Source organism: Leopardus geoffroyi, chromosome D3, assembly GCF_018350155.1.
Source record: "Leopardus geoffroyi isolate Oge1 chromosome D3, O.geoffroyi_Oge1_pat1.0, whole genome shotgun sequence".
Lineage (NCBI taxonomy): Eukaryota > Metazoa > Chordata > Mammalia > Carnivora > Felidae > Leopardus > Leopardus geoffroyi.
In genome coordinates, this window is record NC_059339.1 from 34,259,021 (window position 1) to 34,331,109 (window position 72,089).

General features: G+C 46.6%; 2 long non-coding RNA genes across 2 annotated transcripts; one reads left to right on the plus strand and one right to left on the minus strand.

Annotated features, from left to right (window-relative positions):
• Positions 1-8,222: 8,222 nt before the first annotated feature.
• LOC123587881 lies at positions 8,223-9,295 on the minus strand. The gene is made up of 2 exons (XR_006707579.1): positions 8,781-9,295; positions 8,223-8,439 (listed from the first exon to the last, which is right to left on the minus strand). It is a non-coding gene; the product is annotated as an uncharacterized LOC123587881 (long non-coding RNA).
• Positions 9,296-13,479: 4,184 nt separating this feature from the next.
• On the plus strand, positions 13,480-15,391 carry LOC123587537. The gene is made up of 2 exons (XR_006707359.1): positions 13,480-14,107; positions 14,248-15,391. It is a non-coding gene; the product is annotated as an uncharacterized LOC123587537 (long non-coding RNA).
• Positions 15,392-72,089: the final 56,698 nt, after the last annotated feature.

Sequence of the window (72,089 nt, forward strand, 5' to 3'; positions counted from 1 at the left end):
AAGCTTCAGAACAACTCTGTGTCTTCCACAGCCACTGGGCCTTGAGAGGGGAGGTCCCTAACTCCCCTATTTGTCACGGACACCCTTCTTGCAATGTCCCTAAGATAGCTATGGTGCTTTCAGACCAGGTAGAGGCAGTGGCCCACCTATGCGTTGCTTCTGCTGTGGATGCACTGAACCATCGGTCTCTTGCCGGGGGTCGGGGTGACCAGGAGGCCTGGGCAAGCTGGCTATGTGTCAGGTGGAGATTCTGGCTGTGTGTGCCTATCCACGTAGAGGCATCCTCCACGGGACCTTTCTGAGCTCCGTCAGAACAATTATAAGGCTGTGCAAACACACACACACACACACACACACACACACACGACTGTCTAGTGGACAGGTCAGAATAAAGCAGTCATCTTACCATAACCACCAGACCACTCAGTACAGGGAGCTCAGATTACAGGGACTGTGAAACCTGAGTAAAACTTGAAGGACCCAGGACACTTTCACCAGCCAATCTCCCTTCTTTACTGCTGAGTTAATGGCGATGTGAAAGAAAACGTGTGTTGGCACCAGGAACAGTTATGTGACCCAGGTGCTATGGGCTCAGCAGATCCCAGCCAGGATCACACGTAAAGCTCACCGGACAGAGGGTGCTGAGGCCATTAAAGGTCTTGAAAGAGATTTCACTGCCATGGAAAAGTAAATAAACACAGCTCAATAAAGAATACATAGATGTCTAGAATTCTTCAGGAGATGGCCAAGTCCCAAAGCACTCTGGGAAGCATTTTTGGCATTCAGTGTCTGCTCTGTGTGCATGCACACATCATCTCTCTGGGAGAGGTTTGGGCACATCAAATAAAGCCCTCCAGTTCCCTGATTTATAGGTGGAATGGCCTTTGAGTTGGCCCTTATCCACACCCAGAGGTTAATCCTGTGATTTTTCATATGCAATTGAGTGGAGTGGGGGGTGATATAAAATAACCCCCAAGCCAAACACACACGTCCTCACTGAAAAGTACAAGAACATAAACAGATCTTTATTTGACACACGAGTAGCCATAGTGCTTCTATTTAGACTTGGACCCAGGAAATTTTATGTGCAAGTTTTCAAATGAAAATGTTTTGTGAAAATTTTCAACAGACAAAGCATTGTTAAAATATTTTATTTAAAAAAAATTTTTTTTAATGTTTATTCATTTTTGAAAGACAGAGAGAGACAGAGCACAAGCAGGGGTGGGGCGGAGGTGGGGGGGAAACACAGAATCTGAAGCAGCCTCCAGGATCCAAGCTGTCAGCACAGAGCCTGACGCAGGGCTCAGACTCATGAACCGTGAGATCATGACCTGAGCCGAAGTCGGACACTTTAACGGACTGAGCCACCCGGGCGCCCCTAAAATATTTTCAAGTGAGAGATAAGTCCTAAACCAAAAGTTGGTGATTAAGAGTTTAATCATCTTCCATTTTGAACACTAAAACACATAATTATATACTGTTCTTACATAGTCCTACAGATATTTTTAGGATCTTTCCAATGTATCACTGAGGTTCCCAAGGGAGGGTCTCTGCCTCTACCAATGAGATCGGACACAAACCTGTGACAGATGGGGCTTCGGGGGAGCAGGGATGTACTTTCCTCCAAGCTGTCCGATAAGGAAAGCATGCATAATTGTCAGGAATGGGATAGAATTATCAAAGGCATATAAGTTACAAAAATCATAGAATGTGTTTTTCCATTCTATTGTTTTGCAACAATGAAAAGCTGCAACTTTCATCAGGATGACCAACAGAAGCTACAAGCTCTCTGGGGCAAGATAACAATCAATACTGCCTCAGGCCACCTGGCTGGTCTGCCTGCCACGTGGACACACACACACACACACACACACACATCAACTCTTGCACAACTTTGTTTTGCTCCATAGACATTTTACTTCTCCTAGTAAAGGCATATCTCCATGGGGGTCAGCAGGAGTTTCTTTCTGGATAAATTGACATAATGGGAAACATTGTCCAAATTTCTTGGTAGCGATCTTTCCAGAGCAATGGTTTCTGTGTGGCATCCATTCTCTCATGCTATCACTCTCCTCTGGCTCCAGCTCCCTCTGTCCTCCCCACTGTTGCCTGCCCTGACCTGGGTCTGGATTTTTGAGAAATACTGGACACATATCACCTGTGAGCCATGGTTATGAGCAACAACAGTGCCTCCAATCACAAAACATGGATGACAGGACTCAGGTGGAGGTGGCAAGTCATATACACGTACTTGCCTATAGATGAGTTAAATACTCGTGTGGGTACATGTGATGATAGATAGGTAGATAGATAGATAGATAGATGATAGATAGATAATAGAGATAGATAGGTAGATAGATATAGATGATAGATAGATAGATAGACAGGTATCCTTAGGAAATAGATGATAGATAGATAGATAGATAGATAGATAGATAGATAGATAGACAGGTATCCTTAGGAAATAGATAGATGACAGATAGATAGATGATTGATAGATAGATAGATAGATAGATAGATCTCCTTAGGAAATAGATAGATAGATAGATAGATCTCCTTAGGAAATAGATAGATTAGATAGATAGATAGATAGATAGATAGATAATAGAGATAAATAGGTAGACAGATATAGATGATAGATAGATAGATGATAGAGATAGATAGATAGATAGATAGAGACATATATACATATATACATACATACATACAAAGACAAGTTAAATAATACGTATATGTAGTTGACCCTTAAACAACATGGGTTTGAACTACACAGGTCAACTTAACACAGATTTTATTTTCAATAAATATACTACAGTCCTGTAAATGTATTTTCTCTTCCTTTGATTTTCCTAACATTTTCTTTTCTCTAGCTTACTTTGTTGTAAGAATACTTTATTATATTGTAACAATATAATACATATCACATACAAAATATGTGTTAATCAACTTTATGTTATCGGTGAGGCTTCTCTGGTCAACAGTGGGCTTTTAGTAGTTAAGTTTTGGGGGAGACAAAAGTTATACGAAGATTTCTGACTGAGTAGGTGCATAGCACTCCTAACCCCCACATAGTTCAAGGGCCAACTCTACGTGTAAATCGTCTAAATTATATTATTCCTGTGTCTATGTTTGAATACTCAACAACCCTAAGCAATGGATATTTGGTTTCTGTTTGCTGAGACAACTGAATCTAAAATTTATCATTTATAACTTTAGTAAAACCCTCCTGTCTGTCCTTTCCCTAACTTAGGAATGTCATTAGAATTTTTCTTACACCTCACTACACATTTGAGTCAGAGAGAAATTTTCCTACAAAAGGTAACTAGGAATTGGAAGGAATCAAGGATAAGGATGCTTTTGGTATGCACATTGGAAAAAAGATTTCCTAACACAAAAGGCATGGATTCGTGAGAGATGAAAGATGGCAGCTGATGTGTGTCACCTCCAAAGGGAAGGGGGAAAAATGGTGGTCAAGACCTTGGTCAAAGAGTTTTTCACATCAACCACTAGGTGATTCATCTACCCAGGACTTGGGTAAAAATAACAGCAATGATAATAATACGTAATGTTGATTGAACACTTACCGTTTTCCAGGCACTCTAGGGAGAACTTTTTCTATGTTAACTCACATAGGAAAACATTGTGGAAGATTTTGAGATTACTGAAGAAGTCAGAAGAGATTGCTGAACACCTTTTCATTAGAATAACAGACACTCCTCTGAGGATGTTTGACTTTGACTAGACTGTTTCACAACTCAGTAGAGATGAAGATTAACTGAGAGTAACGCAACTTACTCCTATCCACAGAAATGTAGATTGTATCCAATGGAATGCCATTGATTACAGCCCCGTGGATATTGACCAGTTTTGCCAGCTTTGCATCCATTTTTAAATTCGTTTCTTCACTCCTTATCTGATTCTAGATGTGTGCCCCTTGAACCAGTCCTAACATCGAGTGACTCTCACATGTGTCTATGAGCTAAGTACAATATTTGAGACATGTTCATTTTGAAATTATATGAGAGTCATGGTTTGATTGTCTCTTAAAACTTAACCTTTAACACTCATCTCATCTTTGGAATAGTACTATTAATGATGGGAGCGGGGTTTATGGGGGCCTTCCAGCAAGTGGAGAAGGAGACACAGTGAACCACCAACCCATACATAGATTCAATCACGTTATACGCACTCCCTCATATTACATGATACTTCTTCTCCAGCATCCCTACCTACAGAAGTAATGAGTGAACAGGAACTTAGTTAGAAGACAGCCCACTCCAAAGTTGGGAAACTACGTGCTTCGGCAGATATTTCCTATATTGAAAGGAATTGTCGCTTTCTGAAATGTTAGTCAATCTCCTATGAAAAAGGCCTCCTCCTTTCTCTACAAGAGTCTTTTAACTGTTGGAAGGCAAATATGTGATACGCCCACAGTCTTCTCCAGCACAGAATACATCAACCTCTTCCTTAGTTGAGATGATTTCAAGACCTCCTCACTATCTTGCGCCTTCTTGTTGCGCTCCAGCTCATATCATCCATCTAGAAACATGGCACCTAGAGTTGGAAACAATAGTCTGACCCACCCAGAACATCGTTCCTGTGATCTGAGTCCTACAAATGTGTGGGACGCTAAGGAGCCCCGGGTCTACAATATGGAGTGTGCCTATGATTTGCTAAAATTCCTTCATGTCAGTGAAGCTGGCCCCAGTTCTTCTTGCCTTTCATACGTACTCACTATGTAGAGCCGAAGATTTTTTTGAATATGTATACTTACTTATTTCTAGTTAGATTCATCAAAAGCATTCATCCTGAAGCAATTAGTAACTGCTTCGTTCAATTTTTACTGAACAAAAAAAGATGCTGCTACCTCCTGTTTATGTTGAATTGTCTTTCTATTCACAAATTAACTCGAATGATTAAAATTTATCAAACTCTCTATTTGATTTAATAGATTTAATAGTCTGATTATTCCAATGCGATAAGGAATTCATTTTGACGCTAAACTACAAGTCAATCAATATTTATGGCTACTCTTCACACTTGTTTAGGAATTCATGCTGATGAATTACACATTTTTTGACAGTTCTTTCCCTCGAAAGCTAGCCAGTTGTGGGAATCCAGTGTGGTGATGACAAGAATCCATGGGTCTGAGATGCTAGCAAAGCTGCTGAAGATTATCCCAAGGAAAGAAATACCCTCAAAGACCCTTGGGCCTGTAATTAAAGTGATCAACTACCCACTCCCGTAACTCTCCGTCTCCCAGCCCCTGGCCAGGCCAGCCCATGAAAGCCTAACCTGTAATCAGAATGGGGGAAAAAATAACAAAGCCGAGAACAGGAAACTGTTGATATCTTCTCTACCAGATGTCCCTCTGCTCACTGAAGTTTCAAAAACACGGGAGCTTTCAATCTGACTTCTTTCCTTACAGAGCTCCCAGCCCACCCTCCCTGCTGAGCTCATTCAAGGGCAAACACCCGGCCCCTCCCTGAAGGTTACTAGCACAACGTTATCCTTGTTTTGCAGCCATTGTTAATTATGCACGTGGCTCACTCAAGCTCTATCACATTTTGCCAAAATAACTGTTGGATAAAGGAAAGCTACAGTCAGCTCGCTAGTTCATTGATCTTCATGATATCCAGACACTGATTTTTTTTTTTTTTTAACCACATTGATTTAAGTAAGGACGTTTTGACATCCTGGAGAGACAGAATCTAAATTCTTCGATGTTCTTCACTATAAACATATTGCTTATCGTATGAGTTCTTCATGACATGTAAAGGCCCCTTTGATACTGTATAACCATCATAATCATGGGGAAACAGATATTGAAAGAGGAGGCCATAGGCCAAAGGTCACTAGCAAGGTCAGGGATGAAATCAGATTTAAGAGTGAAAGTTTCCACTTTGTTAGTCATTATTCCCCAGCGAGACTCCAGAACATCCTGTTAGATCTTGTTATGTCTACATTCAAAGTGAATTTCTATCCTTAGCAAGCAAGGAAACCATCTGAGTAACATCGCAGAATTCAATTATCCAATTTGATTATTTGGGGTATAGAAATGTGGATAACTTTCTCCCTGTCAAGTAACAGCCTCGATGTTTCTCTTTAGTTAAATCTGGCTAATACCTTACACCTAAAATGAGTTCCTAGTTCGCTATTGATTTCATTCCCTTGGGTGAGCTGGAGATAGGAAATTCTGACAGAACCCCTTGACCATCTGCTCTGCACACCTAAGCATTCAATTTCTGAGTGAACAGCATGTATATTCATTTGTGTACCACTTTAGCTGATGTCTGGAAATCCCCTTTACACATACACGAGAGCCTTGGGTGGGCAATAAAGAGTTTATTTGAACAGAGAACCAAACTGACACCCTTAACACAATGATGTAGCAATAAGGTTAGAGCAGTCACTTGGCTACTCCAACCTGTTAGAAAAAAAAAAAAAAGTGGAAAACTGTGCCAGTGGCTTCCATGGAGCAGACCAATCCACAGCCCATAGAGAGTATTCAAGGAGATGACAAGAGCTCCCTGGTGACAAAGCTGGCTTCAGGACAGGGCTGGTCCAGGAGTTCACAAGAGCTAAGGAGCAGGCCATCCATCACTCACCCCGGCCAACGGAACAAATAAACCATTTCTTGTTTCCTTGAGATGCTTGCAAAAAGAGCTCCTGGGTCCCAGCGTGCACAGAGCGAGCTGCTCAGAGCCGGTTGTGTCCAGGCCTCTCAGATCAAAGATGGGTTTGGGGCAAAAGGAAGTTTTGAATTTGACAGGATTTTCCTGGACACGTTGGAAACAGGAATAACGTGACAGGCCAGGAGCAACAAACTCAACCGCATGAGGTTCTTAAGGGCGACGAGGTTGGGTGTGTGGGGGCAAATTCTTCAGGGTCCGAGGTGGTCCTGGTTTAAAGAAAAGCTTCAAGGCTGAAGACTGGCCCTCAGCACAGTAATCCACAAAGCTTGTGGTGAGACTTAGAAGTACAAGGAGGGAGGAGGGGAGGCAGATTAAAGTAAGCAAACGAATTCTTTGACATATGCCTTATGAGTTTTGACACTTTGATAGGAAGAATCTGTTACAGTGCTTAAAAGTTCCAAGCTCACCCCGCAGGGTATAGGGGAAAGGAGCAAAAAGTTCAAAGAGAATAATTACCTGTTATTGATGTATTATATTTAAAGACCCTGGCTGAGGATTAAAGACACTCTCAAGGCCGTTAACAGCCTGCAGTAAACAAGTCATGTTTCAGAGAGGAGGAGGAGGAAAGAATTTCAGAAGGATTTCCTCCATCAGTCTGGAACCCTCTGTAGGTAAGGCAGAGGATGCATATCTGCCTTCCACAGAAGGATACATTTCAGACCAGAAAAAAGAGTCATCAGATACTCCCGGAGCTTTGTCTTGGTCCCTGGGGTTTCCTCCTGTGAGCTTTATTCTCTTTCAAGGACTTTGTCTTACTAACCATTATATTCCTGGCGACAGAAGGATGCGCAGCCAGTAGGGACGCAACGGATTTTAGTTGGCTGGGGGTGGGGGGTAGGGGCCGTGGGGGTGGGGGTTAGTGGGTGGTTTCCTAGTTGAACCCAATTCCTTTTTTTGTTTACACTTTAAGTTAAAAACGGGGTGCCTAGGGGGCTCAGTTGGGTGAGTGTCCAACTCTGGATTTCAGCTTAGGTCATGATTCCAGTGTCGTGGGATCGAGCCCTACATTGGGGTCTGTGCTGAGTGTGGAGAGGATTCTCCCTCTCTCTCCTTCTGCCCCTCTCCCCTGCTGGTTATGTCTCGAAAGAAGAAAGAAAGAAAAAGAAGAAAGAAAGAAAGAAAGAAAGAAAGAAAGAAAGAAAGAAAGAAAGAAAGAAAGAGAAAGAAAAAGAAGAAAGAAAGGAGGAAAGAAAGGAAGAAAGAAAGAAAGAAAGAAAGAAAGAAAGAAAGAAAGAAAGAAAGAAGAAAAGAAAAGAAAAGAAAAGAAAAGAAAAGAAAAGAAAAGAAAAGAAAAGAGAAAGAAAGAAAGATTGTATCACTGAAGTAACTGGTGGGCCACCAGACCAGCACGTCTTCCCTGGCACAAGCCTAGAGAAGGGATGGTCTCTCCAGAATAGTCCCCCAGAGGCAACCACTGGGTATCTCCCTGAAGGATGTACTTGATGGTCCCCTGTTCCTGTTTCCCCTTCTGCGGTATCTGATCTCTCAGCTGAGGACTATTATTCTAATGAAAAACACTTCCAGGAAATCAGTCCAAGACAGATTTAATTTGATGTGGAAAAGAATTTCAAATGCACATTATGTCCATCGGAAATTATGACCAGCTTTAGCTTTCAAGTACCCAGATCTGAAGATGCCACAGCGCTTTGAAGGACACAGGGAGGAGTACTTCCTTGTTTTTTGGGTTTGGTTGTTTTTGTTGTTGTTGTTGTTGTTGTTGTTGTTTTCTTTTTTTCAGAAAAAACTGAAGACGAAAAAGAGGAGACATCCTTCCCCTCCTCCCAGGGAAAAGCCAGTTCTGACCCACATAATCACAACCTTTGCACGGGTCGTGCCTAGCTGTGCGCTGAAGCCACAAGGCTACATGTGGCTGCTGGAGGCTGCCTGGAAGAGCCCAGCCTGCACAGGAAGAGTGCATCTGGTCCCCAGAGGTCACCTCTCTCAACCCACACTCTCCTATAACACGCCCCTGCCCAGGAGCCCTCGGCCTCTCTACCTCAAAGCTCTGAGCTGAGAATCGAGACATCCCCCACCCCTCTTCACTTGACTTTCCAAATCCAGTCCCCGCATGCGCCCTCAACAAACCATGCCCTGTATCCTCCAGGCTTGTCCGAAGCTTGTCACCAGACGACAGACACTTCACCGAGCTGCGGCCAATCCTTCTCTCCACCCCTACCACCCAGAAGGGGACAATTTCGAGAGCAAAAAGGGACCTAATCAGCACAGTACCTAAGTTCCAGGATAATAAAATAGAAAGATTAGATGTACTTACGTGCCACTGCCTCTCTCATCTCTGTTTTTCAAGACCCAACCTCAAGGTCCTTCTTAGCTGCGTTTCCTGTGTGCTGGGCTCAGAGGATACACAGTCAGATCAGGCAAGGTTCCTGCCCTAGAAATTCACATTGGTGAATGCACCCTGGCGCACGCTCTCTCTCCGTTTATATATTTTCTTATTGTGGCAAAATATGTATAACAAAATTTGCCATTTTAAGCATTTTTAAGTGTTCTATTCAGGGGCATTAATTATATCCACAGTGTTGTGCAATCACCACCACTGTGTCCAAAACTTTTCGTCATCCTGCACAGAAACTCTGTACCCATTACGCAGTAGCTCCCCCCCCTTCCCCTCCCCCAGCCCCTGGTAACCTCTACACACTTTCTGTCTCTCTGAATTTGCCTATTCTACATATCCCATGTAAGTTGGAATTGCACAATACTTTTCCTTTCTTGTCTGGCTTATTTCACTTAGCATAAGGCTTTCGAGGTTCATCCATGTTGTGTATGTATCAGATTTTCATTCTTTGTTAAGACTCAATAATTTCCCCTTGTGTGTACGTGGCCCCCCTCCATTTTGTGTATCCGTTCGTCCGTCGGTGGACACTTGGCCTGCTTCCATCTTTTGGCTGCTGTGAAAAGGGCGCCTATGAACATGGGTGTAGAAGTATCGTCTTGAGTCCCTGCTTTCAATTATTTCACGTATATACCTAGGAGTGGGGCTGCTGAGTCATCTCTCCATTTATATTTGAGGGACCAATGAATGAACGACCGTTGTCAGAAAAGACTCCAATTTGTGCAAAGGCACTAAAGCACAGCACAGCCCGTGTAACTGTGCTGCCAGAAGCTATTCGGAATGGCTCCTCTGGGGGACCCACAGATGAGGCCACAGGGGCAAGAGCTCTCCTGAAAACCCACCGTTTTCATCTTCTGAGCGTGCTTAATCTGATTAAACTCCCAGGAACAGCCACAATGGGACTGGTTCCCAAATATTCCTCTTCCTTGACACCCAGGACAGAGGTCACCCAAAGAAGCAAACCGCCCATGGACTGTTGACAAAGCGGCCTTAGCCCCACCCCTTTTTCTGTCCATCCAGAAAGATCTCAAGCTAAGGAGACATGTTCTTTGGGAACAATCATTCTTATGTATAAGAAAAGACCAACGTTCAGCATTTTACTCTGAACAACTCTGTGGCCCACACCTCAGTCAATAGAAGCAAGTTACCAGAGGTGCAAGAATCTTCTGCAGCCTCTGTCTTGTGGATGCACCCCACGTGGATCAGCTGACTTTAGTGATGAGCTCCATTAGCCAGGGCAAAAACATGGGAAAAGAGGGGGCTGGGGGAGGATGACGTTTTCATTTTTCAGATAAAGCCTGAGAAGTGGCCCCCAGGGGTGGAGTGGAGGCAGAGGACAGATCTCCAGGGAAAGGTCAGCCTTGAGAGACAGATGTGAGAGTCATGGACACACAGGATGAGACAAACCAGCTAGGGATATGGCTTCAGAAAGAAAGAGTACCAAGGCCAGAAGTCTGAAGAATTCCATCTAAGAGATAAGTCATCGGAGAGAAGAATAGCAAAAATTAGCGGTCAAGGGAAGCAGTTCAGGGAGGGGTGATCGACAGAACCCAGCAGCACTGAGGCATGGTGCAAGGTAAGGATGCCATGGGGTCTGAGAGCTGGGAGCAGTCTCAGGGGAGCAGGAGGCACTATAGACAGGTTGAATAGGGAAGGGAAGGGATGCAGTGGATTCCAAACGGCCGCCACATTTGGTAAACGATGCGACGCATGGTAGGTGCTCAAATGTCTGTTGCGTCTGTAAATGAGGGAATAAATACACACTTGGAAAGAAGCAAGTAGTACTATTGTCACTGCTGAATATATGACCGTCTACATTAAGAGTGGGAGGGGTGCTTGGGTGGCTCAGTCTGTTAAGCGTTCAACTTCGGCTCAGGGCATGATCTCTCAATTCACGAGTTCAAGCCCCACATCCGGCTCCGTGCTGACAGCTCAGAGCCTGGAGCCTGCTTCAGATTCTGTGTCTCCCTCTCTCTCTCTCTCTGCCCCTCCCCTGCTCCATGCTCTGTTTTTCTCTCTCTCAGAAAAAAAAAATAAACATTAAAAATTTTTTTAAAAAGAGTGGGAGATGGGCATATTTACAATCGCTAATTAGTTACAGAAAAGCCTCGAGTTTTTTTTTTTTCAAACCAGATGAACACTATTTAGTGATATGACAGTAAAGTCGCCCATACTTATAATGAATGCAGCGAATCAGACCACGAAGTACACTAGAAGGTGATTATTAGATACTCAGGGCTTTGAAGATCTGATGATCTGGAAGAGTAGACCTTGTTCTGACTCGGGCCCACCTCACTAAAGGCAGAGCCAATAGTCTAAATACTTTTGGGTTCTCTCACATGTTTAAGAATACGGACGAAAACAGAAAAGATGAGGACCATCGAGAGGCCAACCATCTGAATTATGGGCTGGTTTACGACAGAATATTAAACTGAGAACCTGCCTTCAATCCTCTCAGGGGCCATGAGCTGAGGAGTGTGATGAACGCAACTCCGTGCGCTGGACATAAGGAGAAATGAAATAAAATTAACATCAATCTCCCACATTACAAAACAAAATACCTCACATCCTTGTATCCTGCTTTGGCTCCAGAGTGGGTCTTACTGATAACCTGGGACTGTCTCCAGAAAGACTGGAGTCAAGACACACAGAACCAGTGTTCCCCTGGGGGGTCCCGCACACCTCTGTTACTTTGAAAGGAGTGGCGGGGCGGGGGTGCGGGAGGCCTAGGTAATAGACCCTCCGAACTGGCCCTCCTCCCTCCAACCTCCTTATCTTGCTTCCACAAGTCTGTCAACTTACTCCTCCGAAAATGCTATTTGCATCCTATCCCTCTAGACCTCAAGTCTTCAGTGAGTTCTTATTTCTATTTAAAAAACAACGCAAACTCTTTAGGCTAATGTCACGCTAATTCTAGATTCCCTAGATTCTTGTCTTAACGGTCTTCTATGAATTCTCCAACCAAACTGACCGGCCATTGTCCTCCAGAAACTCAACCAGGCGGTCCTGCCTCGATGCCGTGTCTCATGGGAGCCCCTCCCTGAAGGGTCTTCTCAACTAGTGCCTCCGTCCGTGACCTTCCTCCTCACAGGAAGATACGTGTCTAATCTAAGCTTCTTGGGGAGGTAGGCAGAGCATTAAGTTCTTGTGTTTCCCACTGCGTGGCACGGTGCTATTCACACAAAGGCTCAGGAAAAATAATTAAATGCATGAATAGAAAAGTGAATATGAATAGGGGCACCTGGGTGGCTCGGTCGGTTAAGCGTCCAACTCCATTCAGCTCAGGTCATGATGTCCCCACTCGAGAGTCTAAGCCCTGCATTGGGCTCTGTGCTGACAGCCCGCAGCTCCAAGCCTGGAGTTTGCTTCAGATTCTGTCTCTGTCTCTGCCCCCTCCGCTCATGTTCTCTCCTCTCTCTCTCTCTCTCTCAAATAGAAATTTAAAAAAAAAATTTTAAAAAAGAAGAATGGATAAATAAAAGAGGAGCTAAATAAAATCCAAAGTTGTAATGATTTTTGGAAACTGGATGTATTCACTGGGGGGCTTTTAACCTGCACTCAGACTTCCTCATGCAATAAAGAAATAGGCTGTCTCTTATTATGACACATAACCGCAAGTGCAGCGGGAGGGAGAGTATCAGGGCTGGTTGATAAGTGACTCAGCACAGCCACCAGCAATGCAAGCCTTTCCTATTCTCCCTGTCCCACACCCACCCGGCCGGCTTCATCCTAAGCGGGTGGCCCCACGGCTGTGAGAGCGGCTGCCAGCCGCGACGGGGGTCATGGGTGTTTTTGTTTGAACCTGGCGGGAGACAGCACACTTCCCTACACGCATCCCAGGGAAGTGCCCTGCGGACGACAGCAGCTTGGACTGCAATTTGGGGTGAAGCCAGACCACTTAAGACACGTAGACTTCCCTGGACGGTTTTCTAACGAGACTAGACAGACACCCTTGTTAACAAGTTGCGCCATCTGGCATGGATGACCTCATCGAATCACCACGTGTGAGGTAGGCACGATTGTTCCCATTTCACTGAAGAGGAAACTGAGACACAGCAATGTCTCGGAACATGTTCGGCTCGCGCAGGTTTCAAGCAATAGAGCCAAGATTTAAAACGTGGGCTCCTAATAACTTCATGGCTTACAAAATGACCTAACTGGGAGGCTGTAGAAAAGTGCTACTCCAGGGGCGCCTGGGTGGCGCAGTCGGTTAAGCGTCCGACTTCAGCTCAGGTCACGATTTCGCGGTCCGTGAGTTCGAGCCCCGCGTCGGGCTCTGGGCTGATGGCTCAGAGCCTGGAGCCTGCTTCCGATTCTGTGTCTCCCTCTCTCTCTCTGCCCCTCCCCCGTTCATGCTCTGTCTCTCTTTGTCTCAAAAATAAATAAAACGTTAAAAAAAAAATTTAAAAAGAAAAAAAAAAAAGAAAAGTGCTACTCTCCTGTTTACCAAAGTCAAGAGCCAAGAATTCTTGCCATTAATCATTCCTTAAAGGAGAAATCAGCACCACCCCACCCACTCCACCCTCCAACAAGCAAAAACATAAAAGTGTTATTTGGGAACACTTACTTATTATCACTTCACATGCCTGAAATTAGGTAATCAGATTAAAAATTAATCATGAAAATGAACAAATGGGGACTCCAATAAAAGCTAAATAGGTGCCAGGCACTCTCTTAAGCACATGTCATGTACTTTATCATTAAAGAGTCTCAAAAGCCCGGTGAGGTCATACTATTTCCAATTTACAGATTGAGAAAGTGAAGCCCAGGGAGGTTACACAACTTGCCTAAGGTTAACTAGCCAACAACTGGCAGAACTAAAATGTAAACCCTTCCTCTTAAAACCTATTCCAAATCCCCTCCATACATTAATAACTCTTCTATCTGTTATCTCTATCACAAACCTGATCGCGTTCCAAGCAAATTAGGAAGGAGTTCCTTTTCCTGGGACAGTTTCCCATCTGTCCCAGGAAGAGAAGAAGGAGACACCAGGCATGGCCTCTGGAAACCAGGCAATTTTGTTGAAACGCCTGCTTGGACCTCCAAAGCATGCCCTCTCAAGGTGGGAGACATCACCCCTAATGGGGCACAAATTAATTCTCGGGGGCCAAAAACCACAGATATTATCACGGTTTGTGGCTTTCCAAAGGTGAATGCTACCCATCAAAAGCTTACTTCTCAGTATTTCATTTCCTTCAATAGGCAGAACTTTAATCGAAGCTAATTTTTCTCCTAAGGGAGGTGATAATGAAAAAAGTGATTGAGAAACACAGCAAGAATCCACTGGGAAATGAACCAAGACTGAGCATGCCCCCCCCACCCCGCCCCGCTGCCACTGTACCCACACTCCTTCCCTGAATCTGAATCTGGGCAATGTTGGCTGCTAACCAGGTGGAGGGGATGGGGCACACTCTGGGAAGAGCTGCTTCAGACCACAGTCCCCGCCACCAGGCCGCACTCAGGATGGGGTGTGAGCAAGAGAAAATCCTTGCCGATTGCGTTTTCTTTCTTGCCTTCTGAACTCGGAATGTCCTGATGCTCAGCTCTGCTCCACCCAGGCCAAGCCTGGGGGGAAACCTCCACCAGAGAAGAACAGAAAGAGAAAAGCATCTGTCTACAACGGTTTTTTGTCCCCCTTGCAATCTACACGCAGCAGCGTTACCAGCCACCCCCTCCCCAAACACACACTCTGCCTGCCGTTAGTACATCTCGAAGGGTTTCAGGCCTGTGTCCGTGAGGATATGGGGACGGATTTATTCAGCAGGAACGTGGTTACAGGCAAAGGAGAAGGAGGAGGGGAAAGAAGCAGGACTCTGCCAGGAATTCCTCTTGCAAAGGGAATCTGCTGAAGAAGATAAGGAGAAACGGAGACTCGGAAGGTGGAGTGAGTCCCCCAAGGTGCAGGGAGTTAACAGCAAGGCTGAGCACAAAACCCGGAGAGCCGAGCCGGGGTGCTCTCTGCCTATCTGCACAGCCTCTTACAGCCAGGAGTTCTTCTAATAGCACGCACTAAAAGAAAATACTCCAGAACGCTGAAATTGCCTGAGCGCCAGCACCCTTTATAAGGATTTCTGTGCTGCACATTTTCATCTCCTCCACTCGGCAGGAAGGACCACCTTCTTGGTCCAGGTTTCACCCACTCGAACCTAAGCCACCGACACTTGCCTGTAACAAAGCATTTCCAAGCTGGGGTTTTGGAGGGGGGCCTACAGGCTCTCTTTGACCACCTCCTCCCTTGCCCCTCCTCAGCCCAGTGGGTATTTTCCGAGCGCAGGCATTTGGTTTGGCCCGCGCCTAGTGTCCACAGGCGTCCTTGACTGATGAAACAGACATGTCTCCCGCGTGATTTGTTTGTTTGTTTCTTTTGCTGTCCCCTAAAGATATCTGTACTGGATTCTTCATGGCCAAGGATCTTAACCTCCTTCGTTTCAGACATCTAAGTGCACAGCATCTTGCTTTATGTGGCATTTCCGCGGACATCTATAAAAATCAAATTCAAAGTTTAATTTCCATCTTTGGGACCAGTAAGTATTTTCATCAGAGATTTTTATTTCACTTAGTGATTTTTTTTCTTAGTGCTTTTTCTAAAAAAAAAAAAAAAAAATTATTTTGGATGTGAGCGGGTGTGCAAGGGCAAGGGTATGGAATGATGTTTCTTTGATTATCCCACTTAATCAACAACCCCAAGTGTCACCCCGGAGCATCTTACGCATTGCTAAACCATGTGTTTGCAATCGGCAGTTGTTCTGTGAGCCAGGCTAGCATACGTTTTTGGCTTTTGAATTCAATTTCGGCAACCTTGAGGAGGCCCAACATAGCTGGGCAGGAGTTTGAATGGCATTAGCTTAATTTGGATTCTATAGAAGCCCCTCTGTAGAGCCCCTCTTCACCCCTCTGTTCCAGGACATCCGTTTGCACGTGCACACCAATCTCTCACTTAGTTGTGGGCCTCTTAGGCCTGGATGGATACAGCGAAGGGAGCAAACAAGTCCACTGTCTGATTGACCGAAGCGTGTGTCTGCATGAAAAAGCCTGGGCATTTTTACATGATGAGGATAATGAAGCCGGCAAGGTTTCTGCCGAGCCCTGGCTTTTAATTAGTCGGTGACGCTTGATAAATTGCTCACCTCTTGGGCTGTATCTTCACATCCTCAGACATCTGGAGGGAAACTGGAAAGGAAACGTCCTGCTCATTCCAAAGAGCCAGATGTGTGCCATCACGCAGAAGGAATGTCCAGATGCCGGACGTCTCCACTGTATTCCTCCAAGCGAGCCTTTCCTGTAGTCTTTTGGAAAGTCAGATGAAGAACTTCTTCTTCTTTTTTTTTTTTTTTTTTTTTGGTTTTTTTTTAACGTTTATTTATTTTTGAGAAAGAGAGACAGACAGTGAGTGGGGGAGGAGCAGAGAGAAAGGGAGACACAGGATCAGAAGCAGGCTCTAGGCTCTGAGCTGTCAGCACAGAGCCCAACGCGGGGCTCGAACCCATGGGTCACGAGATCATGACCCGAGCCAAAGTCGGAGGCTCAACCGACAGAGCCACCCAGGTGTCCCTAGATGAAGAACTTCTTTTTTTTTTTTTAATTTTTTTTTTCAACGTTTATTTATTTTTGGGACAGAGAGAGACAGAGCATGAACAGGGGAGGGGCAGAGAGAGAGGGAGACACAGAATCGGAAACAGGCTCCAGGCTCTGAGCCATCAGCCCAGAGCCTGACGCAGGGCTCGAACTCCCGGACCGTGAGATCGTGACCTGGCTGAAGTCGGACGCTTAACCGACTGCGCCACCCAGGCGCCCCTAGATGAAGAACTTCTAACTGAGACTTTCTGCACTTCAAACCCTTTAGCAGAGATAGGGGCATAAGTGAATAAACTCATTTTATTATGAGACTAAGGAATTCTCTCTTTTTCAAATTAGAATTCTGTGTTTAAATGGACTTCATTACATACATGGAGTGTGTAAGAGTAATAACCTGAGTGTGTGTGTGTGTGTGTGTGTGTGTGTGTGTGTGTGTTGGTTAGAGCAGGGATTTTGAAATAAGGCTACCAGTCACTATTACCTGAAAAGGTTTCTAGAAACACAGATTCCTGTTCCAAACTGGATCTGTTGAACTAAAGAACTGTATCTGTTGAAATTCCAATTTTGGAATTCAGAAATCAGTATTTTTTTTTTAATTTTTTTTTTTTCAACGTTTATTTATTTTTTTGGGACAGAGAGAGACAGAGCATGAACGGGGGAGGGGCAGAGAGAGAGGGAGACACAGAATCGGAAACAGGCTCCAGGCTCTGAGCCATCAGCCCAGAGCCTGACGCGGGGCTCGAACTCACGGACCGCGAGATCGTGACCTGGCTGAAGTCGGATGCTTAACCGACTGCGCCACCCAGGCACCCCCAGAAATCAGTATTTTTTAAATGCACCCAGTTGGTTGTGGCATCAGAGCAGGGTGGCATTTGGGAACCAGAAAGTGAGGAAATTGAAGCTCAGTCACAAAGCTGGGTAAGTGGTGAGGCTGAACATCCAAGATCCCAGGCTAAAGGCTTGGTTCTCGTTCAATTACAGGCTCCTGCCTGGCCAAGGCAGACGTCATTCCCAGAACACTTCCCCTCAGCCCTGAAGTCTCCAGTTGATTAGAGCTGAATCGGGAGATTAATCTATCCTCTGATCTAGCCCAACCTGTTTGTTTTACAGATGAATAAACTCTGACCTAAAGAGAATAAGTGACTCTTCTGGGAACACCCAGATGAGAACTTAAATTTCCTGATTTTGTCAGAGTTCTTAAAAAAGCACCACCTTTCTGGTTTAGTAACTAGCGCTCCCCATGACTTAAACGTTAAAACAGTCCCCCTGGAAAGATAGCCACATTTAATGGTGCTCAATTAATTTCTTAAAAGTTCCAGGTTTAAGGATCTCTGCAACTAAGTCCTTCTAGAATCCCATAGTGCACCTGGGCTTTGTGTTTGTTTGGTTGGTTGTTTGTTTGTTTGGGGGTCTCGATAAGACATATTTCCAAATTTATCTCAGAAGTCTGCTTTTGTGACCCAGGTCCATGAGCGTTTCTTTCGGGGGTGAAAAGTTTTCAAATGATTACCTCGTGGCACTTGGAGACTCCAGACACATGCTTCGACAGTTTTCCCTGAGGCTCCCAACTCACATGTTGCTTACTGCTAAACTGTGAGTTAATATGACTGCTTGAGATTTAGACCTCAACAACCCGCCCACTGACATACTCTGGAAGCTTCCTCTCTCCATCCCACACACAAGATTTTACTGTTGACACTATTACATAACTTACCTCAAACTCAGATTGCCAAGACGGGTGCATGGGGCTCCTACTGGCTTCTGAAGTGTAGCCGTGAATATGTCTGGATTCACAATTGCCTCTCAGCCCAAACGTGTACATTGAACGTTCAGGTCACTGAGGTGGCAACTTCACGCTGAAGACTTCTACTGAGATGTGTTTCGGTGTGTGCCTGCAGGGCAGCAAAGGTGGCGAAGGCAGACGCGTCAATGACCTGGTTCCTGCTGTGCTTCCCTGACAATGGCCAGATTTGTCCTCATTGCTTCAAGGATTTGGGGACTTTCTCCTTCTCTTCCGAGCTCGAGGCACCAACAATTCTTATTTATTAGAGAAACAACACCTCATACAATTATGGGAAAACCAGGGAAATAAGGCTCCAAAAGAGGGATTCTTTAACTGGAACTGGAGAGGGATGGCACCAATGGACAAGTCCGTACTTGCCAGAGTTGCTGGGACCGGGCACGCCCATCTCCCAAGAGAAGAGCCCGTGGAGAAGGCTGTGGAAGGCAGGTCTCGCTCACTGGTGGCCAGCAGGGCCAGCTGTCAGGAAGGTGAGTTGGATGTGGAGTGGGGCACAGCAAGATGTGTCTCTCAACACATCTAACCACAACTATCTTCGGAAAGAAATGGCTGCTGCTTTCTTTCCACCTTTCAAACATCACACGAGTTCTCTTTGAGTGTGTCTAACTCACATCCACACAATGACCCTTGGGAACATATTTCCAGTTTAGCCAAGTTAACACCGCACAACACCACCACAGGCCACCCTTTTTCAATGAGACATCCACATATACCTTTTGAAATCCTTTTCTAAGCTGATTTATTTTGAGAGAGAGAGAGAGAGAGTGTGTGCACAAGAAGGGGAGGGACAGAGAGAGGGAGACAGAGAATGTCAAGCAGGCTCCAGGCTGTCAGTGCAGAGCCCAACATGAGGCTCAATCTCACAAACCGTGAGATCCTGACCTGAGCCAAAATCAAGAGTTGGACACTTAACAGACTGAGCCACCAGGCACCCCTTAGATCATGTTTAATTCCCAAGTAAGGATGATAACAAAACTATGTTTTCACCCAAAATGATGCAACTACCATCACATGACCAACGACAGACTAAGTCTCTCCCTAAAGCAGCATACAAAATCCTATGTGTTACTTCATCCATCTTTGGAGGACCACGTCATGCAATCTTTTATAAGGTAAGACTGAAGTGTTTTCCTCTCATTAACCTGGTCATAACGAATCCCCAGTGATGCCGTATGTGGATGCTGAGAAAGAGGAGGCAATAAAGCAGGACTGGGAGCCATGAGTATCTGAGCCATTTGTTTGTGTAATTGACATGTGGCTTATCACAAGACCGATATTGTACATGTTACATCCAACTGATGACAGAAAGCTGTGCCTGCCCATCTTTATGGCTTGGTCTGTCAGAAAACACTCAGTTCATGATGGACAGTATGGATTCCGTGGTTAAGTGTTCAGTCTCTGCTCTATAAAGACATAGAGACTGAGTCTTGTAATGAGCCAACATCTATTTTTCAAATGAAGAGCCATCTGCAGAGCAGCATGGCTATGCTCCAAAATCCTAAAGATCTTCTCTCTGATTCATTCACAAGGAGCTGCCAAAGTTTCAGGATAGCATCCATGTGTCAGAGATATGAAGCGTCATAAAATATCCTTTCTCGCAAGGTCAACCTGGCAACACAGCTCGCCAAGCCATCTACCACAGAGCCTTCTCTTGTTGGGGGACCCACTCAGAACTGGTACCTTGTGGAGTCATTCAATGAATGATGCAGATGACATGACCAAATGAAGGGCGTGCTGCCTTCAACATCCAAAAAGACCCACTAGACTTGTGTCTTCTCCTTAGTGGAGGAAGTACAAGATATGGACAATTCTCTTTCAGCGTGTTTTTGGCGCCTAGAAAGTCTCACTGAGCTAAAGCTCCTAAATTTTTATGGGATCCATTTCCACCCTCGGTTACACATATGTCTCACCGAAGTGTCTAGGTCAGTGTCCCCCAACTTACTTCTCGCTCACTAGGTCCAATCAGCATATCATCAATGGCCATCAGTATAATAGATCAGTATGATGTCCCATGGGATAGAGGAACAAGCGAGAGCCCTGTGGATGAGATTATGACAGAGGACTAGAGACGAGTTTGTTTCAGTGAAGGTACATCATTAGCCCTGCCAGCTAAGCGCACGCTGCTTCTGATAACCTTCACTACCATGTATAGAGGGGAAGAGGCATCGGCAAAATCCTGGTAGCTGCATGTCAGATGCTAGAAGATGTGAAAAATGTACACATGTGGAATAACAATTGCCATTGGAGTCACCACGTGACTGAATGCACAGTGACCCACCGTTGGCTCCTAAAACCCATCTGTCATCTGCGTAAGCCAAACAGGAAAGTTAAATGAGAACACTGTCGAATTTGCTAACTTGGACTTTCAAGTCCTTAATAGTAGCACTAACCCCTGCAGTCCCTCCAGGAATGCCGTAATGCTTCTGTGGCAGTTCTAGAATCTTCTACTTGGCCTTTCCCACCATAACAGCCCTTAGGTCATCCCGTGGGTCAGGAAACCAATGTGGGGATTCTGCCAGTTACTGAGTATGTCTTTTCCAATTATGTAGCCCAGAAGTGGAGATATAAGCATAGAATGGGTTCAGAGACACACTTGGCCCACTGTGAAATGGACCTGAGTCAAAATCCTGTTAATCACTTGACCTTAACAATCCCCTGCTCCGGCTGATGGGCCATAGCCTTTTGAGTCCCTAAGAGGTAGTATCATTTCACAGCCAGTATCTAACAATTCTCTCAAAGTCTCACTCGTTCCCCTTCCTCAACATGCAGTCACCTGCAAAATGGCTGCACGTCCCTCTGGAGAAGGCCAAGGACAGCTACAGTATGCACCTGTGGCTGTGCTTTAGGGTCAACCTCCCTGCCGATGAGCAGTCACAGCCACACCTCCATTTGCTCTGAGAAGCCAAATGGCGGGCACACTCCTCAGAGTGATGGACTCTTCTCCAAACATGTCTTCTTATCCACCAAGGGCGTCTTCCACTACGTGTCTGGACAGTCTTTCACCCCTACAGTGTCGCTTACTGGGGAGACTAAGTCTCTGCAGCTACCCAGAAAGAAAAAGGCTGCCTAGCCTCTGCTCCCCTCTTGGGGGAACATGAGCCCCTAATGAGATTCTTTGCATATAAATCCGTTAGCACCTTGGTTAAAAAAAAAAAAAAGAAGAAGAAGAAGAAAGAAAAAGAAAGGCCCTAAAGTCAGGTATTACAAATCCCCTCTGTATTCATTTCCTTCATTTCCTAAGGCTGCTGGAATTACCGGCAACCTAGGTGGCTTAAAATGACAGAAATTTATTTTCTCACAATCCCAGAGGCTAGAAGCTAGAAATCAAAATGTCAGCCAGGCCGTTCTCCCTCTGAAAGCTCTAGGATAAGGATCCTTCCTTGCCTCTCCAGCCTATGGTGACCTCAGGCATTCTCTGCTCATGGTGTCATGCCAATGTCCTCTCCACCTTCACCTGACCTTTTCTTCTGTGTGCATCTCCGTGCTCACCTCTTCCTATAAGGACCCCAGTCATTGGACTCAGGGCCTTCCCTACCCCAGCATGAACTCAACTAATTACATCTGCAAGGACCCTGATTCCAAACAAGGTCATGTCCTCTGGTTCAGGGTAAACATGAATTCTGGGGGGACAGGCTTCAATCCCCCAAGCCCTCTGACAGTATTTCTCAGGCTTCATGGCCTTGCAAGCCCTTGAAGGCTCCTTTCAGACTCATGTTGCCCAGATCCCCATTCTACCTCCTGAGGCTCAGCGTTAGTCTTGCTAGAATGGAATCCAGGTATATGCACTTTTGAAAGCTCCCCAGGTGGGTTTTACTGACTGTATCTCAGAGGTCCACATGGTGTGTGACTTCCCAGCCATCCTAGATCCAAAGAGAACAAAGGTCTACGCCCTCCTCAAGTCCGGCTCCCAATCACTGCTGACAACCAACTGTCCAGCCCACAGGGATTCTGCAAGATCTACAACCACCATCCAAACTTTTACTTTAAAAAAAAAAAGGACAGGGGCGCCTGGGTGGCTCAGTCGGTTAAGCGTCCGACTTCGGCTCAGGTCACGATCTCGCGGTCTGTGGGTTCGAGCCCTGCATCGGGCTCTGGGCTGACGGCTCGGAGCCTGGAGCCTGTTTCCGATTCTGTGTCTCCCTCTCTCTCTGCCCCTCCCCCGTTCATGCTCTGTCTCTCTCTGTCTCAAAAATAAAAACTTAAAAAAAAAAATTTTTTTTAAATAAAAAAAAAAAAAAAGACAGGACATTGCATCCACATGGCCAGAGTTAGGTCCTACACACGGCAAGTACTGCTCACGCAGATCTACTGCACCATTTTTACTTTGGGCATCTGCACTGTCCCCTAAAACACCCCAGGCGGTAGGTTTCCCGGAGGTGACAACACTTCTCAGTTAGATGACATCTCGTCACGCCATGCCTCCAAGGTGCACAAAACCCTCAGAAAACACGGGCCCTCTTACTCTTGATGCTCCCCCAACGGAGCATCTCTTGGAGGTTAGGATGTCCCTGGAGGTGGGATGGACCCCCTCTGTATTCTTTCCTATCCTGGTGCCCAGCCCAGATGCCCATCTTCCTCTCTTCCGATATGCACACATGTACCTAAGTTCCCTTTGGCAAAGCCCTATGCGGCAACCCCACATTCCTGCCTTCCCCAGCGTTTACATACATATCCCCTTAGCCCACCTCTATGGACTTACATGAAGATGCACAAAAATGTGTTTGCGTGTCTACGGCTATGGTCTGACAGGTTTCATTTCAGGATGAAGTCAAAGACTAGCTACCCGGGGCGCCTGGGTGGCTCCGTCGGTTAAGCGTCCTACTTCGGCTCAGGTCATGATCTCACGGTTCAGTTTGTGGGCTCGAGGCCCACATTGGGCTCTGTGCTGACAGCTCAGAGCCTGGAGCCTGCCTCGGATTCTGTGTCTCCCTCTCTGTCTGCCCCTCCCCCACTCACACTCTGTATCTCTCTCTCTCTCTCTCTCCCTGTCAAAAATAGAGTAAAAACAAACAAACAAAAAAAAAGACTGGTTTCTCTAAACCAAAACACTGGTAGTTTTCCTCGCTAGCTTCAAAAAAAGAAATTCTCCTTTGTTCCATGTTAGTTAAATTTTCCAATTGCAGAAGAAAGGCTACGTTTTTCACTTAGTAATTAAACTTCCTAGATGAAATAAATCGGCATTTATTTCAACCCTGAATGCTCACGGAACTGGGGATTTTCCATTATAGAGTTGCCCCAAAATTGTCCACCTAAAACGGTGCCTTGGGCTCCGGAGGACGGCTCTGACTCTGGGCTGCCTTATTATTGGGGCTCATTATTGTGTCTTCTCTCGATGCCACTACTGTGACTTAGCAGCAGGGAGGTATGGCCAACTTGCCTGGTGAATGGCGGATGACTGCTAATTATTCCCAATGCTCTTCCAAAGTCAGCTAATTCTGACATGTTTAACAGCGGGTAATAAAATATATAATCATAATAATATATACTGTATATAATATAATAATAATAAGCTATGTTTTGTATCACCTAGTAGGCTATAGAAAATTCTTGTGAGGATACCATCCTAATAAAACAGATCATTTGATTACACAGGAAAGTGGCCTTGGCTTATCTCTTTGAACTTTCCTCCACAATAGTGAAACACTCTCTCTCTCTCAATCTCTCTCTCTCCTTCTCCACCCTGCTCCCATCCAACTTGATGTTTCCATCCCTGGTTGTTTTCTTTCAAATTCTCTGCTCAGGGTATTAATATCTTTGTGGTGAGAAGCACCTCTTCCTATTCCTGGGAAACTATATATAAAGCAAAGGAAGTGAATCAAGTCCCACAAGAAGGACACAAGGAAATCTTGCCCCAGTGTTTTTCCCCAAGGCTATTGAACGCGGTCCTGCTGCTTCCTGCGGTTCCACCTGGAAGGGAGCCCCAACAGGATGAGGAGACAGGTCTCTGCCCTCTCACGGAAATTGTGTGTGCAAATGCCACTCGCTCCTTCTAGGTTTGCCTTCGGGCAATGGCTAAAAAATCAGAAGAAAGCACAACCCCTCAGGCTCACCGATACCCCGGGGCATCTTTGACATCCTCGGCAGGAACCCTCCTTGCACCTGAGGAAGAACCCAAGTCCCAGAGGAAGCCCAGAGTGGGGGCGGGAAGATTCAGGTGATCCAGTCAACCGGCCAGCTCTGCTGTATTTTGAGGACGTCGTTCCCATCCCCATGCCTCAGTTACCCCATATTTAACAGTCAAGGAATTCAATTTAGTGACCTCTCATATCCTTCAAGATCCAGTGATCTGAAATGCTAAGGCAATGCAAACTGCTAACAAAAATTGGCAATACGTCACCTCTGTTCTAGTCATTTGCCTGAATTGGTAACACATATTTCATTAAAAACAAAAGGTCTCAGTGATTTGCATACGCATCCAAAAGATTTGCACAAACAGGAAGTTTGGACCTATCTGTGAATGTTTCACTCAAGGCCCACCTCCCAGCGGCTTACTTGCCATTGCAAGCAACTGTCCAGCTCTCACTTCTTACTCCTCGACGTGGCTCAGCTTTGATTGATTTATTTCGGGAGTAAGTTCCTGGTTGCTACTTGCCTTGTTAGAAATAAGACTGCCATGCAAAAGCTAAAGTATGACATAATTCAATGGACCTACAGCAGAGACATGTTAACGTACATAGAAGAATAACAGAAACACCGCTGTGTGCTGGCAGCTCCGTTGCCCAGGAATGCCGGAAGACACCTTTCTCAGCCTCCCTGAAAGTTGGGTTTGACCCGCATGCCTGAGCCTTCCTCACGAGCCTGTGAGCAGCAGTAACGCCCCAGCAAGACCAGGGCAGTGGGGAACAGGTGCACCTTCTCCACGACCACTGACATCTGCACAGTTGGAAGCAGAGAACTCCCAGGGGGCAGAGCCGCAGTGAGAATCTCTGTGGGTCCCTGAGTCCCAGTTGGAGAAGGGCCTCTGAGAGAGACGTCGGATCACCTCAGATGCGGCGCGGGCAAGAAATCAACTTGTTTGTGTTAAGCCACTGACACGTCAGGGTTTATAACTCCAGCAAAGCCTACCCTATCCTGACACTTCAACAGGCCCGTCCCAAAAGGAGAGAATAACTGTTCCCAAGACTGTCAGCCACTGCCCCTACCCAGCACTGTCCTGGAAGGTGGGGGAGCTTCGTCCTGGGAGCTTTTCTGGCTCCCACTGGAAAGTCTCCCAGGAGGTAGAAACTGATACGGTTATTCAGTCAACTTGTCTAGTTATCTGAAACTATTAAGTTACCAGTTCATCCTGGGTCCCTCGTTCATATTCACAGCTCACCGAAAATCTAATTATGATTCGGTATCTGATACAGTTTTATTGACAGGGAGAGGATATCACATGAGATGAATTTTGAGTTAAAACACATCTGTGAAAGGAGCACCTGAGTGGCTCAGTCAGTTAAGCATCCTACTCTTGGTTGCAGCTTAGGTTGTGATCTCACCGTCTGTGGGATTGAGCTCCACGTAGGGCTCTGTGCTGACCATGTGGAGCCTACTTGGGATTCTTTCTCTCCCTCTTCCCCTCTCCCCCCACCACCTCATTCTCTCTCTCTCGAATAAATAAATAAACATTGTTTTAAAAAAAGAAAAAACAAACATTCCTGTGACAGAGTCTAATCAGTTCTGGCTTCTGGCATACTTTTAGCCCCTCGTAGGGGAAATGTCCCTGCCCATAGGCCCGGCTGATGGGCCAATTTAGGCAGCCATGTTCTGACCACGGGGTTCCCAAACCACAGTCTAGCTTATGACTCATTCATTTTTTCATTCCTCCGCTCTACAAGTATTTGTTAAGCACCTACTATGTGCCTGTTATGGGCACTGGGGATAGAGCAGTGAACAAACACCCTGCTGTCATGAATATTGTATTCTGGAGGCTGGGAGGCAGCTGCTAAGTATGAAAATAGATACACAGATAACACGTCAGATGGATATAAAGACTCAGCAGAAAATGAGAGTAGGGTAAGGAGGATAAAGAGCGTGATGTGGGGCAAAGGAGGGATTGCCATTTCTATGTCTCAAGGGAAAGGTTTCTCTGGTGAGGTGACATTTGAGCAAGACAGTGAAGAAATTAGGGAGACGGCCGTGTGGGCATTTCCCAGAGCCAGGGGAAAGTGTGGTTGTGAGAGGAACAACGGTTGCAAAAATCTTTAGGTGGAGCAAGCTTGTTGGGTCAAGAAACCGCAGGAAGCCAGAGGGGCCCAGAGGATGAACAAAGGAATGATAATAGGAATGAAGATCCTTGGGGAACAGGGAGCCATAACACACAGGCTCACGTAGGCACGGCAAGGGCTCTGGCTTTGAGTAGAATGGGAAGTCATTTAAAGGTGTGGAGCCAAAGAGTGGCACTATCTGACTTAGATTTTAAAAGGATAGGTCTGGTTGCTCCATTGAGAGGAGACACTAGGAGAATACGTAGAAGCAAGGAGATCCATTGGGAAGTCATTACATAATTCAGGTGAGTGATAAATGATGGTTCCTGTGGCCTATGGCATAGTTCATCAAATTCTCTTAGGGACCTGAACGGATAATACCAGGAGAATGAAGCAGGGAACTTCAGGGACAGCCACTGAGAACGCATGAGGCAAAGAGCTCGGGGCCCCTGGGCACAAACAGCCTCCCCTGACCCCCAACCCCAGACGCTGGCCTCACTTCCTGATACCAATAGCTTCACCTCTGGGGTGCTGAATCTTGTCTGCGTGGATATCTAAAACCCACGTCAATCAGCTGTATCAGTCAGCTATTGCTGCATAACAAACCATCCCAGAACTCAGTGGCAAGCAATACTATGCATTTATTCTCAGGGTCAGAGATCTACAGTTCAGCTAGGGAAATTCCGCTTTGGGCTACAGTCTACAGGCCAGCTGGGGAAGCTCTGCTCCATGCAGTCATGCCGCCTTAGGCTGAAGAGGCAGCAGCTTCTTGATGGCATTTTTTTCCATGTGAAAGCTGGAAGCTCCCAGAGAGGCAAGCAAAAACATGTAATGCCTTCTATTGCCAAAGATTTTCAACCGTCAGAGCAAGGGAATATACTTCTACTCCAGTGGGAAGAACTGCAGAGTCGCATGGAAAAGGTGTGGATCCCAAGAGGGTGAAAGATCGGGAATAACAATGCAACCTATCACATCACCCCATTGGGAACCGAGTCAATGACCTCTGGTAGAGTTTCTCAGACACTGGCTGTCATAAGAATTGCCTCCAGCACTCATCAAATACAAATTCCTGGCCCCACTACCAGAGATCCAGATTCAGTAGGTCTGAGAGGGAGCCTGAGAATTTACATTTCTAACAAGCTCCCAGGTGACCCTGCCACTGCTGGTCTACAGGCCACATGTCCAATAGCAATGACCCATAGTGCATTCCTAAGAACTGAGTATCAGATCCATGGGACAGTAGGTAAAAACATTTTAATTCTCCAGATAATATCTAATATCCCATAATGCAATGGTAGGTCATCTCCTTAGCTGTGGAGGGAGAAGCCTATCAGACACATCTGAAGACAGACCTTGGGGGAATCAACACCTTGTCTCTCCCTTGACCTTGAGTAACTGAGAGCACACAACTTGTGCTAAACTGCTCAGTCTCTCTCTCTCTCTCTCTCTCTCTCTCTCTGCCAAATAAGGATTATAACTTCTAAAAATCATGCTATAACCCTACCCCCAACCCAGCCCTCCTTCCACTGAGCTCATACATAATCTCTTTTAAAATAGTTATGGCAGAGTGTCCCAATTATGTCTTTTCAACTCCGTTTTCCCCAGAGCTGGTAAACTCTGTGACAGCCACCTCGTGTCCTCTCCATGGGTCTCCCTAAAGTCTAACACTTATTAAGGTCTCAACTCATGTTTATTGAGTGAATAAACAAGGAGAAGTGCAAGATGTTGGTCTCCTAGAGAGACAGGACCCTTGTGAAACCATCTGAGAACACTGCAAAGGGTCTGTTCCCCCACCCTGTTCCAGGCCCCTGACCAACCTTCAGTCTTTCCTGAATTCACAGAAAGCAGTGGTTTTCTTCATGGTTGCATATGAGAAGTACCAGGAGATATTTAAAAAATCTCAATGCCCAGGCCACCATCCAAACCACTTAAATCAGAAGCCTTGGGGCGGGAACAGACATCAGTAATTTTTTAAGCTCCTGGTGATTTCCACATGCATCCAGGACCGAGGACAGCTGAGTGATCAGAGGACGGCCAGCTCCAAGGACAGCAGTGACACCTGTGAGGCAGAGACAGGGGTACCAATGAGTCATGGATGGAGTTTAACCATCCCTGCCACGGGCACTGAAGCTATTTAGAATCAACAAACAAGCTGGAGAAGCAAGAAACAGATTCTCCCAACCTTGTTATGAAAACAAGGGATTAGCTGTTATTGCATAAAAGCTGGTGCCTCACTAATCCTTACAGAACCTGTTTTGTTGTGAGTTCCAAAGAAGCCATGGGTCCTTGGAAGGCCTTCTCTGCTAATGAATGGCCTGCCCACAGGCTAGGAGAGAGCAGCTCGCAGTGGGGCTGGTCCAGGGGCCCCTTGAGAACACAGGAGCCGGGGGGAACAGGCCCTGATATCACAGAGGGTGGCATATCACAGGGTGAGGAGCACACGGAAATCACGTGTCTGGAAAGTTGGACAAAGGCCAGAAAAAAAAGAGGAGGAGGAGGGAGACCCAGACGAGCCGGGAAGAGACGGGGGAAAGGTGGGGAGGAGAAGGGCTGAGAGGTGAGGCTGGCCCCTCAGAGGTGAATTTGCTTCTTCCCACTTGGCCAGGACCTGCCCCACATCTCCTTGCCCCCAAGGCCCCTCTCCAGCAGCCACCAGGGTAAGACCCAGGACCAAAAACACAGTGGCCTCCCCTTTCCAGCTGCCCCAGAATGCTCTATGCACCTCTGCCCTGGAGGACCCCATCTCCAGGGACAGGAGGTCATGGCCTCCAAGCAGAGAACACACGGACCCCAACTGTGACCCAAAGTCCCATGTCACACCCAGTGGTTTAGGTGGAGAACAATGCTGGTGGCTCCGGGCCCCTCCTGCCAAGACAGTCTTGTTGGTTTCTTATCGCCCAGAGGGATAAGCACCGACGTGTAAAGCAGTAAAAACTCTCCGCAGGTCAGCATCAGCCAGGCAGTAAAGCAGCCGGGCTTTATCAGATGCCTTCATAGCCGAACGCAGGAGAGAATCCCTGCATCCAGTAATCAGGAGCAGGTGGCCCACAGAACCAGCAGAATTCAGCATCAGAACCAGGGCCTTTGGAGACTCCCAGTCTGGCTCATTGGTGTCCCGGAAACGGACTGACGGTGGACCAAGGCAGTCTTTTGGCTTGTGTCATACCATCAAGAAAATGCTCCATGACCATTCCCAGCCATTTCTTATACGGCAGGTACCACCAGCGGTCACAGCCCATCACATCAGAGTGAGACTAAGCAAAGCTCCCGCCTTCTCCCCCTGCGTGCAAAAAAGGAACAAGGATGTTGCAAAACTGGAGATTTCTGCTTTGGCCAGAGCAGAGGGGACGTGTTGATTGATCTCCTGATAACATTTTGCCCTCCCAGGGCAAACCCTGGTCAAAGTGAGGCACCAACGCCAAGAAGACCGCTCACTCCTGCGTTAGGATTCTTAACGTGTGTGCAGCCTGCTCGGGACACCGTTTTGCTGGTTCACCTGCATACGTCAAACGCTACAAGCCCCAGGCAGCCCCAAAGCCTGCCTTCCAGATCCTCAACCCTGCGGTCATGGTGTCCATTCGGCGACCAAGAGAGTCCAAATCGGGCAAATACAGTCTCAGCTCCATTTGGGCTCAACACGGGGCAGCAGCCACTGCCAAAGGGTCCCCGGAGTGGGGGTGAGGAGGTCCAAAGAGATAAAAACACACTGAGGACTTGCGACCCTGCCAGGCACATGGTAAGTGCTCGACGACTTTGAGCAAATCTGCATCTGCTCATAGGACTCCTCAAGAGCCGGTCTATGTTCTGGTCACCCGTCCCCCGGGGCCACTAGTCCCAGAACCCAATTCTGTTAAGAAGCAGCCCGAGAAGACAACTCGTTCTTGGCAGAACGCCCCAGCTCCAATGCACAGAGACTGGATAGGAATTTTTGTCCCCTGTCCCGCCACCCTGTGGGCTCTGGGAGAGTCTTAGGTTCCCGGGAAAGGGGCCAACAGCCTCCACAGCCCCAGGGCCCTGTCTTACCTCATCTTCCCCAGCCACGGGCCACTCTGCTCTGCATTTGGAGTGGCCATGTGTGGCTAAGCGGGAGTCACGCTCTTGTGTATTTGTTTGTTGATTTGATTGCTTTTGGAGATAGAAGAGTTTTACGGTGTGCTAAATTTCTTTACAGACCGGGAAACATTCAAAATCCTTCTCTCTGTAGCCTCTGTCACACTCACCCGTATCTGCCCCCTTCCCATCCACGCGCCCCCACCCCTCTGTGTTCTCATCTATTTTGTCCTCCCCTCTCCTTTGCTGCCTCTTTCCTTTCTTCTTCATTTTTATCCTCCTCTCCCTCCCCCTCCTTCGTCGCCCCCTACACCCACACCCCATGGGACCATCTGGTGAGGGTCAGCAGTGGGGGGTGAGGTGGGAAAAAGTGAGATATTCCAGCTCCTTTTCACCATCTCAGACCGCTCATGTGCATCCTCAGCAGGTTAAGCAAGTTTGTTTCATTACATCGTGCATTTCAGGGTGAGAAACGCACCCCCCAAACCAAACTGCTTTTTCAAATCGCAAAGTGAAATGTGTCTCGAGTGATGGAAAATAATCAGGAAACCTGGTGGCCAGCTGCATTCCTGTCATCAGAAGTAAACTAAAATCCACTGCAATGGCATGGGGGGTGACATAGCAGCGTCCTCATTCCAGAGTAAACAAACCCAATTGGTAAATATTTACTACGACCCTATCGCAAGCAAAGTAGAGGACACAACTCTTCAGAGTTTCCGCCTCGGGCTCACCTAGATTTAGATGTCCCTGCGGAACTGCTCAGCAGGGCAGCTCTGGACAGGAAGGGAAAATGGTCCTTCCTCTAGGGCCACATCCCCCGCCGCCCCTCCTCCAGCCAATCAGGGGCCTCAAGACCCTCCAGCACCCCAGCCCCCACTTGTCAGAACCATGGAGGAGTGGCCACAACTACATCTGAGCCCCAGTGTGAGTGTGTGGACTCTGGTTCGGAGAAGGTGGGTGCCACCTCAAACTCGTGGGATGGGTCCCTCATCTCGCCACCCCTCCTCCAGGGGCATCTCACCAGGGCCCTGGCCTCTCCCCAACCTCTCCTGAAGCCTTTGGAGCCATCGCCCTCACCCTGTGTGTCCCCCCGCCCCCCTCAGCATTTTGGAAAACAGCTCATCCCGTGACTATCACGCCAGCTGGGACATCATCGCGCCTACCCTCACAGGCGAAATATGCTCCTGTCCCAGACAGATGGGCCTTTAAGAATATGAGTGATTTTTTTTTTTTTTTTTTTTTTTTTTTTTTTACAAAATCTTGCCTGCAAAACAGTCACCAAAACAATTCCGTGCTCCAGGGTGCCGACCTAAAAGCTTCCGATCACAGCTCTCCCCGTTAAATGTCAAACTTTTCCCAGAACACCTCCAAAATGAGATGAGCTCAAGACTGCACAGTAGATGCTTATGAACTCAGCTATTTTGAAATGGTAACCCAATGGGAACGAGTCTTTGAGAAATATGTCCTGGTCGAAATTTCCATGCAGGAGCCCCGGTGAGTTTGGTCTTTAAATTTCTTAAGAGATGTAAAAATAACAAATCCCATTCTTTCTGCCGGGGAGTGCGGCCAGACTGTGAGAAAATCGTTTCTGGTGCTTTAAGGTGGTGAAGATCTCTTCTGCCGACACAAGGATCTATTTATGTTCATCCCTGCCTCCTGATCCCTGCAGATTCCTGTTGGTACACAGTCTAGCTGATACCTGGGCCTGGCCTGACAAGGGGGGGACAGAGGGATGCCTACCATTCCTGTCACAGAGTACCAGACGGCCACTCACCAGGTGGCAAAGTCATCGCTTTCATGAGTTGTTTTGAGGACAATTTGACTGCCAACCCATTGATTTCTTTCCTTCCACAGCATTGCTAGAGATAGAGAAACACGAACCCAGTTGACTATTTTAACGGACACATCAATAAAAATAACTTTTGCGTAACACTGTGGATTGCGTGGCATTTAAACAAAAATTGGGCTGCTTAACCATCTGAACAGCCAACAACATAGGAATCGCTATTTCCCCAATATTTTGATCCCTCCCTGGGTGGTAGAGAGATTAGACAAGTTGCCAGAGGTCTAACCACCCGCAGTGGTAGATGGGGGGCTGGGGCTCCTGCCTCGTAGGTCACTGCTCTTCGACAGCTATCTCCCATCAGGAGCTGCTGAGAAGCTGTTTCATTCTTCCACCTTCCAGCAATGTGGCACTTGTAGAGAGAGCAAGTTCTGCCTATTTCCAAAATTTTCCAAAGCCGACACTCCCAAAGTCTCCCAGGGACTGCAGCTTAGGGTTAATGCCATTATCTCACTGTGTCCCAGAGCAACACTCCCGTTCAGTCATCTCCGACACAGAGGAGAGTGGCTGCCTTCTTCCTCCAAGTCCTTCTCTTCTCAGAGACAGGGAACAAACACATGTTTCAGCCAGGGTACAATCAGAGCAGTAGATCACCGCCTTGAGTGACGTGGAATACAGGCTTTATTACAGGGCACGGCCGTTCCACCGTCGTGAGAGCCAGACAAGACATCTGTGCAAGTCAGCTACCTCTGCCCCTGGTGCGCCATGGGCCAGAAGTCAGCAGGCCAACCCCCAGGAAGGGAAGCAGGGTGGAAATGGCAGAGACCAGGAACAGAGGAGAATGGCATCTGTCCCTCCCCGCTTCCTCCAGCCATGATGACATGGGTGACGGGGAGGATAAATTGGAGACCGAAGAAGAGGTTCATGGGAAGCCAGAGCCCTTCAGATCTGACTGCTGCCCCACCCAACAAGGTCAGCCACCAGGTCAGGGAGTTGGGGCTCTGTCTGCAATGGTGACCCACTGATCATGACAATGGCCTCTACCTCCCTCCTTCCAAGTCCCATACAAATTTCTCCTATGGCAGCCTGTCTATTTTTTTTTTTTTTTTTTTTTTTACCCCATCTATCCCTATAAGTGGTTTGACTTGACTTTGGACACTTACTAGTCTTTCTGCAGTTCACATCTCATTAGCTAGAACCCAAAAGGAAAACCTGATTTCAATAGGACTGACGCCAGATTTACTTAGGTTAAGATCCAATCTGTATGCTAAAGCCTATTTTGAAAAGCCTTCTTTAATGTTTTCTACCATTTCCTATTTCACATAAACTTTCATGGAACTTTTTAGAGACGTGACCATGCATGAGATACCCTTATTTCTTGTTCAGGCAGCAAATCTCGCCCCAAAATGCATTGACACTATTGACACACTGAGATTCGTATTTTGTCACTCATCTACAAACTGGACAGGCTTTTCAAAGCAAATCACCTTCTACTATTCTAAAACGTGGCTTTAAATTATTAAACCAAAGTAACCACTGACCTCCCCCCCCATATTCACCCATGCAATTTGAATGGTGGTCCATCCCACTCTGCCCTAATTCAAGGCCATCCCAGGCTCAGATCAAAGGCAGCACACACCAAGGCTTCCCCTAAAAAGAAAATGAGACATCTCACGTGGTCCTTAAAGGCTCTGGTTGATGAAACCTGGCAAGTCTTTCTTCTAGGCCTGCATATGACACACACACACTGATGAATAAAATCTGTCCAGATGTGTAAAAACTTTCTGATCTCTGTTATGAATAACAAAAGGACCCAGAAATCAATAGATTGCCTGGAAGTGTGGTGGTTTTTATTTCCATTAGTTGATTGAAGTGTCCAAGTCATGATGATGAATGGAGTCGGAGCTTCACTATTCTGGGGAACTATGCCACATTATCCCAGGAAACCCTTGCAAAATCACGTGTCTGGTTAACTGAGTAAGTTCAGGATTCCCCAGCTCAATTTTACTGTCATTGGTGAAAATTTTAATAAAATATATTGGTCTATTTTCCTGTTTGACTCTAATAACACAGGCCTAGCACATGCTGAACAATAAATAGTCATGGATGAAATAGTTAATAATGTTTTCCATTGTTGATCTAAGATTTTGAAGGGCTTCAAATTTATATTCTGTATGCAAGAATTCCTTTTCAATACCACAAAAACAAAAGCTAGGTATAAATTATTGGCTGGATCTCTAATAAACTTAGAATATACATTACAAGATTATTTTAAGTAAATCCCTACTATGAATTTGTCTTCTTACCACTTCCTTTTTGGACAAAGGATTTCCTGCCAAAGGATATTCTGGTAAATTGAGGAAATCCACTGATTTATCAATTCAAGAAAATTTTCTCATTGCCTTTGTTAGACTCTATGCGAGCCTTGAAAAAAAGGTAAATATAGAATTCAGCCTCTATCCTGAAAAAATACAGTCTAGATTTCAAGATACCCTACAAAGCTGTAGTAATCAAAACAGTATGGCACTGGCACAAAAATGGGCATATGGATCAATGGAGCAGAACAGAAAGCCCAGAAATAAACCCACATTTATATGGTCAGTTAATCTATAATAAAGAAAACAAGAATATACAATCAGAAAAAGACAGTCTCTTCAACAAATTGTGCTAGGAAAACTGGACAGCTACAAGCAAAAGAATGAAACTAGATCACTTTCTTACACCATACCCAAAAATAAACTCAAAATGAATTGAAGTCCTAAGTGCAATACCTGAAACCACAAAATTCCTAGAAGAAAACATAGGCAGTAATTTCTTTGGCATCAGCCATAGCAAACACTTTTCTAGATGCATCTCCCTTGGCAAGGGAAACAAAAACAAAATTAAACTCTTGGGACTACACCAAAATAAAAAGATTTTTCACAGGGAAAGAAACCATCAACAAAACAAAAAGACAACCCACCAAATGGGAGAAGATATTTGTGAATCATATATTCGATAAGGGGTTAATATCCAAAATATGTAAAGAAGTTATACAACTCAACGCCAAAAAAGCAAATAATCTAATTAAAAATAGGCAGAAGACATGAACAGACATTTTTCCAAAGGAGACGTATGGATGGCCAACAGACACATGAAGAGATGCTCAACATCACTAATCATCAGGGATATGCAAATCAAGACCACAAGGAGATATCCCCTTACAGCTGTCAGAATGGCTAAAATAAAAAACAAGAGACAACAAGTGTTAACGAGGATGTGAAGACAAAGGAAGCTTCATGCACTGTTGGTGGAAATGCAAACTGGTGCAGCCACTGTGGAAAACAGTCTGGAGGTTCCTCACAAACTTAAAAATAGAAATACCATATGATCTAGTAATTTCACTATGGACTATTTACCCAAAGAAAATGAAAACATCAATTTGAAAAGATATATGCATGCTATGTTTATTGCATTATTTATAATAACCAAGATATGGAAGCAACCCAAGTGTCCATCCGTAGATACACAGATAAAGAAGATATGGTATACATATACACCACAGAGTATATATATGGTATATAATGGAATGTTACTCAGCCGTAAAAAAGAATGAAATCTTGGGGCTCCTGGGTGGCTCAGTTGGTTAAGTGGCCGACTTCAGCTCAGATCATGATCTCGCAGTCCATGAGTTCAAGCCCCATGTCAGGCACTGTGCTGACACCTCAGAGCCTGGAGCCTGCTTCGGAGTCTGTGTCTCCCTCTCTCTCTGGCCCTCCCCCATTTGCACTCTGTCTCTCTCTGTCTTTCAAAAATGAATAAATGTTTAAAAATTTTTTTTTTTAATTAAAAAGAAAAAAGAATGAAATCTTGCCATTTGCAACAACACGGATGGACCTAGAGGGTATAATGCTAAGTGAAATAAGTTATTCAGGGATATAAAAATACCTTGTGACTTTACTTATATGTGGAATTTAAGGAACAAAACAAAGAAAAAAAAAAGAGACAAACAAAAAACAGAGTCTTAAATATAGAGAGCAACTGGTGATTGCCAGAGGGGAGGTGGGTGGGATGGATGAAGTAGGTGGAGGGGATTAAGAGTTTACTCACTGTGATGAGCACTGAGTAATGTACAGAGTTGTTAAACAATTATATTGAACATTTGAAAATAATATAATACTATATGTGAATTATATTTGAATTAAAAAATTTTTTAGGCAACGACAAAAAAAGGATGCTGACCTCATATATATACATGTATATATACGATCTAACTGATGATGTAGAGAAGTAAACCAGAAATGACAAGACAGTGGGATAAGTTGAAATGACAAATGCTTTAAGTAGGGGAGGGGCTACAGTGGGAGAGGACCACCCTGGCAGGAAGGAATAGTCTATTTCTGCCATTGATTAGAGTTGCTAGTGTGAGGTAATAAATTGACTTCTGGTCAATTTCATCAACGTTCTAAAATTCTCTGGAGACCAACCATGCACCTCTTATTGCCTGCACTGCTCCAAGGCCACCTCCCTTCTTGATGGCTCCTGATTGGCAGGGGGCCAAGAGAATCACCTCACAGAGCAGAGCAGGAGAGAGGAACATGGGCAAACCTGAGTCCCAGCTAAGCAAAGACCACCCCTCAGAGAACCAACAAGGACTTTGGGGGCAATTGAGTTTCTGGATCAGATCTGTTGTGATCTGGCCATAATTGGGATATTAATCTTAATATGAGGTCATTTGGAGCCAAACTGGTAAGTCGTGGTAATAGGTAGCATGACAGAAGTCTCCAGCAGTTCAAAGAGGCCCAAAGAGAGAATGCTCAGTCCTATGGCGGGGGGGGATATCAGTAAAGAAACTGGAGAAGGGCAGCATCTGTCTTACCATGTCGATGGGTGGGTTTGGGGTGTCTGGGCAGAGGAAGCCTGCTGGGCAAAGCACGGAACAGCCTGGCACTGAGAGAAACCAGTTGGCACAGAGAGAGCTAGAATCAGGTGCAGGAGGGTCTGGCAGATACAGATGGAGAGACATACTAAGGGCTTTTATGCTGCCCTGAGGAATTAGGACAAAAATTTGGACTTACACCTTGTGCTTCTCTATTCTCCTATGTCCCTCTTCCGATTTTGTGCTAGGTAGGTAGCTGGCACATCAGAAAGCATTTTGGGTAAATGTGGTCAGAAGGTACAAATTCCGTTTTTAAAATAAGTAAGTCTTATTGATGTAATGTACAGCATGACTATAGTTAACCACACTGCATTACCTACTTGAAAGTTGCTAAGATCTAAGACAGTAGATCTCATCACAAAAAAAAAAAAAAAATCTGTAACTATGGTAACAGATGTTAACCAGACTTATTGTGATCATTTTGCAATATATGCAAATCTCAGATCATTATGTTGCATACCTGGAAGTAATATAATGTTACATGTCGATTTTACCTTAATTTTAGAAAATGAATTAGCATGATCCAAAAAAAACAGTATTTAGCAATTTTTCTAATAAATTGGCACTGGTGGAGAATATCAAGCATGGAGTGCTGTCAGGTTATGTTTTAGATGCCTCGTCCTGGCTAGATCTGGAGACTGGACAAGAGAAAGGAGCCAAGACAGGGAGACCACAACCCCACCAGGCCAGGCACAGGCCAGAAGAGGAGGGAGGAGGCCCATTCAGTAAAAAGAAGCTGTGCGTTTAGTATCTGATAAATCAGACCATGAGGAAAAAGGACGACTCTGGCCTGGCCCTGGTTTCTGGCACAAATGGTAAATGCACGACTCACAGAAGGGGACCTCCAAGAGAAGGTCAAGATTCAGAGGCAAGAGGGAAACAGGAACTGGGGCCAGGTGGAGTTTGAGATATTGGAGGACATTCTCCTGGAGTTGTCCTGCAGAGTCTTCTGCAAATGTTATAGGTTGTGCACATGCCAGCAAAGGGGGGCTGGGGGGAGTCACTCAGCAAGAACAGATTGTGTGACAAGAAAACAGGACCCGGGACAGAACTCTGGGAAGCACCGACACGGAGGAGCAGCTGCGGAGACTATCAGCACTCTCAGGAAAGACGTCAGAGGGAAGAGGAGAGGTTGGGGCTCAGAAGCCGAAGGAGGAGAGAGTTTCCAGGAGCAAATGACCCACTCAGGGTCATCAGCAGTGCCGTCTGATTAAGAAAAAGTGCAAGACATGATGTTTCTGTAGCCACACCGAGAAGAAAATCAAAGCAGGTGAAGCCAACTTTAATAACCCGTTTTGTTTAACCCTCTCTAGCCAAAATATTATGATTTCAAAATGTAATTAATATAAAAAGCACTGAGAAATGTTACGTTCTTTGTTTCAAACCAGATCTCAGAAACCTCATGCATATTTTTACACTCACAGCACATCACAGTTCGGATGCTAAATTTGCATCAGAGATGCTTGCACAGTGTTTAGATTGCATAAAATTTCCAGCTGAAAAACTACATTCACAGGCCCAAAGTTGTTCCAGTCATACTTGAAAAGTTTGTCAATCACCAAATCCAGTATCTGCTTTTAATTTTGAATTTTAGATAATTAATAAATGAACAATTCAGTGGCTTCATGCTTCACGTGTTCTTGAAATAACAACCCTCTGGCCAGTTGGCCACTCTTCTGGACGCCACCACGGACAGTGCAGGCCACAGAATCAAATGACACAGAGCCGCCAATGGACACAACGGGCCAGAGGCCACTGCGCAAGGCAGTGCAAAGAAGCAATGGTTTGAGTGGGTTTGGTGCCACAGCCTGGGAACGGAGGGTCGAAGAATGAAGGAAACCTGAGGAAACGTCAATAGGCAGAGTACATTTCTTGGCTATTGACTTTATAAGAAAGGAGAGAGAACGTATAGGAGGCACAGTGAATGTAGAACCACAGAACTTTGGGGTTTTTTTTTTTTCCATAAGACAGAGGAGCGCTAGGAATATTGACAGGCTCAGGGAAAGAAGCCGTACCGACAGAGACTTGTGGTGTTGACGGATAATGGAGGCCATCTTTGACAGCTTCTTTCTCTGGAATCCCGGTTAAAGCAACATGGGGCAACAAGAGTCATACAATAAGGTCTACTGAGTGCTTACTATGTTTGTCATACTTTCTTCATGTGTTGTCACACTCAATCAGCATCTAATCACAGACCCGTAGATGTTGCTTTGAGAAGAAAAGCAGCGACTGGAATGAGCATTGTGAAGTCACAGTTGGAGCTGAGGCATCATCAGAATCAAAACATCATCCCCGAGGGATCTGGGGACATTTGGACCTTAGGACGGACAAGAAAAGGGTCCCAGTTATACTGACATCCTCTTTCACGTGGTGGGCTTTGCCTGCTCACGTGTATAACTGACAACGCAGCTTCTGACTCGGAAGCGGTGTAGGCGCAAGCAGGAAGAAGGACAGACAGATCCTGGGTCAGCTGTCCCAGCGCAGCGCCTTCCCCCAGGCCTACAAAGCCTTGGCGAAAAGGCTGCCTGCGAGGAGCATTTGAAGACCACTGCTCTCAGTGGAGCCAAGGATCCCACCTGGGAAATTCCCTCATTTGTCCACCGTGACCGAATCATGTGCAAAGTCCCGTGCAAGATCCCTCTGCCCACAACTGGAAATTGTAAGGAAAAACAGTCCATCTGAACCAGCTCCGCAAAGAGGCAAACAGCTGCTCACACATGCAGAAAACATGCCTAGCCCACTTCAAAGACATCGTGCATGTCTCAACCACCAAAGGAAGGAATTCTAAAAAGAAAGCCATAAATAAGTCTTGCGGGGGGGGGGGGGGGGGAGGCATATTCAGCATTTTTGATTGCTCTGTTGAAAGGCAGGGCTTTTTTTCTTCCCTTTTTTCTTTTTGCTGATCTTGAGCCAATAAACTTATTGACATAATTTTTTTTTTTAACGGAGTACTAGAAATGTATTTTTTTTTTTTAAGTTTGCCCATCTGGAATAGCAATCCTGGCACATGAGAAAGAAGGCAGTGGCCTCACCTGGTCTGCAGAATTCCACCGCCAGCCAGTTCCAACAGAGAGAGACTCTTTGGGCCACAGTGGCGGGGACCAGAAGGATAACCTCGGGTTAATCCCCGTGCATCCCCACTGAGGGTCATGCTGGTGTGTTCGGATGAAGAGAATTAGCTCTGGGGGATGTCTCTCCTTGGGGCAGTCAGCTTTCTGAATTCCAAATCCCAGGAAAAAATGTAAGAGACTCCACACTAACAGCTAATACTTGCATGGGCCAGGCAAAGCTCTGAAAGCGCTACAGATTTACAAATGAAAATTGCTTTTCTCTTCATAACAGCTCTTCTGGCTGACAAAAGTGAGGCACAGAACGGTTAAGTAATTGTCCCAGAGTCACACAGCTATTAGGGGTCAGAATTTTCCTGGACTGCTTGGCTCTGAGTGCGCAGAGTGCCTGCTAATCCCATATGTTTTACTTCAACTTAACTCTTTTCTGGACTGTTCTGGGGTTTTAAACCCCACTGGGTCCAGTGAGAAGGGACTGACACAATTAAGGAAAAGTCCCTCAGGTATTCCAAAGCTAAGATTCCTACATACGCACTAATGGATATATAGATGCCGTTTTGAAGGTCAAGATTTTACTGAAGAAGGGCTGGTTATTCCCCAACTTACATTTAAATAAGGGGCTTCTTTCTACCATTTCCAAAGTGGGGCCTATCCAGATGGACAATTGGTGGTGTTTGTTGGTCGTTAATCACATCTCTCCCGGAGTGTAAAAAATAATATGGGTTTCTTCACTAGTTGGGTTCTGGTTCTGGCTGCTTCCAGAAGGTTCCAGGGAACCAGGACATCACAGGCATTAGTGATCTCTGCAGAGAGAGCCAAGAGCAGTGGAAACAGGAAGTCTGTGAGGGCCTATTGTGTTTTCCATCCCTGTGCTCAGGTTCCTGTCACCCCCAAGAAATGACTGACCTATTGCCAGAGGTGATGTCAACAAGACAGGTAAAATATGGCAAACTCCAGCTTCAGAAAATCAAAGAGTCCCCCCCTGAAAAATGTCTCTCCCTGGAGCAGTCAGCTTTCTGAATTCCAAATCCCAGGAAACATACATCCCAGAGAGCCTGGAAAGTTCTAGAACTATCCCAAATGTCAGAAAAAATGATCCCAGCCTCCTAAATGAAGCCAACAGTGGCCATGAAACTGGGCCAGCTGAACTCCTAGTACCCAGGAAGGAAAGAGATGGGCTCCTGGCCCAGGCTGGTCAGCAGTGCCCCATTCTGTGGGCTGCCCTCAGTGGCGGGCAAACTGGCCCAGGCTCTCAGCCAGCTGGTGGACCTGAAAGGAAAGAGTAAATGTGGCTGTTTCTGGCAGCTCTATGGGCCGATCAAGTTCCTCGTAACCATAACAAGTCCTGGCCATTTTCTTGTCCCTAGAGCTCTGGCTCACATCTAAAGTACAAGGAAGACAGAAACCTTGAAAGTGGCTGAGATGTGCCCTTGCATTTCTCTGGGCAGCCGAACTTGCAATGGAAGACCGTTAAAATAACACGCAGTATGAGCCAGGTTTTGTCCACACGTTTTCCCGTTTAATCCTTAAAACCCGGTGAGGCCAGTGTTGCTCTCCCTATTTACGGAAAAGGAACAAAACACAGAAAGGTTGTAAATGAGGTCTCCGCTTGTTAAAGCCCCTCTCGGAACGCAGTCCGGTTGAGTCCACAACCTTACTTCACGATATACTTGTGTTTTTATCAACTCAATTAATTTTTGACCGTGGATCCTATGACTCGCGAGCCAGGAGAGGTGTTAGAGACCTAGCCCAACCCCTTCACTGTGGCAGAGGAAAACGGGATCCTGAGAGCTGAAGGCAGTGCTCCCCTATTCACATGCTGCCATAGTAACAAATTACCACAAATCCGATGCCACAAACTGACACCCACTTCTTATTCAGTTTCCCTGGGTCAGAAGCTGGGGCGAGGGAGGGCTCAGCTGGTTGTCCGCTTAGGGTCTCACAGGCCAAAATCAAGACGTCAGCAGGGCTTCAGCCCTTTCTAGACACTGGGAAGATTCTTCTTCCAAGCGCATTGACTTTGTTAGCAGAACTCAGGCCGTAGTGGTTATAGGGCCGAGTCCCCCTTTCCTCCCAGGTTGTCATCCAGAGGCCGCCTGCATTCCTGTCTCATTGCCCTTCCCCCCTTAAACCAGCAAGGACATAAGGAATCCTTCTCTTGATTTGAATCCCTCCAACTCCTCCTTCTGCGGCATTTCTCCGACTCCAGCCAGAGAAAGTTCTCTGCTTTCGAGAGCTGATGTGATTGAATTGGGCCCATCCGGACGATTCGCGGTGATCTCCCTATTGTAAGGTCCGTAACCGTAATTAAATCTGCAAAGTCCTTTTGCTGCAACATGGTCACACGGTCTTAGAATTGGGGCGAGAACATCTCTGCAGGGCCACGCTGCCCGTTAGAGACCCAGAAGAGGTGTTTAACTACCCATGGCAAGCATGGTGTGGGGCAGGAGCCTGCAGGCTCTGTGCTGGACAGGCTTCAGCTGAGGTGATGGGCCCATTCCCTGCCACCCGGTTTTTCTGGCCTGCCCTGGTTTTCTTGGCCTGTGGAGCCTCTTTTGGTAGCGTGCCTCATCATTTGGTGACGGCTGCTGCAAATCCTCAGAACGTTCAACACGCAGATGTGCAAATCCAAATACTAAAACCTACTGCAAAATATTCATTTGTATGTTAATGTATTCAGTCATTCAGTCAACATTTAGGGAGAGCTGCAAGCAGGCAATGTGAAAAAGATCTGTGGATTTGTAGCAGCTTTGAATTATTTATAAGGCAGCTCCCTTGGTTAATATGAATAACAGAACTGACCACGTTCGGGCCTTTGCACAGGTCAGCATCCTTGCAGACCGTGTCTCCTAAAAAGCCTCTAAGGGCCACTGCGGGTCTAGTGGGGAAGTAACCAGCGCACTGCACACGTGGGTAAGGTCCAGACTGAAGCTGAGTCCCCTTCTAGCACAGTAGGACCTGTGACTGCTGTCATTGATCCTTCAGGCCCCAGGGCCACGTCTTTCTGCCGAGGCACCCAGCATGGAAGGGACGTACAGGAAGACAGGTGTCCAAAAGGACACATACCTGACTCCTCGATGAGGCCAGCAGGGATATCCTGCCTGGCGGCAGATAGAATAGACGTTCGTTCGTACTCTGCCTGAGCCCTTCGCTTGCGTAGGTCAAAGCTGTGCACCATTAGCGTTTCAGCTCATCTCCGAGAGGACTGACGTGTGAAAATCTGAAATTATCACAACAGCAACTTGAGGACTAACTACTCCCTTCTCAAAAAGATCCAGTATTTATTAGAAAACTTTTTTTAAGCTTATTCCTTTATTTTGAGAAAGAGACAGTGCAAGTTGGGGAGGGGCAGAGAGAGAGGGAGAGAGAGAGAGAAAATCTCAAGCAGGCTTCACATTATCTGCCCAGAGCCTGACACAGGACTCGAACTCACGAAACCGTGAGATCATGACCGGAGCTGAAACCAAGAGTCGGCCGCTTAACCAACTGAGCCACCCGGGGGGTCCCTATAAAACATCTTGTAAAGCTGGGAAAGGACTTGAAATCCAAACTTTTTATTCTAAAGCGAGAAGCATGGGACGCCTGAGGGGCAGAGTGATTTGCCCAGGAGCCCAGCCAGTTGGCGTAGGCGGGACCAGAACTCAGAACCTCTGAGTGTTTGCCCTCCCTCCGTCAGGGCACTCGACCTCCGACAGCAACGCTTGCAAATTGACGTTTATACACCGAGAAGCGTGCACACGTGGATACATTATATGCCAAGTTATATTCCACATGCACATCACTTCATGCAGAAGCACCGAGAAGGGCAGGAGAGAGGTGGCTGAGAGGCAGGAGAGCTAAGTGCTGGTCCCCGTTCTGCAAGTAACAAGCTGTGTGACCGCAGACGAGCCGTTCAACGTCTCCGGGCTTCCTTTCCCTCGCATGTAAACTGACTTGAGTTTTAAAGCCTTTCCATCCCCGATAGCCACGAGGAAATGCAAAAAGCCTTACGGCCTCAGCGACGTGTCACGTGTAAAATAGAAACATGGAAGGATTTGGGCTGACGACTCTCATTTAGTTTGTTCTGTGCAAGGAGGGCCCCGAAGCAGAGGTCTGCAAGAGCTTGAGTTAAAGAACCCCAGGTCAGTGATGAGATTCCCCCTTCCCAATGCACGGAGGCGCCGTGGGAGAGGCAGGGGAGCCACCGGGCAGGAAGGAAGGGAGCGTCCGGCAGCCAGCTACCCACCCTGCAAAGACCACATCCCATGGTTGCTGCAAACCAGACCGATCAGCTGTCTAGACCCTTGCCAGTGCCTTCTTCTCCTTGTCAAGGATGGTGAGGGACAGGCGCTGTGTTCTGGGCCCTTGCACTTTCTACCTGAGCCTTAATTTGAGACATGAGGCAAGGACGGCAGAGGGACACCGAGTCCCGTAAGCCCCCAGCTCCGCCTTCTGGAAGCACCACCGTCACTGATTGGGAACTCTCCGAATGCGTCAGGGCGGCTCTCCACTTGGCCTTTGCCTCAGCCCCATGAGGTCGCTAAATGGATATTCTCATTTCATCAATGAGAACACAGGGGCTCTGCGAAGTGATCTGGTGGTCCCGCTTGTGACCCACAGTGTCCCCGTGAACAGTCTGCAGACCGTGTACACATTCCTACCAGAATGGCACGTGACATGCAGGGAGGTTTTCCACCACCATCAGGAGATCAAACAAGGACATAAAGAAGACGTCCTGTGCCCAACGTTCATACACTGCACAGGAGGCGAGAGGCCGAAAATACGCAGAGGCTGATAATCCAGTGGGAAAAATACATCCAAGGCACTCAAAACCAACAGAGGAGGCTAGCCCAGTCCTAGTTGGCCTGACTCAGGCGGACTGAGGTTCAACAGAAGTTCGAGAAGGGAGAAGGGTAGTAAAGACCTCTCTCACTACCCTCACACCATTTGCTTGGCAAAAACAGGTATGTTGGATCCCAAGACAGTAATAAATGCCATCTGGAGACAGGAAAAAAAGGAGTCAAACCCCAGATGTTTTTATTACCTGGGCAATATTATGGTTTCCACTGTAACATGTGCCCTCTATTTATAAAAACAGGGCAGGGAAACGGGGCAGATGGGACTTTTCACAGTAATTTTTTCCCCAGCTACTACCGTGGCTTTTACTATCAGGGGTAAATCTGAAACTCCACCAGCACAGGTCGTTACTCTGATCTTTCCCAGCAAAAGAGACGAGCAAATAAAAAGGAAACCACCTTATGAAAAGCAGAAACACTTTCAAAAGTTAAGAACCAAAATATCGAGAAGGGCAACCCCTTAAAAAAAGATTTAAGCACATCCAACGAATGGAAATCCCGCACCGACAGAACGAAGGTGCACAGCCCAGATGAGTCAGAATCGGAGGAATGGGAAGGGAGCCGGTGTTTATGAGTGAAGCCATCTCAAAAGCACATTCCCATGGCCTCTCATAACCAGTGTGAGGTGCTGGGGGTGCGGGACCGCCTTGCACCTCGGTCACATACTAACTCTAACTCTCTCTGGAGCCGAGGATCCCTTGTTCTGGTTCCCCTGGGCAGCCATCAGCATCTGCCTGGGCCGGCCCTCGCAGATCACGTTTCGGTGGAAACCGAGGATGGCTTCTCCTTCGGGCCCCTGGGTAAGGATGGGATGCACAGAGTTCTAGAAGCAGCAGAAACCTGCAAGGTTATCTGGCCTGCTCCATCATCAGAGAAGGAGCCTGAAGCCGGGGGAAGGGAAGTGATTAGCCTGAGATCACCCTAGAACACGGTGACAGAGCTGGGACCAGGACTCAGAACTTTGCACTTCTGGTCCTCAGAGGCACAGAGTATCTTCAACCATCAACAGAAAAGCCAGTGCAGACCAGGGTTTTGCCCAGTCCCGCTCCAGCCCTTGTAGATGTTCCTCCATATCACTACTCCTTCTGACGAGGCACCCTGGGTTCCTCTCTCTTGTCTCCTCTCCACCCTCTCTCCATCATGCCCACGGTGGGGGAGGGGGGCCCTCTGCTTCACTGGCTGCCCCCTGCACAACCCGAAGCAGTACATCTATCTCACTGGAAAGGGCTGCATGAGTAAGGGGTCTGTGATGGGTGCAGGAGGAGGGGTGCACGTGGAAAGGGTACAGGAAGATGGGCATAGGAAGAGGAGTGCAGGTGGCAAGGGGGCAGGAGGAGGATGCACGAGGAGGGGTGCAGGCGGAGGGGGGCGATGAAAAGAGTGCAGGAGTAGGAGTGCAGGGAGGCAGGTCCCAGCCTGGAGTGCACAGAGTATGTGTGGGGAGCTTTGAAGGAAAAGAAGGATTGTGATGCTTTGGGGTTGGTTGATTTCACAGCACATGAGAAACAAATGGTAACTATCGCAATCGACAGTGTTGACATTTTCAGAGAACCAGCTCCTGGTTTCACTGATCTGTTCTTTTGGTCTTTTTTAGTTTCTGTGTCTTTCATTTCTGCTCTAATCTTTATTATCTCCTTTCTTCTGTTGATATGGGATTTTGTTCTCTTTTTTAAGTGTATTTATTTATTTTGAGACAGAGACAGAGTGCAAGCAGGGGAGGAAGAGAGAGAGAGGGAGCCAGAGAAGCCCAAGCAGGCTTCGTACTGGGTACGAAGACTTCGTACAAGGGTGCCCTTGTACCCCACCCCCACCGCATCAAGATCTCCCAGAGGGAAGCCCCCCACGAGGCCAAAGCACCCCATGTCTGTCCCAGGACATCAGGCTGAAAGGGCCCATAGTGCCTGTTCTGCAGGTGTCCCATATCCCTTACTTTGGACGCCAGCAGAAAGGATTGTGTTTCCTGTGGGACCTCCGGCTGAGCAAGGCAGCAGGATTTACAGGCTGCTGCCTGGATGCCTGGAGTTGAGGCACCTCACCCTCACCCGGCTGAGCCAGGCTTTCCGACTTGATAGCTCAAGAAGGCAGAACATTATTTTTTTTAATGCCCGCTAGATTCTAAGAAAAATAGGGAGGAATGGCAGTTTTATCAGCATGCAGCTGGAGTGTCTGATTGTCCGTTTTAAAAGCCTACCTCTATTTATGAGGCGAAGTTTAACCTCTACGGAATTTGTAGACCGCATGGATTTGTATTTCTTGATCCACAGAAAATATGAATGTCTGTGTGATTTTAGACTGAATAGACAGATACTGCTCCGTGTTCTTGATCATCTGGAAGGCCGTTTAGACCAACCCACCTGAGTGAACGAGTGAATCAAGTATGTCCGGTTGGTTTTGTTCTTTGATTCTAACATTTTAAAAAAAATTTAAATGCATATTTATTTTGGAGAAAGAGAGAGACAGGCAGACAGAGAGAGTGCAAGCAGGGGAGGAGCAGAAAGAGAGGGAGACACAGAATCCGAGCTGAGCTGTCAGCACAGAGCCCGACGCGGGGCTCGAACTCACAAACCGCGAGATCATGACCTGAGCTATAGTCAGATGCTTAACCAACTGAGCCACCCAGGCAACCCCTCTAATTCTAACTTTTTAAGGGATGTTATATAAAAATCACCTCAAGTCACTGGCAAATGAAATTAACCACCAATCTAATTTTTAGAATAACTATCAGTTATAGAACATTTATATGGGTAACAACAAGTAAACACCAAACATTGAAACATACTCATATCTAATTGCCTTTACTCATCTTGGAGGCTATGTGATTGAAATCTGTGATCACATCGTATGTATTACATACACACTACTCAGAAATATGAAAAACAAGAACAAGCCACTAGCACCCTGAGTGAACTTTTCCAAGTATCTGCTGTGTAAGATACGGCTTCCCAAAGGCTATGCAATAAAGCCTTCATCTGCAAAGTACGTCCTGGTGCCGTTGGGGCAATAGGGATCTTTCCGGAGCAGCCTGGCTCAGGACACAGGGTTCAATGGAGTGTCGATACGTTTTGTGTTAAAAATAAGGGGGGGTTGCAGTTTTAAGGACAGATAAGATTAAAGAATACTGGGTCAAAGAGAACTTGGTTTCTCATACGGTGCCTGGCCAGGTTCATTCCCTCAATGTCAATGACAAGAACCACAGGGTAAATTGAGTTAGATCTCTGTCAGCTACAGGACGGGGCGAGAGCAGAGGCCCAGACGACCCAAACCCATGCCAAGAGAGAGAATGGCCCTGGAATGGCCCCGAGATACACAAACACACTGAAGCCTCTGTGACAGTGTTCCTGTCTTTTCTATCTTTCCACCCCAAACACTAATGCCACTGGCCCACCATCTTGGCCACTCTTATCAGCCGAACACCCAGTTAAACAGTGTTTAGCGGCATCTGCAGATAAACCAAAAAAAAAAAAAAAAAAAAAAACAGATGCTTCGCCTACAGAGAAGAAAGTCATCTTTCCTCCTTGCCAAAATGGAACAATGAATCGTAGATGTTGAATTGGAGGTAGAGGTTAAGAAATCAAAAGAAAGCTAGTTTGTTCACATCTACTTTTAGGCAAGAAACATTGCTTCACTTTGTGTGTGCACACACACACCACACAAAATGTGTACGTGTGTGTGGGCATGTGTGTTTTACGTATACAAACTGCACCAAGATGACCTCAGCATCCTAATAAAAACTGACAAGAGCAGGGCGCCTCAGTCGGTTAAGTTTACGACTCTTGGTTTCGGCTCAGGTCACCATCTCGCGATTTTGTGGGTTGGGGGCCCCCAATGGGCTCTGCGCTGACAGCTTAGAGCCTGCTTGGGATTCTCTCTCTCCCTCTCTCTCTGCCCCTCCCCCACTTGTGCTATCTCTGTCTCAAAATAAATAAATAAACAAAAATAAATCAAAAGCACTCACGAGATCAACCAGCAAGCCTGGTGTCTCCGTTCTCCCAACTTGCCACTGCCTGGCATTCCGTCAGGCCCCTGAGTCCATCGGAGGCTGAATTATCCAGCCGCCACTGGGTTGGTTGCACAAGGACCTTGGGTGGACCACGTGCCCGGTGTGGAGCCAGGCTCTGCAGCAATGCCCGCCGGTGTAGAAGACAGAGCCCCTGCTCTAACTCGTGTCACATGCTCTATCCACAAACGGCCAGGCAGGAGGGGAGTCTGAGGTAGAAAGGCAGGGTGACCATGTTTTGTCCTTTGGTCTGACAACAGAGCATCACCAGGCTTCTCTCTAGCACACAGAATTAAAAGTCTGAAGTGTCAGATACTCCTTTGTCACAATGGACACAATTTTTCCACTTGCACTGTTGACTTTGTTCCCCTTTGGGAGTGCATGATGATATGCTATCGTGGCAGAGCCTGACAATGCGAGGTGCGAAGGGTTTTCCTGAGAATTGTATCTCTTTCTATAGTTGGCTCCTCCGGCTCCCTTCCCCCACCCCTCTTAGTGGCAGGCGCCATGCTAAGACCAACCAGGGCTCCCTGGAGAACTGGTTAGCACCCCAATGCCAGAGCTCTTAAAAATGACTTCATGCTTCAGAAGACATCCACTGAATGCAAAAACTAAAAGATGATGGAAGACAGCTCGGGATTTGGCCTCACTGAAGCCCACTCAGCCTTATGGCAGACGCACTTGCTTCAGCCGGTCGCCTTATTCTGAGGACAGGAGCCTGAGCAAAAGAGCTGCCATGAGAAATGCTCACATTTTCCTTGGGTCACTATTCATTCCGTCACCCATTTATTCATTTAGTGAACACAGAGGATACTGTATCTCCACATAGCAGAGCATAGAGCGAAGGAAGTGGGTGGGCGAGAAGAAAGGCAGGGTGACCCAAGGATGAGGCTGGAGAAATACTCCACTCTAGAAAAGGAAATAGTAAATGCAGGTGTATTCCCACGAAGAAATGATGAAGCTCTTTAGGCAACACACTACCTAAAGATACAAACCAACAAGAATACTGCTGCAACAAAACTGCTGAGAAAAATATCTAAAACGCCACCAAGAGTAGGTTAGTTGAATGAAACATAGTAAATACACTTATTGGAGCCATTAGAAAGAAAGAACAGTCTCCTTAGCATGGAGATGCAAAGATCTTTAAAACAGCATTAGGAAAAAGATCTGATGGGGAATAAAATCAGCTCATTTTTTTTTTTAATTTTTTTTTCAACGTTTATTTATTTTTGGGACAGAGAGAGACAGAGCATGAACGGGGGAGGGGCAGAGAGAGAGGGAGACACAGAATCGGAAACAGGCTCCAGGCTCTGAGCCATCAGCCCAGAGCCTGACGCGGGGCTCGAACTCCCGGACCGCGAGATCGTGACCTGGCTGAAGTCGGACGCTTAACCGACTGCGCCACCCAGGCGCCCCCACCACATCTTCTTTATCCACTCATCTAACGACGGACAATTAGATGGCTTCCATATCTTGGCTATTGTAAATAATGCAGCGGTGAACATAGGAGTACATGTGTCTTTTCAAATTAGTGATTTCATTTTGGGGAGGGGATAAATACCTACAAATTGAATTACTGGCTTGTACAATTGTTCTTTTTTTCTTTTTAATTCTTTGAGGAACCTATTTGCCATAGTGGCTGCACCAATTTACATTCCCACCAACAGTGCACGAGGGTCCCCTTTTCTCCACATCTTCACCAACATTTGTTATATCCTATCTTTTTGATCATAGCCTTTGTGACAGGTGTGAGGTGATATCTCATTGTGTGGTTTTCATCTGCATTTCCCTTATGGGTAGTGCTGTCTGTTGGCCATCTTTATGTGTTCTTTGGAAAACGCCTGTTCAGGTTGGCTGCCCATTTTTTAATTGGATTACTGGGTTTTTTGATCCTGAGTTTTATGAGTCTTTTCTATATTTTGGATGCTAACTCCTTCTATGATTTCAGGTCTTATATTTAAGTCTTCAGTCCATTTTGAGTCTATTTTCGTGTTCAGTGTAGGATAGTGGTCCAATTTCATTCTCTTGCATGTGGCTGTCCAGTTTTCCCCATGCCATTTATTGGAGATTGTCTCTTCCCCATTGTAGAGTCTTACCTCCTTTGTCATAGATTAATTGAGCATATATGTGTGGATTTATTTCTGGGCTTTCTGTTCTGTTCCATTGATCTCTCTATTTTTATGCCAGTATCATCCTGTTCTGATCATTATAGCTTTATAGTACCAATATCAGGAAGAAGGATGCCCCAGCTTTGTTCTTCTTTCTCCAGATTGTTTTTGGTATTCAGGATCTTTTGAGTTTCCATACAAATTTTAGGATTATTTGTTTTATATCTGCACTGAAATGCAAAGGTCCCTGGAAAAGTGTTGTGAAAAAAAATACATAATGCAGGGCAAAAATCAGCCTGTTTTTGTTTAACAAAAGAGCATAGAGACTCAAATCGGTGCTTTTAAAAGCTATGAAAGTTTTTGGAAGGATAAACAAGAAACTGGTCACAATGGTTATCTTTGGGGAATGGGACTTCATTCAGTCTGTATTTTTTACCATGAAAATAGATTAGTTCTATTTTTTAACATTTAAACATTTTTAATAATAAAAAACAAATCCTACCACAAAGAAAACCAGCTCAAATACCACTCACACTACCCGTGGGCCTCCTCACTACTATGGCAGGCATGGTAGATCCCCTGAAATTTGAGGGCTCTGATTTATAATTCTAAAAGGCCAAATTGCTTTGGTCTTTGACCTTATACCACATACCCTCCCTATGAACCAACTACACTTTCAACAAAGTAAGGATTATCAAGCGTCTCTGTCAGAATAAAGGATAGAAAAGTACAGTAATAAAGAATAGTAAAAATCGCAGAATATGAATTAACTAACAGAGCCGGGGGGGGTATAAATTAAGTTTCCTAAGTTGTCCTTAAAAGTGGTTCACTGAAGCAAGAGCTGGCAAAAAAAACAAAGCTAGGAGCCCACTACATGGTTGGTCCCCTTTCACAATGCTCTCATGGTTGTCATAACTACACAGCCTGCAAGATGTAGCCCTTGACAATCCCTTTGACCTCAAATCCTACCATTCACTCACCCATTCACTCGCTTAGTTCCAGCCGCGACTGGCCTTCTCTCTGTTTCTTAAATAAGCTAAGCACATTCCTGCCTCAGGACCTTAATACTTGCTCTTCTCTCTGCCTGCAAGCTTCTTCCTCTGGCCGGCAGTCTCACTCAATTCAAGTCTCCAGTCAATTTCCACCTCCGCTGAGGTGCTATCCTTTATTGCCTTATTTAAAATATCGGGGCGCCTGGGTGGCGCAGTCGGTTAAGCGTCCGACTTCAGCTCAGGTCACGATCTCGCGGTCCATGAGTTCGAGCCCCGCGTCGGGGTCTGGGCTGAGGGCTCGGAGCCTGGAGCCTGTTTCCGATTCTGTGTCTCCCTCTCTCTCTGCCCCTCCCCCGTTCATGCTCTGTCTCTCTCTGTCCCAAAAATAAATAAACGTTGAAAAAAAAATTAAAAAAAAAAAAAAGGGGGGCGCCTGGGTGGCGCAGTCGGTTAAGCGTCCGACTTCAGCCAGGTCACGATCTCGCGGTCCGTGAGTTCGAGCCCCGCGTCGGGCTCTGGGCTGATGGCTCGGAGCCTGGAGCCTGTTTCCGATTCTGTGTCTCCCTCTCTCTCTGCCCGTCCCCCATTCATGCTCTGTCTCTCTCTGTCCCAAAAATAAATAAATGTTGAAAAAAAAATTTTTTTTTTTAAAAAAAGTTGAATGAATTCATTCCCAGCAGACCTGCATCGCAAGAAATGTTAAAGGAAATCCTTTGGGCAGAAGAAAAATGATACCAGATGGAAATCTAGCCCTGCACAAAAGAATGAAGAACACCCAAAATTAAAAGACAATCATGATAATGTTTTGTAAACAATTTCCCCGGAGAAGCTGACATTTTGGTCTTTTTTCTCTTCCGGTATCTCAAAGTAAGATGGCTGCACAGAGATCTTTAAGAAATTTCATGAAAATATTAACCAGCTAATATTATGGAGCATTAAAACAATATGTATTTAGTGAGCCATCACTGATCTGTCATAGAAGATACTTATTAAAGGCTGAAGGAAGAAAAATGGATCAAGACGTGGGGGAGGGAGAAGGAGGAAACACCAACGTGGTATTGGAGGCCATTTGCATTCATCACGTGAGCGTCTCCCTTTTCCTTGTGAGAACAAGGCTCAGCAGAAGGCCTGGCTTTCCTTCTGCAAAGTGCTCCCGCACCAGTCCCTCATCTCCTGGGTGCGATAGAAGGAAATAAGAATGAAACTTAGCTTTCTGGCTCTCAAAGGTTGTAGCCTCCATTCTAAGGATTTATAGGCTGGTCGACCAACACCCCCAAAGGAAGCCCTTGACAATAACTGCGAGGCTAACAGAATGTTTCTTTTTTTTTTTTTTTTTAATGTTTATCTTATTTTTGAAACAGAGAGAGACAGAGCATGAATGGGGGAGGGTCAGAGAGAGAGAGAGACACAGAATCTGAAACAGGCTCCAGGCTCTGATGGGTCAGCACAGAGCCCGACGCGGGGGCTCGAACTCACGGACTGCGAGATCATGACCTGAGCCAAAGTCGGACACTTAACCGACTGAGCCACCCAGGCGCCCCAACAGAATGTTTCTGATGTCCACACATATGGTGTTATACCTTGTGCAAGGTTTATAGCAAAGGACAGGCTCAGTGCATTTCCTGATGCGCTTAAATTTAAAAGAAATCATGCATAGCATATTTATATTTTATGGCCCAAATTTTACTCCTGGCCAAAAAAAAAAAAAAGAACAATTGAACTGGCTTGAATATAATAAGCCATCATTAATGCCCTGTCTTCAGTAGCAGACTGGGGCCCAGATTAATGACCGCAAAAACTCCAGTAGTGCCTCTCCTTGGGCTGTGCCGCACGAGTCAAGACTGCCGAGCAATTTCATGACAAATTAGTCCAACCAGCTACCTACTAGTCTCAAAACAACAATAGAAATGTCTCTGGCATTTTTCTTTACTTGTTACTTGCAGACGTGCTTTGTGGCTCGTAAGTTTTATCCTCATAATGCAAATCAAGACTACGGTCAGCTCAAGTCAATCAGTCAAACAGTTGCCAATTTTTGTACAGACAAAAATTAAGAATTGCCTGAATTGTTCGTGCCTGCCGTCTCCTTACTGAATAGATACTGACAAGGAAATTGTCTCCAGTGTTCTTCTGTCCCTGCAGGAGTCAGTCCTGTCCCCATTGGTGAACATGGGTCCCACCCTCGCTTTTCCAGAAGCAGGTTTTGGGAGCCAAGCCGTGTGGACCTTGTGTGAGCCTGTGACAGGGAAGGGGTTCCTCAGAGGGACAGAGAAGGGGCTGGCTAAGCTGACCTTTCTCAGGCCAAAATAAACAGGCGCTTTGCGGTCATTATTTTAATTAGATAATTTAATCAGTCTTGACATGCTTTCTATACACAGACAAGAGCACGCCCGAACTGCCACGGGGTCAGTGATCATGAAAAGGTCTGATTTTTCCACTCACTCCTGGATACAAAAATAAGAACAAGCTAGGAAGAATTTTATTAACTCATTTTTCCTTCACACGGTACCACTGAATGTTTTCCAGAGGTCTAGAAAAGAAAACAAGCCTTAGTACCAATTTTTTTTAAGGAAGTTTTTCATTTTTCCTAATCTTCACGAAACAGGATGATTGCGGAAGCTCCCTGAGACAACCTGTATTCTCACTCAGCTGCCCTGTGTGAGAGCAGGTCCCTGGTCAAAGCAGCCGAGCCTTCCTGGGTGAGCCTTCTGGAAGAGAGGGGATGAAGGTGGGTGGAGGAAGGCGGGGAGCAGAGGGGAAATAGAAACAAAGTGAGGATGTTTTCCTTTTTTAGAAAAGCATAATGAATAGGAAAAACAATACGTATTTTCACAAGTTTCTTCTTTCTTTCCAGAAGCAACATAATGCTCACATACATGCAGAGTCCTAGGTCCAAATTATTATCCAGGAAGACTTACTATTTCTGCTCAACCAAACCTTTCTTTTTACCTGAAGGGTGGTCCCCGTATTTGGCTTCCCTTAGAGGTTGTTTCAAGGCATCTTCATGGGTCTGGATCCCTCTCCCCTGCCGCTCATTCCCTGTTTAAAAGGAGACCCTTGGGGCGCCTGGGTGCTCAGTCATGAGCGTCTGACTCTAGATTTCAGCTCAGGTCATGATCTCATGGTTCGTGAGTTCAAGCCCCACATCAGGCTGCATGCCGACAGTGCAGAGCCTGCTTGGGATTCTCTCCCTCTCTCTCTGCCCCTCCCAGCTGGGTCTCTCTCTCAAAGTAAATAAATCAACTTGGAAAAAAAAAAAAAAGGGAGACCCTCACGTTACCACTTGGCCACTTCCCGTTAGTCTAGAAGCATGAACCACTCTTCATTTTTTCTTAATGACCAAGGCCCTGAACTTTCATTTGCTTTCCTGCTACTATAAATTCCAAGGTGCCTCTTGCTTAATAAAGTCACCCCTGCAGCTCTGTGTCAATAATCCCTCCCAATTCCTTTCCCTTAGAGCAACTCCCACTGGACGAATAACTGGTTGTGGAACAGACTGCCTTCTCCAGAAAGGTCAGGCCCAGTGGATTCTACATATTTTAGGTACTAATCCTTCGTGACTTCCATGTATTACAGTCATTCTCATCCAGTGTTTGTGACCTGATCTTCATTTTCTTTTAAAGTAGGTTTCACACCCAGCACAAAGCCCGACACGGGGCTTTGAACTCACGACCCTGAGATCAAGACCTGAGCTGAGATCAAGAGTCAGATGTTTAACCAACTGAGCTACTCAGGAGCCCCTTCATTTTTTCTTTTAATAGCCAATATTTTCTTGATGAGCCAAATTTTTAATTTTGATGGGAGTCAAATCTATCATTATTTCTTACTTATTGCTTGTGCTTTTTTGTGTCTTCATTTAAAAAAAAAAAATCTTCTCCCCCCAAATGGCGTAATGATATGTTGTTATAATGTTTTCCGATGTTTTAACATCTTTTAATTTCATCTTTGTTTTTAATCCAATTAGAATAGGGCTTTGTTATGCTATGAGGTAGGCCATCCTTTTTATTTGTTTTCCTAAGGGTAACCATTTGTCTCAGCTGCTTTGATGGCATAGCCCATCCTTTTCTCAACTGTGTGCAATGAAATCTGTCATTTACAAAGTTTCTACCCGTGTGATTTGTCGACATATGTGCATATTAAAGACATGAGTTCCTTCCGAGACCTTCAATTCCAATCCAATATCCTAGGGTTTATTCTAGCCTGCCCCCTTAGCTCATTTATAACTTTTCTCCAACAGTGAGAAATGTAGCTTTCATTATCTACAATATATTTACTTCTTTGCTCTATCCTAGAATAAACACAAAGTACTTTCAGACCCTTGCACAAGCAAAACAGAGGACATTATGTACCACCCCAAAGAATTAGGTGTGGAAGAGAAAACCAAGTCTGCCCCTCTCCCTCCCATTGGTGAAGATGCAGAGAGTCATAGGATGGTGATCCTTATTCGGTGGTTGGTTCCACGTTCATTCACCCTTCCCAACAAAGAAAAACTCACAAAATTTTCCTCCCGCCTCGTTTTCCTGCCAAAAGGAAACCCAAGGAGACTTATAACAAAGAGGATTCTGTTTCTCTGTCTAATGCTCTCTAGGAATTGGTTTGGAAATGTAAATGCAATGTATTCACACCTTCGCCGTTTTTTAATCTGTTCTTAAAAGCCACATTGGCTGACTCGGAGGTGCCATCCACCCATCTGGAAACAGGGAAAACCAGGACAACATGGCTTCTGTCCTTGCAGGCGTCTTTAGCAGAGACAGCGAGGCTCCTAGATGAAAATTTTAGAGCTTTGCTTTCCACTAAACCATGATGCTTTCCCAAGACGTTGAAATATCTGGAGGGAAACATCTGGGGGCGAGTCTGGGGGAGGTGAAGACAGCATGGAAGAACGGAGCTCCTTCCCTTCAAAGCCAACTTTCCAAGCCTGTGCCGAAGGAAGTTCCATTCTTTCCCACATGTCTCTGCCTGGCTAAATATAAATCCATCTTGGTTTATATTATGCTGCCTCTAATTGAATCACATTCTTCATTTGTTTAATTCAGAAACAATAAGCCATCCTGAGCCCTCCCTGGGAAGCCTGCCACGGCCTCTGCAGGCCCAGTTCCCAGGCATGTCGGGCAGGGCCTTGGCACAGCACCTCACCCAGGAGCGTTTCGGGGTTCAAATGTAGAGATAGCGAACGGGCCAGTTTTAGGAAGTCCTTAGCACGATTGCCGCATCAAGGATTCCAACAGAAAACCTAATACCCACCAGATGCTGAAAAAGGCATTTCAGAGCATTAACCCTTGGCTCTTGACTTTCACCAAAAAGTCCTAAGTGAAATTGGGACAGATGGTACTTCTTTGACATGACGAAATACCTACTACAGAGCAGAAGCCAACATCAGCTTGCCCTAGCAGTGAAGCTCTCGGGTATCGTGCCGGAAAATAGAAAGAAGGGAGATGTAAGGCAAAATGGTCATTATTTGTAGAGAATATGATTATACACAGGAAAACCCAGAGGAATCCATTAAAAAAGTAACAGAATTAGGGGCGCCTGGGTGGCTCAGTCGGTTGGGCGTCCGACTTCGGCTCGGGTCATGACCTCGCGGTCCGTGAGTTCGAGCCCCGTGTCAGGCTCTGGGCTGACAGCTCAGAGCCTGGAGCCTGTTTTGGATTCTGTGTCTCCCTCTCTCTCTGCCCCAACCCACTCGCATTCTGTCTCTGTGTCTCTCAAACATAAATAAACATAAAAAAAATTAAAACAACAACAATAACAACGGGTAGAAGCAGCCCAGGTGTCCATCAAAAGACAAATGCAGAAACAAAATGTGGTCTATACCTGGCTGGACTATTACTCAGCCTTAAAAAGGAAGGAAATTGCGACGAACATGGATGAACCTGGAGCCTACTACACTAAGTGAAATAAGCCAGTCCCCAAAAGACAGACACGGTATGTTTCCACTTCTATGCGGTCCCTAGAGCAGCCAAATTCATAAAGCCGGAACGTAGAATGGTGGCTGCCGGGGGCCAGGGGAGGAGGGAATGGGGAGGTATTATCTAATGAGTACAGAGTTTTGGTTTTGCAAGATGAAAAGAGTTCTGGAGACGGACGGAGCTGATGGTTGCACAACCACGTGAATGCAATTTAATACCACTGGGCTGTCCACTTAAAGGTGGCTAAGGGGGTGAATTTGGGGTTCTGCGTATTTTACCACCATTAAAAGAGAGCGAGCGAGAAGAAGCAGGCCTGGGTTAAATAGCCTTTATCGTTTTACCTATTATATGGCCCAAGCGGCCTCGGCTAGCCATGGTTGGTTCATGGCCAGGCGTCTACAGCAGGCACACCCAGGTAAGCAGTCCCTTGCAGAATGCAGTGGGGAGGGGAGATTCCCGTACGGAAATGTCACCCCCTGCCCAGGCCAGTGCCAAAAGGCAGGCCGCACAGGGGCACCTGCTTGCTCTCTCCTGGAGCCAGCCACTGCTCGTCGTCCCGTTCAGCGGAAACGCCAGGCTGGCACCCGAAAGAGCTCCAACGGCGATTTAAATCTTCATGGCAATCTCTGGGAAGACGGCAAAGGGAGGTCTCATTCAAGACTCGGAGCGAAGTCTGATTTTATGATTCTCTGGCCTATGTCTCCGTGTCTCTCCCCATGCCACCCACATCCCTTCCCTCCCTTGAGCTGCCAAAGAAAACTCCCTCCCGCCGGCCGGCTCCGGCTGTGCCTCCTTCCTTCCTCTCTCGCTGATGTGGATCTTACACTCCCCCCCACTCCCCGCCTTCTCCGAGCCATGCCAGTCCGAGCTGTTTCCACATCCCTCGACCCAGCAAAGCAGAACAGAGCAGGCAAAGACGGACCTCTCCTTCCCACGCAGGGATCAGAGGGCAGCGAGCAAGCACTCCAACGTCCTCCCGTAGGATGTGAAGCGCCGTTGCTGTGCTGTTTCATTTTCCCCAGGGTGTTCAGGGTGCGGGAGGCCGCAAGCCACAACGCTTCGAAGATCACACAGGCTCAACTGTGAGCGAGTGGACTGATCACGATCCCCAAGGATGGTTGAGGAACAGCCCCTGGAGCCGCTTTGTTTACATTAGGACGCGGTGAACCTTTAAGCCCGTCCCACAGGTCGGCTACTGGGCGTTGCACCGGATGGAGCCCCCTTTCCCAAACCTCCTTGTGGTGGGGCAAGCACCTTGGATTTTACCGTCAGACTATAGAAATGCCCTGTCCCTCCAAAGCCACGTGTCCTTCTGATACATTATGAGACAAAGCCAAATAACCGAGAGCTCTCTCTTCAAATCCTATCAGTACCCATGAAGGCTTCTGAGCCGCCCTTAGGTGCCATGAATCATGCCAGCTTATAAGTCTCTGGTCCCATGTTTGTGCTAGTCTACCTTCCGAAGAGGCACATGTGAGTCCCTTCTAAGTTTGGGGGATTCATGGACTCAGGAGCTGGGCTGAGCCTTTTGCTCTTGGGGTGTTTACTCTCTGGACTCCCTGGGGGTGGGGTGGGGGGGCTCAGGTGAGGCCCCGGCCACCTCCTGCTGGGTCATGGCTAGTTCACATCATTGCAACGTCTTCCAACCCAAGGCCAAGCCCGGAGTTTCTGTGCTTCTGGGTTTTCCATTTGATGTGGTTTTTGAAAATACAACTAATCCTTAAAGAGCATCTCTTATTTCAAATCACAGCTCGGGGCTATTTTCCAGGAAGGAAGTTAAACTCCGCTCTGAACTCTCTCCTTCCCATTTTCATCATGGAGACCCGTTAATTTAATTTAGCCCCCAACTGAGCGTCTGTGGCAGAGGGGGCAGAAGGTGCTTTGGGAAAGACTTGCACTTACAGAACTGTCCCTGTCGCCCCCGACCCCTCCGAGGCCAAGGCAAACCCAACCACGTGCCGGGTCCTGGAGCCACGCAGCCTGCCTCTCAGGCCAGGCTCAGGCCTCACCACACCAGCCACAAGAATGTTCCTTCCCATTCTCTCCCTGGGCCTCCGCGTTCTCCTTTATGAAGAGGGAGTAGCAACCTCCAATAAAAGGAGGAAATAAAAAGTAATATTGGCTGATGGCCAAGCAACAGCTGAAAGTTATCACTTGGCTTCTTCACATTTCTCTGTCTGTGGATATTTACTCTAAAAAGACACATTTTCCCTGTAAAGCGGTTCCATGCTGTTTCTCACAGCAAACGTGATGATTGAACGGACAACACTTCTCAACTTAAAGCTCGCATTTTCACACGGTCCCAGGAAGTGACTTTTTCAGATGTCATAGTTGTGCGCGGCGTAACTGACAGACACGGAGCGCCATCCAGAGGTCCTGCGGGACCAGTCAAGGCAACGTCCAGCCCTGCTGCCCCAGCGGACCGTGAGCTTGGCATCCTTTTCACCGAGCCACAGTGACAGCAGGCTTAGCCTGCAAAGTGGCGAGAGGTCAACGCCACACAGAACACAGAAACCCTCCACCCCGCCCCCCTCCGACACTGTGACCCAAAGTGAGCATTGTGTGGGACGCCCGGGTGGCTCAGTCGGTTAAGCGTCCGACTTCGGCTCAGGTCACGATCTCACGGTTTGTGGGTTTGAGCCCCGCGTCGGGCTCTGTGCTGACAGCTCAGAGCCTGGAGCCTGTTGCAGGTTCTGGGTCTCCCTCTCTCTGCCCCTCCCCTGCTTGTGCTCTGTCTCCCTCTCTCTCGAGAATAAATGCACATTACAAAAAAAAAAAAAAAAAAAAATGTGAGCGTTGTGTAGGCGCGGATCCCCCGTGTAGTGAACAACTGCCAGTAAATGGCATTGCTTTAGGCCCTTGACATGCCTCACGTTAGCCTCGCAACAAGTCTGATATGGATCCTTCCTCGGAGAATCCGAATTCTGCAGAATGCTGTTTATGGACCCTCTGGGGCGGTGGGCATCCCACCCAGCTGCCTGAAATGTGTTATTCCTGAGATCCGGGCTTCTTTGGTCCCACAGTAAGGAAGGACTGATGGGGTGGGCCCGAGGGGGCCTGACTTGCAGGGGAAAGTGAGGGAAAAACTCACTCTAAGGGACGAATGAGCTGAGGTAGATACACACCTGTGGCTGAGGAGGAACAGGTCAGACTCCCATGGAAGGGCGCCTGCCGAGTGCCTGTCACTCATGCTGCCCCAGCTCAGGCCGTTTTGACACATACCTGGTGGGGGGTGGGAGTGGGGGACCAAAAGCTGAAGAGCTCTTCTGAGAGGTCCATGGTCCGCAGGTGCCCGGAACAGCAGCCCCATGGGGCCTCCACAGGGCAGTTTGCTAACAGACACTGATTGGCCCTGAAGAAGCATCAGCACGACCATGGCCCTGAGCATCGGGCACCGTCAGGCACGCCCGTGTCCCAGGCATTAGCTCCGACGCAAGAACCACTCCAGAATGAAACGGAAGACGAGAGGCTGAGGCTCCCTGCAAAGCCTTTGCAGCAAAGGGGCTGTGCCTTCTATTTTCAATGCACGAATACTTCTCCGTACCTTCTGCTGCGCTCGCCTTGCTCCTGGTTAGATGAATATGTTTTGCGTCGCCAAACCAGTATTTCTGGTCTCCGCCTCGTCCCTGAGCCAAAGGGAGTGAAGCAGATTTGTGGCCCCCATCTTGTCAGCTTGTCTCTGCGGCAGGCACCCGTGGGCAGCCCCCTGGGCTGCAGAGCTATCGTCAGCTCTGCTGTCTCTGCCCCCAGCACCCTCTCGGACTTAGAGAAATTGAGGTTTTGCCTGCAACATTTCTTTGGGCACATCCGAGAAACAAGCTGTATCTTCCAGGCGTTCTCGTATGATCTTCACCGGATGTATGGAGCCTGCGTCCTCTGTGATGTCACGTGCCACTCTCCCCCTCTCGTCCTCTCCCCTGGCATAATTTACTTTTTTGACGCAGATAATGCAGCTCTTTGACAAACTTTCTCCGAGGCAGAATCCTCTTATCCTCTCCTAAACCAAAGGTATTTTTGCAAAAACAACAGGGTGTAAACTCTAAGGGGTGTTAATCCCGGGGATTGCACGGCGAGCCGACCAGTAGACCATCACCCCTCGCACAGATGAAGGGACCTCGGGCCTAGAAACGGTGTCACCACAGCGACACTTTCAGAACCTGGTGTCCGACAAGCAATCGGATTTAACCAGGCGTTTGTATGACCTGTGAATTATGGGTCCTTCCATTACAAGCGTGCTTTTACAAGCATGACTTCGGCTAAGATCCCCATGTCGCTGGTGTCTGGAGGAACGGGAGGCAGAACTATTGGATGGGGCAGGATGGGATGGGGGGACATCTTGAAGTTTGGGAAGAGGTAAAGTCCCACCCACTCGTGAAATGAGAGCACTCCAGACCTTCAGGCAAACTCCAGAAGTGTCCCTCCTCCCCGCGTGCTGGGACCCTCTCCAAGTGAACGAGAAGATCACGGAAGTCTCCGATTAAGATGCACATATCCTTGGAGAACAGCACGGACGCTCTCAGCCGTAGTAGTTTAGGAAGGATCACTTCTCAGGAACAAGCCACACTGCTCCTGGGGCTGATGGCCAGGAGCGGGGGGCGGGGGGTGGGGCATCAGTGGCAGGAGAGGGCAGCTGGGCAGGAGAAGGAGCAGTCTGGAGCCACTGGGCTCGAGAGGAAGCGCATGTGAATGGAGCTTGAGAGCAGCAGGGAAGGATTCTGGGGAATCCTGGACTCGTTCTCTTACTTTCTGTGTGCAATCGATCGGCAAACCCTGCCAACTCCATCTTCCAACAGAATGTGAATCCCCTTCCATGGCCATACTCTCTGCTCAGGCCACCGTTGCCCTCATCTGGGTTAGAGCCTCAGCCTCTCCCTGGCCTCAAACCTGCCGTCTCCCCCTCCCATCCATTCACTCTCCGCAGTGCAGTCACACACTCTCTTGATTATTCGAGATGTACCTACCTGATGTCATCTACTCTGCTCAAAGCCAGTTCCCTAGCTGGCTTTTTGGATGAGCGTCTAATTCACACAGCGTCGCTCACAGAGCCGTGACAGACTATCTCCCCCTGAAGCTTCAGCCTCAAGTCACTTCTTCTCACCACCCACCCAGCGCTCCTGCCAGACCCACCACCATCCTGTCTCTCCGAAAAAGCCTGTGTGTTCCTCCAGGCCCCGTGCCCACTGTTCTGGTCCTTTCCCTAGACCATCTTCCTCCCTTGTCCCCTTGCTCACTCCTCACATCATGTACAAGTCACGGACTTGTGTATTCCTTCCAGATCCCACCAGATTGGGTGATTTTCATCAAAGGCAGAGGTTCTCAACTCTGGCTGCCCGTGAAAATCTCCCGGAGAGTTTGAACAGAAACTGCATCAACGCCCAGGCTCACCTTCCCCTGGAACAATTAAATCCGCCTCCCTGGGGTGTGCTTGGGCCAGGGAAGTCTGCCAGGGGGCCAGGTCTGAACATTGGCATAGCCCATGCTGCCCAAGGAGCGAGTGATTTCACCACCATAACCTTGATCGCAAACTGGGAATTGCTGGCATCGCCATCACGTGATCATCACCATCATTACCATTTCAATCATGATAATCCTTGACACGCTTTTCAAATATCCATGCCTGTCTCTGGATTTTCACATATTCAAAGTGGAAAGCCATGCCCAACTTCAGCCCCAGGCTCCCTTCCAAAGCGTGCTTTTGACCTACAAAGGGATATCACCTATTTTCTACTTGGCCACCTAAGACACCAGGTGCCGTATCTCTATTCACTTCTGTTGTTTTGACACAGGAAATAAAGCCAACAAGTGAGGCCACATATTGGAATGGAGTTTTCTGGAGGCTCTCAGGCTCTGGCTGCAGGTGCCAAACCATATCAGCACAGAAAGGCTCTCTTAGCCATGGTCTGGACAAAGAACTGTTCTCTCGTCATTGTTTATTACGAAGAGCCCGCAGAGATTCCTGAAGATTACTCAACAGTGTCTGCGACTCTGGCCTCTGTTGATGGCTGAGTGACTGTCATTGTTTTTAGAGCACAGCTCATAACATGGGCTAGAATCACTCAGGGCCAGTTAATCAGAAGGCAGAGGTGATAACAGCATCTTTATGATATACAGTTATGTGATAAGATGTAGACGTAATGAGAACTCTTTTCTGCTGGGAAAGATTAAAGACATGAAGTCCTGGCTTAGGAAGAAAAGACTCTTTGTCCTGCTGAAGCAAAGTGACCGGATGTCTTGATTTAAGCGGAACGGGGCCTGATGCCTTAGGACTTGCCCCCCATCTGTGATCTGGGGTTATTTCCTTCTGTTTTCTGGGTTTCTGAGGCACCACTTAAAAGAATCTGAACTCTTCTGAGGCTGGCCTTCCTCCCCTAGGAAGTAGCAGCCCCACTCAGAGACCGAGGCTGGGCCATCCCAAGCACAGAGAGGAGGCCAGGGGAAGCGTGCCCTGACCTGCTTTCTTAGCACCCATTTTGGGGGGATGTGGCATCAGCAACTTGACAAGACCAGCATCCGTGATCCAGAAGCAGCTCCTTGCTGGTCCCCTTCTATGGAAGCTGCTCTGGGTTTCCTCCTGCAAGGATCCATCAGATGGGCCCATCAACCGTGTCAGAGGAATAGGAAGAAAAATCCAGGGGTTTGGAGCTGTTCTAAGTTGGTGGCCACGGTGGGAGTGGGGAGAAGTCGGGAGTGGGAAAATGGGGAACCTGCCAGTGACTAACCAGCCATCTGGCCTGGAGCAAAGTGGTTTTCCTTCTCTATGTCTGTTTTCTTCTTCTGTGAATTTAGAAAAGTGAATGGAAGACCACCGCTTTGTCCCCAAAGGCAAGGTCTATATCCATTACGGTTGACATTGAATCTCTAGCACCTTGCATGGTGCCTGGGGCACGGCAGGACCTCCGTAAAAGCTGCTGAATGAAGTAATGAATATCTGCGGGAATGCAACAACCTCTAAAAGTCCCCTTTGGCTCTCAATTCTGTGATTCTTGCCAGATTTTTTTTTTTTTTAATCGCTCAGCCTGCAAAATTTGCGCTGAGCCCAACCCCTCATAACTTGGTCACTGCGCAATGAGTGACGGGATCTGCCTAAATGCTTGAACCTCTGTGGGGATTCCCAAAGAACACCAAGAAACACACAGCCAAAAGGAGAGAGGGATCACATTTAACAACCTCTAATTTTTCGGTCCCGGGGGACTGTGGCACGCTCTAGATCTGGAGACAGAACACATGATCTGAAAGTCACTTTTGTCAAATACCAGATTTTTGCCTTTGAATAGGTTGCTTGATCCCTCTGAGACTCAGTTTACTCATCTGTAAAGTTGGACAACGTTGTAATTATTACACAGACTCACACACGTATACTCACGCGCTCACGCCGTGTTGTCTTCGTGATTAAATGAGAAAATATTCGTGACCAGACTTCGTAACAAAAGAAATGCAATCACGTGCCAGGCTTCACGATCATATAAGGCCAGTGGTTATCTTCAAAACTGGTCTAAGTGAACAGAACATAAAAAGCAATTACTGATGTAACTCTCCCAATGCTACCACTATGGAACTTTTGAACATCAAACAAGTCTTCTGGAATAACGTCTTAATGTTTTTAGTATACACATGTGGATTCAATTTCACTACATATATACACTAGGGTTGCAGAAGAACATCCTGGGGAAGAAATGTGAGATTTGGGAGAACCCGAAGCTATAAAAAAAAAAAAAAAAAAAAAAAAAAAAAACAACACGATAATTCAAAAGAAAGGAAAACTAGTATTTCATGAGTGCGTGGTATTGGCCAGATGCTTTGTGTACATCATCTCCCTTAATCCTCACAAAACCCCATGGAATGTGGACTGCTGCCCCTCGTTTATAGATAAGACAACAGGAGTTCAGAGAGGGTGAGTTATTTACAGGAAGTCACGAAGTGTGCCAAAGCTGAGACTTGACCCTGAGTCCGACTCAGGCTAACGCTGCTTGCCACGTTCTCCTCTGCCCTGCCCTGCTTCGCAAGAGAATGGAGTCATTACCGCCCCCTCTGCACATAAAAAGTCACCTTCCCTCAGAAAAATGTGGATGTCCCCCCAGGGGCTCTGTGGACCTCAAAAGCTCTGGACGTTGATATGTTTTCTTAGCCCCTATGGGGAATAATCCATAAAATGGTCCCGCTCTGAGAATTAACATCAATGACCACCGTGCTAATGCTAAGGCAGAAACGCATTGCCAAATGCATTTGCTTATTTAGTAAATATTTATATGTCTCAGGCACTCGGCCACATCCCAGCCAGGCTCGTGAAAACACCATATTTGGGAGCTTTCCATTGGAGCAGAGACTCTTTGATAAACAGTGTGGAAATGACCATGAAATTAGCTAGGACTTCTTGGCTTTCCTGGAAGAATCTGGCTAACTCTCCCCTTCCATTTCCAGGGCGGCACTAGCTTGCTGTCTTCTCAGGAGAACAACAGAGTCTGCTGCTTTCTCCGCACTTGGCCGAGTCTTTCCAGCAAGACAGGATGAGACACCTGTCAAGGCAGTGACCCGCACAAGCATTCCGTCAGGCCTGAGGAAGAGCTGGCCGGCGCACACGGGAACGGCCACCTGACACCTTAGGTCTGCAGCCAGAGCTGGACATACAATCTGCACAGCTGTCAGGAGGAAGAAGGGAACAGATACTCCATGCGATATGTGCATCCCTTCCCGGTGGTCTTTTTACATCTTCCTGTACAGAAAAGAGGAGAGGGGGCTTGTTGAAGGTCAAGGCCAGGGGACATGGTTTCGGTTGAGGGGCACTCCTGAGGCTATTCTATCCTCTGTCAGGAGATGCTGTCTCACACACACAAGCCTGAGAGATGCTTAGTTACAAGAACTTGCTCTTAAACAGACCAAAGAGAAGTTTCCAAGCTCATAGGTGACTTAAAAAAAAAAAAAAAAAAAAAAAAAAAAAGCTCCCAGGGTAAGATTTCTCAATGTGGACATTTCCCGATGTTGCTTAGCGTAACTGCTTAAGAAAATAATTTCTATTTGCATGACATTTTATAGTCTATCAAGTACTTTCATTTTCATTACCCTCATATAACCATTTGCACAACTCTTGAGGCAAAAATGGTTATTGTTGCTGTTGTTATTCTCGTATTAATCGTGTGAAAACCAGCTCAAGCGGAAGTTAAGATAGCTGCCAATGCCCGACGTTGTCATTAACGTTGGAACTCGAACGCACGTTTTCTGGCCAAAAATCCTACGATCTTTCTCAGGATTTCTCTTGGGATTTCTGTCATCGCTTGGCCAACAGTTTCTTGCGACAGGAATTACATCTCCTGAGCATGTGTTACAGAGCCCAGTATCTAAACAAAATGCAAACTTTATGGATGGTTTTAATATGGAGCCTGCAGTGAACACTTCCGCAAAATAATTGAATAGACGACGTTAAACAATATGAAAGACAACCGTGTCCATTTCTGCTATCAGATTTTCATTACCTGTGCCCATCGTTGTCATCATCACGAATGCACATTTCGCTTGTGCTCCCGATACGAATGTACGTGTGCCATTTTTATTGGCCCACATGATCCTCCGTTATATTCGTGCACCACAATTTACCAACCCATTTCTCCATTTGGGGCTTTCAAGATAGTTTTCCTTTAAAACAGAGTTATGAGCTCCTCCCCCTGCATGTACCTGGCTGTGCCTCTACTGACAAGCTCAGTTAGCCGGACAGGTAAAATTCTTGTTTGTACCTGAGCTACTTATTAAAAAGTAAAGCTTTTCACGGTGGCTGGGTGGCTCAATCAGTTAAGCGTCTAACTCTGGCTTTCAGCTCAGGTCACGATCTCATGGTTCGTGGGATCAAGCCCTGTGTCAGGCTCTGTGCTGACAACGTGAGCCTGTTTGGGATTCTCTCTACCTCTTTCTTTGCCGCTCCCCTGCTGACACATCGTCTCTCTCTCTCTCTCTCTCTCTCTCTCAAAATACAAGCAAATAAATTTTTAAAAAATTAAAACTTTTCAAAATCTCAGGCCAACTGAATCAGAACCTCTCTGGAAGTAGAAGGGAGTGATCTCCATTTGAACAAGCTCCCTGGTGACTTCATAAGCATGAGTTATTTGTGTGAACCTACATAAAGCTACTATAGATAATTTAGTGGCTTTCATTTGTTTACCGGATCTTATTTGAGTCTACAAATTCCTCCCACCATCGTAAAACATCTCTTGCCTCTTATCCTGCGTGGACAAGGATAGTTCTGGAAGACTCTGGGTGAGGAGTCCAGGCTTCATCTCAACCCAAAGAGGTAGCCACTTGTGATTCCTCAACATGTGACTGAATAAGAGTCCAGTGAAGGGAAGCCTTCAGTTCGGGAATGTATCTGCCGCTTTCTCCAATAAACAATTACCCAACTGCTTCATGAAATCCATTATAAACACTCAGACCACCCAACAGAAAGGCAACATTGAGCCTCTTTTTGCAATCAGCTTGCCATTGTGTGTGTGTGTGTGTGTGTGTGTGTGTTTCTAAATATAAAGTAGCCACAAAAAGGGTAGATGAGTTTCCCAAGATGGCTCCCAGAAGAACTCTAAAGAATGCTATTTTTTTCTTTATCAAAACTTCCATTCAATTAGAACTTAAGAAATACTTTTTTTTTTTAATTTTTTTTTTCAACATTTATTTATTTTTGGGACAGAGAGAGACAGAGCATGAATGGGGGAGGGGCAGAGACAGAGGGAGACACAGAATCGGAAACAGGCTCCAGGCTCTGAGCCATCAGCCCAGAGCCCGACGCGGGGCTCAAACTCACAGACCGCGAGATCGTGACCTGGCTGAAGTCGGACGCTTAACCGACTACGCCACCCAGGCGCCCCAAGAAATACTTTTTATAAAAGTCATGTACCACAGCACCTGGATGTCTCAGTCAGTTAAGGGCTGGACTTCAGCTCAGGTCATGATCTCATGGTTCGTGGGTTCGAGCCCCATGTCAGGCTCTGTGCTGACAGCTCAGAGCCTGGAGCCTGCTTCAGAGTCTATGTCTCCTCTCTTTCTGCCCCCCCTTGCTCTCTCTCTCTCTCTCTCTTTTCTGTCTCTCTCTCTCAACTAAAATAAAAAAATTTTTTTTCATAAAAGTCATGTACCAAAATGCTTTTTTGACATTCAAGGCCCAGTATTCAGAAAGGTGAGATTCTGCTGTGAAATATGGTAGGAAGCTCTGGGGTCTTTCAGTACAGATGTAAGAGCGTACTCATTCAAAGGCCTGTGCTCATCACTTTGCAGCATGAGGCTGGGAAACCACTGTAGTTGGATTTCCCAAAGTCAGAGCTACCCTTGGTGGTTGCACGGACAGGCGAAGCCAGAGGGCTAGGCTCTTTCACGGTGATTACTCTCCTGGGCTGGCTTGATGTGCAACAGTGGTATTAGGATTTTATAAAGAAAAACCTTTGGGTTTTGGAATCCAGCAGACCTGGATCTGAATCCCATCTCAGCATAATCTTGCATAGGTCAGCTAACTGCTCAGTTGCTCCTGGATCTGCTTCTTTTTCTCCTATTTTATCAAAATGTATTAGTCGTGGGGCGCCTGGGTAGATCAGTCAGTTGAGTGTCTGACTTTGGCTCAGGTCACGATCTCGCCATCCGTGAGTTCGAGCCCCGTGTCGGGCTCCGTGCTGACAGCTCAGCGCTTGGAGCCTGCTTCGGATTCTGTGTGTCTCTCTCTCCCTGCCTCTCCGCGCCAACCACCCCCCCCCAACCCTCTGTCTCTCTCTCTCTCTCAAAAATGAATAAACCTTAAAAAAAATAAAAAATAAAATTAGTCCTGTGGCTCATTTGGTCAGCGCTCTGCTTCAACAAAACCTATCCCAATAAACAGTTTATGGTTGATGGCTGGTTGATGCTTTACCCTTTGCAGTATAGCATCTGAGTTCTAGAAACAGCCTTAATGCCTTAAACTTGTAACTTCCAAAATGATGATCCCAGGTTGGGGGCACGCCATCAGTAGAGGTCTTGGTGGGGGAGCTCCAACGCTCCCTCCCCGTCTCTACCCACAGCGTTCCCTGCTCTTTTAGCCGAGCTCTGCCCAAGCTTGCATTCAAAAAGAAGGAAAACGTCCCACTTGTGCGGAAGTCAGAATTCTACATTGCAGGACCCCATCCCAGGATTCCTTGCCTAATGTATGAGTATGATGAGCTACCACTCCCGTGATTAGATTATGTTGTTATGATACATTTGACCCTTAGAGAGATTATCCAGGTGGCCCTTAAGGGCAGAGTGCTTTCTCTGGCTGATGGCAGAAGAGGACTGATGGAGAGATTCCAAGCAGAAGGAGAATTGGATATGCATCTTTACTGCTTTGAAGATGGAGAGAGACTAATGCTTATTGAGATGTGCAAGGCATTTCCCTCCCACACCCCCAGGAGGCATAACAATCTACTCCCATTTCATACACAAGGCAAGAGAATTCAGTACAGATTAAGAATTTTCCCAAACTCAGTATGTGTAACTGAGCTTCAAAAACCTGGCTTCTCTTACAACTAAATGAGAAAAAGATAACCAGCTTATTAAAACCCTCTGTAAAAAGTCAAACAGGCAGGTCACAGAAACAAAAATAGAAACGGACCCCGAAAAAGATGCTCAATCTCATTCAAAACTAAACACATGCAAATTACCTGAAATACTGTCTACTTATCTATTCACATAAATTTTATTTATTTATTTATTTTAATTTTTTTTTTCAACGTTTATTTATTTTTGGGACAGAGAGAGACAGAGCATGAATGGGGGAGGGGCAGAGAGAGAGGGAGACACAGAATCAGAAACAGGCTCCAGGCTCCGAGCCATCAGCCCAGAGCCTGACGCGGGGCTTGAACTCACGGACCGCGAGATCGTGACCTGGCTGAAGTCGGACGCTTAACCGACTGCGCCACCCAGGCGCCCCTCTATTCACATAAATTTTAAAGTTTAACAGGTCACGATCTTGGGGTTGTGGGATCAAGCCCCACATCCGGCTCTGTGCTGAGTGTGGAGCATGCTTAAGATTCTCTCTCTCCCTCTGCCTCTCTCTCTCTAAAAAAAAAAAAAAAAAAAAATTAAAAGCTTAATAATACCAAGTATTAGGGAGGGTAAGACATAGATACTGTCTTATATTATTGATAGAAATGTAATTTGGGGGGCGCCTGGGTGGCGCAGTCGGTTAAGCGTCCGACTTCAGCCAGGTCACGATCTCGCGGTCCGCGAGTTCGAGCCCCGCGTCGGGCTCTGGGCTGATGGCTCAGAGCCTGGAGCCTGTTTCCGATTCTGTGTCTCCCTCTCTCTCTGCCCCTCCCCTGTTCATGCTCTGTCTCTCTCTGTCCCAAAAATAAATAAACGTTGAAAAAAAAATTAAAAAAAAAAAAAGAAATGTAATTTGGAATATCCTTTTAGGAGATCAATATAGCAAAATTTATCAGAATTCGAAATATACATAGCCTTTGACTCAGGAATCTCTCAGCTAGGAATTGGCCTACAGTTGCACTCACGAAAGTATGCCAGTGTGTCTGTGTAAGGATGGTCACTACAGTATTCTTTGTAATAACAAAAACAGTAACAACATCTTAAATGTACAAGAAGACATATAATAAATTATGATTCAGCCCCACAACAGAACATGTACACAACAGAAAGAATGAGATTAAGGTCAGCCTACATGGTCAAGGATCCAAAATAACCAATAAATCTTCATGGGGCACCTGGGTGGCTCAGTCGGTTAAGTATCCAACTCTTGATTTCGGCTCAGGTCATGATCTCAAGGTTGATGGGTTCCAGCCCCGCCTCGGGCTCTGCACTGACAGCAAGGAGCCTGCTTGGGACTCTCTTT